The 72,089-nt window shown below is 36.7% G+C and overlaps 2 protein-coding genes across 2 annotated transcripts; both read left to right on the top strand.

Moving 5' to 3' along the window:
• Window positions 1-26,160: 26,160 nt before the first annotated feature.
• Window positions 26,161-27,746, top strand: LOC139959157 (uncharacterized). Its single transcript, XM_071956754.1, has 5 exons — window positions 26,161-26,167; window positions 26,296-26,334; window positions 26,657-26,710; window positions 27,213-27,461; window positions 27,733-27,746. The coding sequence occupies exons 1-5, from the start codon at window positions 26,161-26,163 to the stop codon at window positions 27,744-27,746; spliced, it is 363 nt and encodes a 120-aa protein (XP_071812855.1).
• A 10,796-nt stretch (window positions 27,747-38,542) lies between these two features.
• LOC139959156 (uncharacterized) lies at window positions 38,543-69,594 on the top strand. The gene is made up of 6 exons (XM_071956753.1): window positions 38,543-38,821; window positions 39,106-39,144; window positions 39,487-39,540; window positions 66,151-66,204; window positions 68,303-68,683; window positions 68,967-69,594. The coding sequence occupies exons 1-6, from the start codon at window positions 38,587-38,589 to the stop codon at window positions 69,002-69,004; spliced, it is 801 nt and encodes a 266-aa protein (XP_071812854.1). The 5' UTR covers window positions 38,543-38,586; the 3' UTR covers window positions 69,005-69,594.
• The last annotated feature ends 2,495 nt before the right edge of the window (window positions 69,595-72,089 follow it).

Below are 72,089 nucleotides of genomic sequence, written 5' to 3'. Positions count from 1 at the left end.
GAAACTACTGAAGAGAGTACAACCACTCTAGGTAATTATCAAATTCAGTGACTGTTCTGTTGAAAGCATTGAGATGTACTGTCATACCATAACCTTAGGGTTAGAGTGACCTCTTTGTTTCCAAATTTGTGGATCTCAACTATCAAATCAACAGAAAAACATCTGACAATGACAAATATTATGCAGACACATTGGTTAATTTGTTATGTTATGAGTTTGTGGTGTTAGTCAGGGTGAGACTGATGTTGAAAGGAAGTTTATACTTTGTAATGAATTAAAGTGAGATTGTCTCTGGGTGATAGTTGCTACTTAGTAAACATTGCAACTTTTCCTGTGAATATCGGAGGACGACTGATGAAATTGAGCCATCTTAGATAATGAAAACTTGCTAAGTGTATATAACGTAGGTTAGACTGGATGGTTTAGCTGAAGGTAGGGTTACACCATATGATTGTTTCTGTATTTTTTCTGTTAAGACATGATTGAACTATGATGATTGAAATGAAATGATTTTTGAATTTTTGACCCCACAGCTTGCGAAGAAGCAAACATCAAATTAGTGACCGGCCAGTTGAGTGCTGTAGCTGCTGATGATGCCCAAGAGATAGCCGACTCAGTTTCTGAAACTCTGACAGACGTGGAAGTATACACCTTGAACCTTGGAGAAGGTGGAATTCCGATGACATTGAACCTGAGAGAAGGCATCCCGGAGGGTGCTACCATAAAGGTTGTGGTGGTGCGTTCGGACACTTCTGAGTATGTGCTGATCAAAAATGATGATGGTGAAACTCCTGTAGAATTTGGACAGGCAGACTCGATTACAGAAAAGCTGCCAACATTTGCTATAAACAAAGTCGTATTACTGGTGTCTGGCATTACTCTCGACGAAGAAATGATAACTGTGAAGATTTGTGGTGAGTTATTACAGCTGAATTTAACTATTGATAGGTTAATTCATAGATGATTGCCATAGTTACATGGAAAGACGACTTGCTTTATGTTTTGAGACAAAATTTCTGTTGTTCACTTTGCTTTTCTGACTTTTCCCGTCAGTTTTAGTAGCATGAATTGTAATACACAAATGGAACAATTTACATTATAATTAGCCAACACTAATAGATATGCTATATACCCCAAAGAAGAAGGAAATAATGAGATTTTTATTAAGAAACATCTGAATCCCATTTTCAATTTTTAGCTACTCCAACAACCACCACAGAATCTACGACTACTGGAGGTTGGTAACTTTTCTATTTATATTACATATTACGATCATCTGGTGGAAGAGTGAACTAAGCCTAGCAATTAATAATGTATGTTGTGATGTTAAATGGACTATATTGTTGTGTCACTCATTCAAGAAGATATTTCATCATGTATATTGGCCTTGCACATGAACAGCAATAGTGGTTTGGTTGCAAACATACCCTGCTTGAATGATTTATGCAGTTTTTCAGGTTAGAGTTTGCAGAGCTACCCCCTGATTTAGACATCATATATATTGTACAGTTTAGAGTCTTGTTGAGTATTAGAAGAAGTTTTTGGAGAATGACTGATTACTTTACATTTTCCTCTTTAAGCTCCCTCGACAACTACAACAGAGGAAACTACTGAAGAGAGTACAACCACTCTAGGTAATTATCAAATTCAGTGACTGTTCTGTTGAAAGCTTTGAGATGTACTGTCATACCATAACATTAGGGTTAGAGTGACCTCTTTGTTTCCAAATTTGGGGATCTCAACTATCAAATCAACAGAAAAACATCTGACAATGACAAATATTATGCAGACACATTGGTTAATTTGTTTATTTTATGAGTTTGTGGTGTTAGTCAGGGTGAGACTGATGTTGAAAGGAAGTTTATACTTTGTAATGAATTAAAGTGAGATTGTCTCTGGGTGATAGTTGCTACTTAGTAAAGATTGCAACTTTTCCTGTGAATATCGGAGGACGACTGATGAAATTGAGCCATCTTAGATAATGAAAACTTGCTAAGTGTATATAACGTAAGTTAGACTGGATGGTTTAGCTGAAGGTAGGGTTACACCATATGATTGTTTCTGTATTTTTTCTGTTAAGACATGATTGAACTATGATGATTGAAATGAAATGATTTTTGAATTTTTGACCCCACAGCTTGCGAAGAAGCAAACATCAAAGTAGTGACCGGCCAGTTGAGTGCTGTAGCTGCTGATGATGCCCAAGAGATAGCCGACTCAGTTTCTGAAACTCTGACAGACGTGGAAGTATACACCTTGAACCTTGGAGAAGGTGGAATTCCGATGACATTGAACCTGAGAGAAGGCATCCCGGAGGGTGCTACCTTAAAGGTTGTGGTGGTGCGTTCGGACACTTCTGAGTATGTGCTGATCAAAAATGATGATGGGGAAACTCCTGTAGAATTTGGACAGGCAGACTCGATTACAGAAAAGCTGCCAACATTTGCTATAAACAAAGTCGTATTACTGGTGTCTGGCATTACTCTCGGCGAAGAAATGATAACCGTGAAGATTTGTGGTGAGTTATTACATCTGAGTTTTAACTAATGATAGTTTAATTCATAGATGATTGCCATAGTTACATGGAAAGACCACTTTCTTTATGTTTTGAGGCAATATTTCTGTTGTTCACTTTGATTTTCTGACTTTTCCTCTCAGTTTTAGTAGCATGAAATGTAATACACAAATGGAACAGTTTACATTATAATCAGTGAACACTAATAGATATGCTATATACCCCAAAGAAGAAGGAAATTATGAGATTTTATTATATAACACCTGAATCCCATTTTAACTTTTAGCAACCACCACAGAAGCTACGACTACTGGAGGTTGGTAACTTTTTCTATTCATATGACATATTACGATCCATATCCACTGCAATTGATTGTGTCAAAGTTTTGGATTTGGTACCAAAGTTTCTTGCAGATTGAACTTGTTGGAAGCAAATGCAGTACTGTTATTATCTTTAATTACAGAAACTTTTATTCTAAGTTTGAAGATTTTGGATGTGAAAGGATGATAATCAATTGAGCAATGTGAAACTGAGGATTTTGGCAGTAGATACATAAGGGGCATAAAATGTGATTGACTGAAGTAGGGAGTGCAATAACACCATAGATGCTGTAGCTGTTGGGAGTATTATGTCATCTAGAAGATGCATTACTCTTACAAGATAATGAAAAAGAAGATCTGCCACTGATTCCTATGTTGAAAGGAGGCTTGCTCTGCAGGTACATCTGGTGGAAGAGGGAACTAAGCTTAGCAATTTATGAGGTTAAATGAACTATATTATTGTGTTACTTATTCAAGAAGATATGTCATCATGTATATTGGCCTTGCACATGAACAGCAGTAGAGGTTTGTTTGCAAACATACCCCCTGCTTGAATGATTTCTGCAGGTTTTCAGGTTAAAGTTTGCAGAGCTACCCCCTGATTTCAACATATATATTGTACAACGTAGTAGAGTCTTGTTGAGTATTAAAATAAGTATTTGGAGAATGACTGATTACTTTACATTTTCCTCTTTAAGCTCCCTCGACAACTACAACAGAGGAAACTACTGAAGAGAGTACAACCACTCTAGGTAATTATCAAATTCAGTGACTGTTCTGTTGAAAGCTTTGAGATGTACTGTCATACCATAACATTAGGGTTAGAGTGACCTCTTTGTTTCCAAATTTGTGGATCTCAACTATCAAATCAACAGAAAAACATCTGACAATGACAAATATTATGCAGACACATTGGTTAATTTGTTATGTTATGAGTTTGTGGTGTTAGTCAGGGTGAGACTGATGTTGAAAGGAAGTTTATACTTTGTAATGAATTAAAGTGAGATTGTCTCTGGGTGATAGTTGCTACTTAGTAAAGATTGCAACTTTTCCTGTGAATATCGGAGGACGACTGATGAAATTGAGCCATCTTAGATAATGAAAACTTGCTAAGTGTATATAACGTAGGTTAGACTGGATGGTTTAGCTGAAGGTAGGGTTACACCATATGATTGTTTCTGTATTTTTTCTGTTAAGACATGATTGAACTATGATGATTGAAATGAAATGATTTTTGAATTTTTGACCCCACAGCTTGCGAAGAAGCAAACATCAAAGTAGTGACCGGCCAGTTGAGTGCTGTAGCTGCTGATGATGCCCAAGAGATAGCCGACTCAGTTTCTGAAACTCTGACAGACGTGGAAGTATACACCTTGAACCTTGGAGAAGGTGGAATTCCGATGACATTGAACCTGAGAGAAGGCATCCCGGAGGGTGCTACCATAAAGGTTGTGGTGGTGCGTTCGGACACTTCTGAGTATGTGCTGATCAAAAATGATGATGGTGAAACTCCTGTAGAATTTGGACAGGCAGACTCGATTACAGAAAAGCTGCCAACATTTGCTATAAACAAAGTCGTATTACTGGTGTCTGGCATTACTCTCGACGAAGAAATGATAACTGTGAAGATTTGTGGTGAGTTATTACAGCTGAATTTAACTATTGATAGGTTAATTCATAGATGATTGCCATAGTTACATGGAAAGACGACTTGCTTTATGTTTTGAGACAAAATTTCTGTTGTTCACTTTGCTTTTCTGAGTTTTCCCATCAGTTTTAGTAGCATGAATTGTAATACACAAATGGAACAATTTACATTATAATTAGCCAACACTAATAGATATGCTATATACCCCAAAGAAGAATGAAATAATGAGATTTTTATTAAGAAACATCTGAATCCCATTTTCAATTTTTAGCTACTCCAACAACCACCACAGAAGCTACAACTACTGGAGGTTGGTAACTTTTCTATTTATATTACATATTACGATCATCTGGTGGAAGAGTGAACTAAGCCTAGCAATTAATAATGTATGTTGTGATGTTAAATGGACTATATTGTTGTGTCACTCATTCAAGAAGATATTTCATCATGTATATTGGCCTTGCACATGAACAGCAATAGTGGTTTGGTTGCAAACATACCCTGCTTGAATGATTTATGCAGTTTTTCAGGTTAGAGTTTGCAGAGCTACCCCCTGATTTAGACATCATATATATTGTACAGTTTAGAGTCTTGTTGAGTATTAGAAGAAGTTTTTGGAGAATGACTGATTACTTTACATTTTCCTCTTTAAGCTCCCTCGACAACTACAACAGAGGAAACTACTGAAGAGAGTACAACCACTCTAGGTAATTATCAAATTCAGTGACTGTTCTGTTGAAAGCATTGAGATGTACTGTCATACCATAACCTTAGGGTTAGAGTGACCTCTTTGTTTCCAAATTTGTGGATCTCAACTATCAAATCAACAGAAAAACATCTGACAATGACAAATATTATGCAGACACATTGGTTAATTTGTTATGTTATGAGTTTGTGGTGTTAGTCAGGGTGAGACTGATGTTGAAAGGAAGTTTATACTTTGTAATGAATTAAAGTGAGATTGTCTCTGGGTGATAGTTGCTACTTAGTAAAGATTGCAACTTTTCCTGTGAATATCGGAGGACGACTGATGAAATTGAGCCATCTTAGATAATGAAAACTTGCTAAGTGTATATAACGTAGGTTAGACTGGATGGTTTAGCTGAAGGTAGGGTTACACCATATGATTGTTTCTGTATTTTTTCTGTTAAGACATGATTGAACTATGATGATTGAAATGAAATGATTTTTGAATTTTTGACCCCACAGCTTGCGAAGAAGCAAACATCAAAGTAGTGACCGGCCAGTTGAGTGCTGTAGCTGCTGATGATGCCCAAGAGATAGCCGACTCAGTTTCTGAAACTCTGACAGACGTGGAAGTATACACCTTGAACCTTGGAGAAGGTGGAATTCCGATGACATTGAACCTGAGAGAAGGCATCCCGGAGGGTGCTACCATAAAGGTTGTGGTGGTGCGTTCGGACACTTCTGAGTATGTGCTGATCAAAAATGATGATGGTGAAACTCCTGTAGAATTTGGACAGGCAGACTCGATTACAGAAAAGCTGCCAACATTTGCTATAAACAAAGTCGTATTACTGGTGTCTGGCATTACTCTCGACGAAGAAATGATAACTGTGAAGATTTGTGGTGAGTTATTACAGCTGAATTTAACTATTGATAGGTTAATTCATAGATGATTGCCATAGTTACATGGAAAGACGACTTGCTTTATGTTTTGAGACAAAATTTCTGTTGTTCACTTTGCTTTTCTGAGTTTTCCCATCAGTTTTAGTAGCATGAATTGTAATACACAAATGGAACAATTTACATTATAATTAGCCAACACTAATAGATATGCTATATACCCCAAAGAAGAATGAAATAATGAGATTTTTATTAAGAAACATCTGAATCCCATTTTCAATTTTTAGCTACTCCAACAACCACCACAGAATCTACGACTACTGGAGGTTGGTAACTTTTCTATTTATATTACATATTACGATCATCTGGTGGAAGAGTGAACTAAGCCTAGCAATTAATAATGTATGTTGTGATGTTAAATGGACTATATTGTTGTGTCACTCATTCAAGAAGATATTTCATCATGTATATTGGCCTTGCACATGAACAGCAATAGTGGTTTGGTTGCAAACATACCCTGCTTGAATGATTTATGCAGTTTTTCAGGTTAGAGTTTGCAGAGCTACCCCCTGATTTAGACATCATATATATTGTACAGTTTAGAGTCTTGTTGAGTATTAGAAGAAGTTTTTGGAGAATGACTGATTACTTTACATTTTCCTCTTTAAGCTCCCTCGACAACTACAACAGAGGAAACTACTGAAGAGAGTACAACCACTCTAGGTAATTATCAAATTCAGTGACTGTTCTGTTGAAAGCATTGAGATGTACTGTCATACCATAACCTTAGGGTTAGAGTGACCTCTTTGTTTCCAAATTTGTGGATCTCAACTATCAAATCAACAGAAAAACATCTGACAATGACAAATATTATGCAGACACATTGGTTAATTTGTTATGTTATGAGTTTGTGGTGTTAGTCAGGGTGAGACTGATGTTGAAAGGAAGTTTATACTTTGTAATGAATTAAAGTGAGATTGTCTCTGGGTGATAGTTGCTACTTAGTAAAGATTGCAACTTTTCCTGTGAATATCGGAGGACGACTGATGAAATTGAGCCATCTTAGATAATGAAAACTTGCTAAGTGTATATAACGTAGGTTAGACTGGATGGTTTAGCTGAAGGTAGGTTTACACCATATGATTGTTTCTGTATTTTTTCTGTTAAGACATGATTGAACTATGATGATTGAAATGAAATGATTTTTGAATTTTTGACCCCACAGCTTGCGAAGAAGCAAACATCAAAGTAGTGACCGGCCAGTTGAGTGCTGTAGCTGCTGATGATGCCCAAGAGATAGCCGACTCAGTTTCTGAAACTCTGACAGACGTGGAAGTATACACCTTGAACCTTGGAGAAGGTGGAATTCCGATGACATTGAACCTGAGAGAAGGCATCCCGGAGGGTGCTACCATAAAGGTTGTGGTGGTGCGTTCGGACACTTCTGAGTATGTGCTGATCAAAAATGATGATGGTGAAACTCCTGTAGAATTTGGACAGGCAGACTCGATTACAGAAAAGCTGCCAACATTTGCTATAAACAAAGTCGTATTACTGGTGTCTGGCATTACTCTCGACGAAGAAATGATAACTGTGAAGATTTGTGGTGAGTTATTAAAGCTGAATTTAACTATTGATAGGTTAATTCATAGATGATTGCCATAGTTACATGGAAAGACGACTTGCTTTATGTTTTGAGACAAAATTTCTGTTGTTCACTTTGCTTTTCTGACTTTTCCCGTCAGTTTTAGTAGCATGAATTGTAATACACAAATGGAACAATTTACATTATAATTAGCCAACACTAATAGATATGCTATATACCCCAAAGAAGAAGGAAATAATGAGATTTTTATTAAGAAACATCTGAATCCCATTTTCAATTTTTAGCTACTCCAACAACCACCACAGAATCTACGACTACTGGAGGTTGGTAACTTTTCTATTTATATTACATATTACGATCATCTGGTGGAAGAGTGAACTAAGCCTAGCAATTAATAATGTATGTTGTGATGTTAAATGGACTATATTGTTGTGTCACTCATTCAAGAAGATATTTCATCATGTATATTGGCCTTGCACATGAACAGCAATAGTGGTTTGGTTGCAAACATACCCTGCTTGAATGATTTATGCAGTTTTTCAGGTTAGAGTTTGCAGAGCTACCCCCTGATTTAGACATCATATATATTGTACAGTTTAGAGTCTTGTTGAGTATTAGAAGAAGTTTTTGGAGAATGACTGATTACTTTACATTTTCCTCTTTAAGCTCCCTCGACAACTACAACAGAGGAAACTACTGAAGAGAGTACAACCACTCTAGGTAATTATCAAATTCAGTGACTGTTCTGTTGAAAGCATTGAGATGTACTGTCATACCATAACCTTAGGGTTAGAGTGACCTCTTTGTTTCCAAATTTGGGGATCTCAACTATCAAATCAACAGAAAAACATCTGACAATGACAAATATTTTGCAGACACATTGGTTAATTTGTTTATTTTATGAGTTTGTGGTGTTAGTCAGGGTGAGACTGATGTTGAAAGGAAGTTTATACTTTGTAATGAATTAAAGTGAGATTGTCTCTGGGTGATAGTTGCTACTTAGTAAAGATTGCAACTTTTCCTGTGAATATCGGAGGACGACTGATGAAATTGAGCCATCTTAGATAATGAAAACTTGCTAAGTGTATATAACGTAAGTTAGACTGGATGGTTAAGCTGAAGGTAGGGTTACACCATATGATTGTTTCTGTATTTTTTCTGTTAAGACATGATTGAACTATGATGATTGAAATGAAATGATTTTTGAATTTTTGACCCCACAGCTTGCGAAGAAGCAAACATCAAAGTAGTGACCGGCCAGTTGAGTGCTGTAGCTGCTGATGATGCCCAAGAGATAGCCGACTCAGTTTCTGAAACTCTGACAGACGTGGAAGTATACACCTTGAACCTTGGAGAAGGTGGAATTCCGATGACATTGAACCTGAGAGAAGGCATCCAGGAGGGTGCTACCATAAAGGTTGTGGTGGTGCGTTCGGACACTTCTGAGTATGTGCTGATCAAAAATGATGATGGTGAAACTCCTGTAGAATTTGGACAGGCAGACTCGATTACAGAAAAGCTGCCAACATTTGCTATCAACAAAGTCGTATTACTGGTGTCTGGCATTACTCTCGACGAAGAAATGATAACTGTGAAGATTTGTGGTGAGTTATTACAGCTGAATTTAACTATTGATAGGTTAATTCATAGATGATTGCCATAGTTACATGGAAAGACGACTTGCTTTATGTTTTGAGACAAAATTTCTGTTGTTCACTTTGCTTTTCTGACTTTTCCCGTCAGTTTTAGTAGCATGAATTGTAATACACAAATGGTACAATTTACATTATAATTAGCCAACACTAATAGATATGCTATATACCCCAAAAAAGAATGAAATAATGAGATTTTTATTGAGAAACATCTGAATCCCATTTTCAATTTTTAGCTACTCCAACAACCACCACAGAATCTACGACTACTGGAGGTTGGTAACTTTTCTATTTATATTACATATTACGATCATCTGGTGGAAGAGTGAACTAAGCCTAGCAATTAATAATGTATGTTGTGATGTTAAATGGACTATATTGTTGTGTCACTCATTCAAGAAGATATTTCATCATGTATATTGGCCTTGCACATGAACAGCAATAGTGGTTTGGTTGCAAACATACCCTGCTTGAATGATTTATGCAGTTTTTCAGGTTAGAGTTTGCAGAGCTACCCCCTGATTTAGACATCATATATATTGTACAGTTTTGAGTCTTGTTGAGTATTAGAAGAAGTTTTTGGAGAATGACTGATTACTTTACATTTTCCTCTTTAAGCTCCCTCGACAACTACAACAGAGGAAACTACTGAAGAGAGTACAACCACTCTAGGTAATTATCAAATTCAGTGACTGTTCTGTTGAAAGCATTGAGATGTACTGTCATACCATAACCTTAGGGTTAGAGTGACCTCTTTGTTTCCAAATTTGGGGATCTCAACTATCAAATCAACAGAAAAACATCTGACAATGACAAATATTTTCAGACACATTGGTTAATTTGTTTATTTTATGAGTTTGTGGTGTTAGTCAGGGTGAGACTGATGTTGAAAGGAAGTTTATACTTTGTAATGAATTAAAGTGAGATTGTCTCTGGGTGATAGTTGCTACTTAGTAAAGATTGCAACTTTTCCTGTGAATATCGGAGGACGACTGATGAAATTGAGCCATCTTAGATAATGGAAACTTGCTAAGTGTATATAACGTAAGTTAGACTGGATGGTTAAGCTGAAGGTAGGGTTACACCATATGAGTGTTTCTGTATTTTTTCTGTTAAGACATGATTGAACTATGATGATTGAAATGAAATGATTTTTGAATTTTTGACCCCACAGCTTGCGAAGAAGCAAACATCAAAGTAGTGACCGGCCAGTTGAGTGCTGTAGCTGCTGATGATGCCCAAGAGATAGCCGACTCAGTTTCTGAAACTCTGACAGACGTGGAAGTATACACCTTGAACCTTGGAGAAGGTGGAATTCCGATGACATTGAACCTGAGAGAAGGCATCCCGGAGGGTGCTACCATAAAGGTTGTGGTGGTGCGTTCGGACACTTCTGAGTATGTGCTGATCAAAAATGATGATGGTGAAACTCCTGTAGAATTTGGACAGGCAGACTCGATTACAGAAAAGCTGCCAACATTTGCTATAAACAAAGTCGTATTACTGGTGTCTGGCATTACTCTCGACGAAGAAATGATAACTGTGAAGATTTGTGGTGAGTTATTACAGCTGAATTTAACTATTGATAGGTTAATTCATAGATGATTGCCATAGTTACATGGAAAGACGACTAGCTTTATGTTTTGAGACAAAATTTCTGTTGTTCGCTTTGCTTTTCTGACTTTTCCCGTCAGTTTTAGTAGCATGAATTGTAATACACAAATGGAACAATTTACATTATAATTAGCCAACACTAATAGATATGCTATATACCCCAAAGAAGAAGGAAATAATGAGATTTTTATTAAGAAACATCTGAATCCCATTTTCAATTTTTAGCTACTCCAACAACCACCACAGAAGCTACGACTACTGGAGGTTGGTAACTTTTCTATTTATATTACATATTACGATCATCTGGTGGAAGAGTGAACTAAGCCTAGCAATTAATAATGTATGTTGTGATGTTAAATGGACTATATTGTTGTGTCACTCATTCAAGAAGATATTTCATCATGTATATTGGCCTTGCACGTGAACAGCAATAGTGGTTTGGTTGCAAACATACCCTGCTTGAATGATTTATGCAGTTTTTCAGGTTAGAGTTTGCAGAGCTACCCCCTGATTTAGACATCATATATATTGTACAGCCTAGAGTCTTGTTGAGTATTAGAAGAAGTATTTGGAGAATGACTGATTACTTTACATTTTCCTCTTTCAGCTCCTTCGACAACTACAACAGAGGAAACTACTGAAGAGAGTACAACCACTCTAGGTAATTATCAAATTCAGTGACTGTTCTGTTGAAAGCTTTGAGATGTACTGTCATACCATAACATTAGGGTTAGAGTGACCTCTTTGTTTCCAAATTTGGGGATCTCAACTATCAAATCAACAGAAAAACATCTGACAATGACAAATATTATGCAGACACATTGGTTAATTTGTTATGTTATGAGTTTGTGGTGTTAGTCAGGGTGAGACTGATGTTGAAAGGAAGTTTATACTTTGTAATGAATTAAAGTGAGATTGTCTCTGGGTGATAGTTGCTACTTAGTCAACATTGCAACTTTTCCTGTGAATATCGGAGGACGACTGATGAAATTGAGTCATCTTAGATAATGAAAACTTGCTAAGTGTATATAACGTAAGTTAGACTGGATGGTTTAGCTGAAGGTAGGGTTACACCATATGATTGTTTCTGTATTTTTTCTGTTAAGACATGATTGAACTATGATGATTGAAATGAAATGATTTTTGAATTTTTGACCCCACAGCTTGCGAAGAAGCAAACATCAAAGTAGTGACCGGCCAGTTGAGTGCTGTAGCTGCTGATGATGCCCAAGAGATAGCCGACTCAGTTTCTGAAACTCTGACAGACGTGGAAGTATACACCTTGAACCTTGGAGAAGGTGGAATTCCGATGACATTGAACCTGAGAGAAGGCATCCCGGAGGGTGCTACCGTAAAGGTTGTTGTGGTGCGTTCGGACACTTCTGAGTATGTGCTGATCAAAAATGATGATGGTGAAACTCCTGTAGAATTTGGACAGGCAGACTCGATTACAGAAAAGCTGCCAACATTTGCTATAAACAAAGTCGTATTACTGGTGTCTGGCATTACTCTCGACGAAGAAATGATAACTGTGAAGATTTGTGGTGAGTTATTACAGCTGAATTTAACTATTGATAGGTTAATTCATAGATGATTGCCATAGTTACATGGAAAGACGACTTGCTTTATGTTTTGAGACAAAATTTCTGTTGTTCACTTTGCTTTTCTGAGTTTTCCCGTCAGTTTTAGTAGCATGAATTGTAATACACAAATGGAACAATTTACATTATAATTAGCCAACACTAATAGATATGCTATATACCCCAAAGAAGAAGGAAATAATGAGATTTTTATTAAGAAACATCTGAATCCCATTTTCAATGTTTAGCTACTCCAACAACCACCACAGAAGCTACGACTACTGGAGGTTGGTAACTTTTCTATTGATATTACATATTACGATCATCTGGTGGAAGAGTGAACTAAGCCTAGCAATTAATAATGTATGTTGTGATGTTAAATGGACTATATTGTTGTGTCACTCATTCAAGAAGATATTTCATCATGTATATTGGCCTTGCACGTGAACAGCAATAGTGGTTTGGTTGCAAACATACCCTGCTTGAATGATTTATGCAGTTTTTCAGGTTAGAGTTTGCAGAGCTACCCCCTGATTTAGACATCATATATATTGTACAGCCTAGAGTCTTGTTGAGTATTAGAAGAAGTATTTGGAGAATGACTGATTACTTTACATTTTCCTCTTTCAGCTCCTTCGACAACTACAACAGAGGAAACTACTGAAGAGAGTACAACCACTCTAGGTAATTATCAAATTCAGTGACTGTTCTGTTGAAAGCTTTGAGATGTACTGTCATACCATAACATTAGGGTTAGAGTGACCTCTTTGTTTCCAAATTTGGGGATCTCAACTATCAAATCAACAGAAAAACATCTGACAATGACAAATATTATGCAGACACATTGGTTAATTTGTTTATTTTATGAGTTTGTGGTGTTAGTCAGGGTGAGACTGATGTTGAAAGGAAGTTTATACTTTGTAATGAATTAAAGTGAGATTGTCTCTGGGTGATAGTTGCTACTTAGTAAACATTGCAACTTTTCCTGTGAATATCGGAGGACGACTGATGAAATTGAGCCATCTTAGATAATGAAAACTTGCTAAGTGTATATAACGTAAGTTAGACTGGATGGTTTAGCTGAAGGTAGGGTTACACCATATGATTGTTTCTGTATTTTTTCTGTTAAGACATGATTGAACTATGATGATTGAAATGAAATGATTTTTGAATTTTTGACCCCACAGCTTGCGAAGAAGCAAACATCAAAGTAGTGACCGGCCAGTTGAGTGCTGTAGCTGCTGATGATGCCCAAGAGATAGCCGACTCAGTTTCTGAAACTCTGACAGACGTGGAAGTATACACCTTGAACCTTGGAGAAGGTGGAATTCCGATGACATTGAACCTGAGAGAAGGCATCCCGGAGGGTGCTACCTTAAAGGTTGTGGTGGTGCGTTCGGACACTTCTGAGTATGTGCTGATCAAAAATGATGATGGGGAAACTCCTGTAGAATTTGGACAGGCAGACTCGATTACAGAAAAGCTGCCAACATTTGCTATAAACAAAGTCGTATTACTGGTGTCTGGCATTACTCTCGGCGAAGAAATGATAACCGTGAAGATTTGTGGTGAGTTATTACATCTGAGTTTTAACTAATGATAGTTTAATTCATAGATGATTGCCATAGTTACATGGAAAGACCACTTTCTTTATGTTTTGAGGCAATATTTCTGTTGTTCACTTTGATTTTCTGACTTTTCCTCTCAGTTTTAGTAGCATGAAATGTAATACACAAATGGAACAGTTTACATTATAATCAGTGAACACTAATAGATATGCTATATACCCCAAAGAAGAAGGAAATTATGAGATTTTATTATATAACACCTGAATCCCATTTTAACTTTTAGCAACCACCACAGAAGCTACGACTACTGGAGGTTGGTAACTTTTTCTATTCATATGACATATTACGATCCATATCCACTGCAATTGATTGTGTCAAAGTTTTGGATTTGGTACCAAAGTTTCTTGCAGATTGAACTTGTTGGAAGCAAATGCAGTACTGTTATTATCTTTAATTACAGAAACTTTTATTCTAAGTTTGAAGATTTTGGATGTGAAAGGATGATAATCAATTGAGCAATGTGAAACTGAGGATTTTGGCAGTAGATACATAAGGGGCATAAAATGTGATTGACTGAAGTAGGGAGTGCAATAACACCATAGATGCTGTAGCTGTTGGGAGTATTATGTCATCTAGAAGATGCATTACTATTACAAGATAATGAAAAAGAAGATCTGCCACTGATTCCTATGTTGAAAGGAGGCTTGCTCTGCAGGTACATCTGGTGGAAGAGGGAACTAAGCTTAGCAATTTATGAGGTTAAATGAACTATATTATTGTGTTACTTATTCAAGAAGATATGTCATCATGTATATTGGCCTTGCACATGAACAGCAGTAGAGGTTTGTTTGCAAACATACCCCCTGCTTGAATGATTTCTGCAGGTTTTCAGGTTAAAGTTTGCAGAGCTACCCCCTGATTTCGACATATATATTGTACAACGTAGTAGAGTCTTGTTGAGTATTAAAATAAGTATTTGGAGAATGACTGATTACTTTACATTTTCCTCTTTAAGCTCCCTCGACAACTACAACAGAGGAAACTACTGAAGAGAGTACAACCACTCTAGGTAATTATCAAATTCAGTCACTGTTCTGTTGAAAGCTTTGAGATGTACTGTCATACCATAACATTAGGGTTAGAGTGACCTCTTTGTTTCCAAATTTGTGGATCTCAACTATCAAATCAACAGAAAAACATCTGACAATGACAAATATTATGCAGACACATTGGTTAATTTGTTATGTTATGAGTTTGTGGTGTTAGTCAGGGTGAGACTGATGTTGAAAGGAAGTTTATACTTTGTAATGAATTAAAGTGAGATTGTCTCTGGGTGATAGTTGCTACTTAGTAAACATTGCAACTTTTCCTGTGAATATCGGAGGACGACTGATGAAATTGAGCCATCTTAGATAGTGAAAACTTGCTAAGTGTATATAACGTAGGTTAGACTGGATGGTTTAGCTGAAGGTAGGGTTACACCATATGATTGTTTCTGTATTTTTTCTGTTAAGACATGATTGAACTATGATGATTGAAATGAAATGATTTTTGAATTTTTGACCCCACAGCTTGCGAAGAAGCAAACATCAAAGTAGTGACCGGCCAGTTGAGTGCTGTAGCTGCTGATGATGCCCAAGAGATAGCCGACTCAGTTTCTGAAACTCTGACAGACGTGGAAGTATACACCTTGAACCTTGGAGAAGGTGGAATTCCGATGACATTGAACCTGAGAGAAGGCATCCCGGAGGGTGCTACCATAAAGGTTGTGGTGGTGCGTTCGGACACTTCTGAGTATGTGCTGATCAAAAATGATGATGGTGAAACTCCTGTAGAATTTGGACAGGCAGACTCGATTACAGAAAAGCTGCCAACATTTGCTATCAACAAAGTCGTATTACTGGTGTCTGGCATTACTCTCGACGAAGAAATGATAACTGTGAAGATTTGTGGTGAGTTATTACAGCTGAATTTAACTATTGATAGGTTAATTCATAGATGATTGCCATAGTTACATGGAAAGACGACTTGCTTTATGTTTTGAGACAAAATTTCTGTTGTTCACTTTGCTTTTCTGAGTTTTCCCATCAGTTTTAGTAGCATGAATTGTAATACACAAATGGAACAATTTACATTATAATTAGCCAACACTAATAGATATGCTATATACCCCAAAGAAGAAGGAAATAATGAGATTTTTATTAAGAAACATCTGAATCCCATTTTCAATTTTTAGCTACTCCAGCAACCACCACAGAAGCTACAACTACTGGAGGTTGGTAACTTTTCTATTGATATTACATATTACGATCATCTGGTGGAAGAGTGAACTAAGCCTAGCAATTAATAATGTATGTTGTGATGTTAAATGGACTATATTGTTGTGTCACTCATTCAAGAAGATATTTCATCATGTATATTGGCCTTGCACATGAACAGCAATAGTGGTTTGGTTGCAAACATACCCTGCTTGAATGATTTATGCAGTTTTTCAGGTTAGAGTTTGCAGAGCTACCCCCTGATTTAGACATCATATATATTGTACAGTTTAGAGTCTTGTTGAGTATTAGAAGAAGTTTTTGGAGAATGACTGATTACTTTACATTTTCCTCTTTAAGCTCCCTCGACAACTACAACAGAGGAAACTACTGAAGAGAGTACAACCACTCTAGGTAATTATCAAATTCAGTGACTGTTCTGTTGAAAGCTTTGAGATGTACTGTCATACCATAACCTTAGGGTTAGAGTGACCTCTTTGTTTCCAAATTTGTGGATCTCAACTATCAAATCAACAGAAAATCATCTGACAATGACAAATATTATGCAGACACATTGGTTAATTTGTTATGTTATGAGTTTGTGGTGTTAGTCAGGGTGAGACTGATGTTGAAAGGAAGTTTATACTTTGTAATGAATTAAAGTGAGATTGTCTCTGGGTGATAGTTGCTACTTAGTAAACATTGCAACTTTTCCTGTGAATATCGGAGGACGACTGATGAAATTGAGCCATCTTAGATAATGAAAACTTGCTAAGTGTATATAACGTAGGTTAGACTGGATGGTTTAGCTGAAGGTAGGGTTACACCATATGATTGTTTCTGTATTTTTTCTGTTAAGACATGATTGAACTATGATGATTGAAATGAAATGATTTTTGAATTTTTGACCCCACAGCTTGCGAAGAAGCAAACATCAAAGTAGTGACCGGCCAGTTGAGTGCTGTAGCTGCTGATGATGCCCAAGAGATAGCCGACTCAGTTTCTGAAACTCTGACAGACGTGGAAGTATACACCTTGAACCTTGGAGAAGGTGGAATTCCGATGACATTGAACCTGAGAGAAGGCATCCCGGAGGGTGCTACCATAAAGGTTGTGGTGGTGCGTTCGGACACTTCTGAGTATGTGCTGATCAAAAATGATGATGGTGAAACTCCTGTAGAATTTGGACAGGCAGACTCGATTACAGAAAAGCTGCCAACATTTGCTATAAACAAAGTCGTATTACTGGTGTCTGGCATTACTCTCGACGAAGAAATGATAACTGTGAAGATTTGTGGTGAGTTATTAAAGCTGAATTTAACTATTGATAGGTTAATTCATAGATGATTGCCATAGTTACATGGAAAGACGACTTGCTTTATGTTTTGAGACAAAATTTCTGTTGTTCACTTTGCTTTTCTGACTTTTCCCGTCAGTTTTAGTAGCATGAATTGTAATACACAAATGGAACAATTTACATTATAATTAGCCAACACTAATAGATATGCTATATACCCCAAAGAAGAATGAAATAATGAGATTTTTATTAAGAAACATCTGAATCCCATTTTCAATTTTTAGCTACTCCAACAACCACCACAGAATCTACGACTACTGGAGGTTGGTAACTTTTCTATTTATATTACATATTACGATCATCTGGTGGAAGAGTGAACTAAGCCTAGCAATTAATAATGTATGTTGTGATGTTAAATGGACTATATTGTTGTGTCACTCATTCAAGAAGATATTTCATCATGTATATTGGCCTTGCACATGAACAGCAATAGTGGTTTGGTTGCAAACATACCCTGCTTGAATGATTTATGCAGTTTTTCAGGTTAGAGTTTGCAGAGCTACCCCCTGATTTAGACATCATATATATTGTACAGTTTAGAGTCTTGTTGAGTATTAGAAGAAGTTTTTGGAGAATGACTGATTACTTTACATTTTCCTCTTTAAGCTCCCTCGACAACTACAACAGAGGAAACTACTGAAGAGAGTACAACCACTCTAGGTAATTATCAAATTCAGTGACTGTTCTGTTGAAAGCATTGAGATGTACTGTCATACCATAACCTTAGGGTTAGAGTGACCTCTTTGTTTCCAAATTTGGGGATCTCAACTATCAAATCAACAGAAAAACATCTGACAATGACAAATATTTTCAGACACATTGGTTAATTTGTTTATTTTATGAGTTTGTGGTGTTAGTCAGGGTGAGACTGATGTTGAAAGGAAGTTTATACTTTGTAATGAATTAAAGTGAGATTGTCTCTGGGTGATAGTTGCTACTTAGTAAAGATTGCAACTTTTCCTGTGAATATCGGAGGACGACTGATGAAATTGAGCCATCTTAGATAGTGAAAACTTGCTAAGTGTATATAACGTAAGTTAGACTGGATGGTTAAGCTGAAGGTAGGGTTACACCATATGATTGTTTCTGTATTTTTTCTGTTAAGACATGATTGAACTATGATGATTGAAATGAAATGATTTTTGAATTTTTGACCCCACAGCTTGCGAAGAAGCAAACATCAAAGTAGTGACCGGCCAGTTGAGTGCTGTAGCTGCTGATGATGCCCAAGAGATAGCCGACTCAGTTTCTGAAACTCTGACAGACGTGGAAGTATACACCTTGAACCTTGGAGAAGGTGGAATTCCGATGACATTGAACCTGAGAGAAGGCATCCCGGAGGGTGCTACCATAAAGGTTGTGGTGGTGCGTTCGGACACTTCTGAGTATGTGCTGATCAAAAATGATGATGGTGAAACTCCTGTAGAATTTGGACAGGCAGACTCGATTACAGAAAAGCTGCCAACATTTGCTATCAACAAAGTCGTATTACTGGTGTCTGGCATTACTCTCGACGAAGAAATGATAACTGTGAAGATTTGTGGTGAGTTATTACAGCTGAATTTAACTATTGATAGGTTAATTCATAGATGATTGCCATAGTTACATGGAAAGACGACTTGCTTTATGTTTTGAGACAAAATTTCTGTTGTTCACTTTGCTTTTCTGACTTTTCCCGTCAGTTTTAGTAGCATGAATTGTAATACACAAATGGTACAATTTACATTATAATTAGCCAACACTAATAGATATGCTATATACCCCAAAGAAGAATGAAATAATGAGATTTTTATTGAGAAACATCTGAATCCCATTTTCAATTTTTAGCTACTCCAACAACCACCACAGAATCTACGACTACTGGAGGTTGGTAACTTTTCTATTTATATTACATATTACGATCATCTGGTGGAAGAGTGAACTAAGCCTAGCAATTAATAATGTATGTTGTGATGTTAAATGGACTATATTGTTGTGTCACTCATTCAAGAAGATATTTCATCATGTATATTGGCCTTGCACATGAACAGCAATAGTGGTTTGGTTGCAAACATACCCTGCTTGAATGATTTATGCAGTTTTTCAGGTTAGAGTTTGCAGAGCTACCCCCTGATTTAGACATCATATATATTGTACAGTTTAGAGTCTTGTTGAGTATTAGAAGAAGTTTTTGGAGAATGACTGATTACTTTACATTTTCCTCTTTAAGCTCCCTCGACAACTACAACAGAGGAAACTACTGAAGAGAGTACAACCACTCTAGGTAATTATCAAATTCAGTGACTGTTCTGTTGAAAGCATTGAGATGTACTGTCATACCATAACCTTAGGGTTAGAGTGACCTCTTTGTTTCCAAATTTGGGGATCTCAACTATCAAATCAACAGAAAAACATCTGACAATGACAAATATTTTGCTGACACATTGGTTAATTTGTTTATTTTATGAGTTTGTGGTGTTAGTCAGGGTGAGACTGATGTTGAAAGGAAGTTTATACTTTGTAATGAATTAAAGTGAGATTGTCTCTGGGTGATAGTTGCTACTTAGTAAAGATTGCAACTTTTCCTGTGAATATCGGAGGACGACTGATGAAATTGAGCCATCTTAGATAATGAAAACTTGCTAAGTGTATATAACGTAAGTTATACTGGATGGTTAAGCTGAAGGTAGGGTTACACCATATGATTGTTTCTGTATTTTTTCTGTTAAGACATGATTGAACTATGATGATTGAAATGAAATGATTTTTGAATTTTTGACCCCACAGCTTGCGAAGAAGCAAACATCAAAGTAGTGACCGGCCAGTTGAGTGCTGTAGCTGCTGATGATGCCCAAGAGATAGCCGACTCAGTTTCTGAAACTCTGACAGACGTGGAAGTATACACCTTGAACCTTGGAGAAGGTGGAATTCCGATGACATTGAACCTGAGAGAAGGCATCCCGGAGGGTGCTACCATAAAGGTTGTGGTGGTGCGTTCGGACACTTCTGAGTATGTGCTGATCAAAAATGATGATGGTGAAACTCCTGTAGAATTTGGACAGGCAGACTCGATTACAGAAAAGCTGCCAACATTTGCTATCAACAAAGTCGTATTACTGGTGTCTGGCATTACTCTCGACGAAGAAATGATAACTGTGAAGATTTGTGGTGAGTTATTACAGCTGAATTTAACTATTGATAGGTTAATTCATAGATGATTGCCATAGTTACATGGAAAGACGACTTGCTTTATGTTTTGAGACAAAATTTCTGTTGTTCACTTTGCTTTTCTGAGTTTTCCCATCAGTTTTAGTAGCATGAATTGTAATACACAAATGGAACAATTTACATTATAATTAGCCAACACTAATAGATATGCTATATACCCCAAAGAAGAAGGAAATAATGAGATTTTTATTAAGAAACATCTGAATCCCATTTTCAATTTTTAGCTACTCCAACAACCACCACAGAAGCTACAACTACTGGAGGTTGGTAACTTTTCTATTGATATTACATATTACGATCATCTGGTGGAAGAGTGAATTAAGCCTAGCAATTAATAATGTATGTTGTGATGTTAAATGGACTATATTGTTGTGTCACTCATTCAAAAAGATATTTCATCATGTATATTGGCCTTGCACATGAACAGCAATAGTGGTTTGGTTGCAAACATACCCTGCTTGAATGATTTATGCAGTTTTTCAGGTTAGAGTTTGCAGAGCTACCCCCTGATTTAGACATCATATATATTGTACAGTTTAGAGTCTTGTTGAGTATTAGAAGAAGTATTTGGAGAATGACTGATTTCTTTACATTTTCCTCTTTAAGCTCCCTCGACAACTACAACAGAGGAAACTACTGAAGAGAGTACAACCACTCTAGGTAATTATCAAATTTAGTCACTGTTCTGTTGAAAGCTTTGAGATGTACTGTCATACCATAACATTAGGGTTAGAGTGACCTCTTTGTTTCCAAATTTGGGGATCTCAACTATCAAATCAACAGAAAAACATCTGACAATGACAAATATTATGCAGACACATTGGTTAATTTGTTATGTTATGAGTTTGTGGTGTTAGTCAGGGTGAGACTGATGTTGAAAGGAAGTTTATACTTTGTAATGAATTAAAGTGAGATTGTCTCTGGGTGATAGTTGCTACTTAGTCAACATTGCAACTTTTCCTGTGAATATCGGAGGACGACTGATGAAATTGAGTCATCTTAGATAATGAAAACTTGCTAAGTGTATATAACGTAAGTTAGACTGGATGGTTTAGCTGAAGGTAGGGTTACACCATATGATTGTTTCTGTATTTTTTCTGTTAAGACATGATTGAACTATGATGATTGAAATGAAATGATTTTTGAATTTTTGACCCCACAGCTTGCGAAGAAGCAAACATCAAAGTAGTGACCGGCCAGTTGAGTGCTGTAGCTGCTGATGATGCCCAAGAGATAGCCGACTCAGTTTCTGAAACTCTGACAGACGTGGAAGTATACACCTTGAACCTTGGAGAAGGTGGAATTCCGATGACATTGAACCTGAGAGAAGGCATCCCGGAGGGTGCTACCGTAAAGGTTGTGGTGGTGCGTTCGGACACTTCTGAGTATGTGCTGATCAAAAATGATGATGGTGAAACTCCTGTAGAATTTGGACAGGCAGACTCGATTACAGAAAAGCTGCCAACATTTGCTATAAACAAAGTCGTATTACTGGTGTCTGGCATTACTCTCGACGAAGAAATGATAACTGTGAAGATTTGTGGTGAGTTATTACAGCTGAATTTAACTATTGATAGGTTAATTCATAGATGATTGCCATAGTTACATGGAAAGACGACTTGCTTTATGTTTTGAGACAAAATTTCTGTTGTTCACTTTGCTTTTCTGAGTTTTCCCGTCAGTTTTAGTAGCATGAATTGTAATACACAAATGGAACAATTTACATTATAATTAGCCAACACTAATAGATATGCTATATACCCCAAAGAAGAAGGAAATAATGAGATTTTTATTAAGAAACATCTGAATCCCATTTTCAATTTTTAGCTACTCCAACAACCACCACAGAAGCTACGACTACTGGAGGTTGGTAACTTTTCTATTGATATTACATATTACGATCATCTGGTGGAAGAGTGAACTAAGCCTAGCAATTAATAATGTATGTTGTGATGTTAAATGGACTATATTGTTGTGTCACTCATTCAAGAAGATATTTCATCATGTATATTGGCCTTGCACGTGAACAGCAATAGTGGTTTGGTTGCAAACATACCCTGCTTGAATGATTTATGCAGTTTTTCAGGTTAGAGTTTGCAGAGCTACCCCCTGATTTAGACATCATATATATTGTACAGCCTAGAGTCTTGTTGAGTATTAGAAGAAGTATTTGGAGAATGACTGATTACTTTACATTTTCCTCTTTCAGCTCCTTCGACAACTACAACAGAGGAAACTACTGAAGAGAGTACAACCACTCTAGGTAATTATCAAATTCAGTGACTGTTCTGTTGAAAGCTTTGAGATGTACTGTCATACCATAACATTAGGGTTAGAGTGACCTCTTTGTTTCCAAATTTGGGGATCTCAACTATCAAATCAACAGAAAAACATCTGACAATGACAAATATTATGCAGACACATTGGTTAATTTGTTTATTTTATGAGTTTGTGGTGTTAGTCAGGGTGAGACTGATGTTGAAAGGAAGTTTATACTTTGTAATGAATTAAAGTGAGATTGTCTCTGGGTGATAGTTGCTACTTAGTAAACATTGCAACTTTTCCTGTGAATATCGGAGGACGACTGATGAAATTGAGCCATCTTAGATAATGAAAACTTGCTAAGTGTATATAACGTAAGTTAGACTGGATGGTTTAGCTGAAGGTAGGGTTACACCATATGATTGTTTCTGTATTTTTTCTGTTAAGACATGATTGAACTATGATGATTGAAATGAAATGATTTTTGAATTTTTGACCCCACAGCTTGCGAAGAAGCAAACATCAAAGTAGTGACCGGCCAGTTGAGTGCTGTAGCTGCTGATGATGCCCAAGAGATAGCCGACTCAGTTTCTGAAACTCTGACAGACGTGGAAGTATACACCTTGAACCTTGGAGAAGGTGGAATTCCGATGACATTGAACCTGAGAGAAGGCATCCCGGAGGGTGCTACCTTAAAGGTTGTGGTGGTGCGTTCGGACACTTCTGAGTATGTGCTGATCAAAAATGATGATGGGGAAACTCCTGTAGAATTTGGACAGGCAGACTCGATTACAGAAAAGCTGCCAACATTTGCTATAAACAAAGTCGTATTACTGGTGTCTGGCATTACTCTCGGCGAAGAAATGATAACCGTGAAGATTTGTGGTGAGTTATTACATCTGAGTTTTAACTAATGATAGTTTAATTCATAGATGATTGCCATAGTTACATGGAAAGACCACTTTCTTTATGTTTTGAGGCAATATTTCTGTTGTTCACTTTGCTTTTCTGACTTTTCCTCTCAGTTTTAGTAGCATGAAATGTAATACACAAATGGAACAGTTTACATTATAATCAGTGAACACTAATAGATATGCTATATACCCCAAAGAAGAAGGAAATTATGAGATTTTATTATATAACACCTGAATCCCATTTTAACTTTTAGCAACCACCACAGAAGCTACGACTACTGGAGGTTGGTAACTTTTTCTATTCATATGACATATTACGATCCATATCCACTGCAATTGATTGTGTCAAAGTTTTGGATTTGGTACCAAAGTTTCTTGCAGATTGAACTTGTTGGAAGCAAATGCAGTACTGTTATTATCTTTAATTACAGAAACTTTTATTCTAAGTTTGAAGATTTTGGATGTGAAAGGATGATAATCAATTGAGCAATGTGAAACTGAGGATTTTGGCAGTAGATACATAAGGGGCATAAAATGTGATTGACTGAAGTAGGGAGTGCAATAACACCATAGATGCTGTAGCTGTTGGGAGTATTATGTCATCTAGAAGATGCATTACTATTACAAGATAATGAAAAAGAAGATCTGCCACTGATTCCTATGTTGAAAGGAGGCTTGCTCTGCAGGTACATCTGGTGGAAGAGGGAACTAAGCTTAGCAATTTATGAGGTTAAATGAACTATATTATTGTGTTACTTATTCAAGAAGATATGTCATCATGTATATTGGCCTTGCACATGAACAGCAGTAGAGGTTTGTTTGCAAACATACCCCCTGCTTGAATGATTTCTGCAGGTTTTCAGGTTAAAGTTTGCAGAGCTACCCCCTGATTTCGACATATATATTGTACAACGTAGTAGAGTCTTGTTGAGTATTAAAATAAGTATTTGGAGAATGACTGATTACTTTACATTTTCCTCTTTAAGCTCCCTCGACAACTACAACAGAGGAAACTACTGAAGAGAGTACAACCGCTCTAGGTAATTATCAAATTCAGTCACTGTTCTGTTGAAAGCTTTGAGATGTACTGTCATACCATAACATTAGGGTTAGAGTGACCTCTTTGTTTCCAAATTTGTGGATCTCAACTATCAAATCAACAGAAAAACATCTGACAATGACAAATATTATGCAGACACATTGGTTAATTTGTTATGTTATGAGTTTGTGGTGTTAGTCAGGGTGAGACTGATGTTGAAAGGAAGTTTATACTTTGTAATGAATTAAAGTGAGATTGTCTCTGGGTGATAGTTGCTACTTAGTAAACATTGCAACTTTTCCTGTGAATATCGGAGGACGACTGATGAAATTGAGCCATCTTAGATAATGAAAACTTGCTAAGTGTATATAACGTAGGTTAGACTGGATGGTTTAGCTGAAGGTAGGGTTACACCATATGATTGTTTCTGTATTTTTTCTGTTAAGACATGATTGAACTATGATGATTGAAATGAAATGATTTTTGAATTTTTGACCCCACAGCTTGCGAAGAAGCAAACATCAAAGTAGTGACCGGCCAGTTGAGTGCTGTAGCTGCTGATGATGCCCAAGAGATAGCCGACTCAGTTTCTGAAACTCTGACAGACGTGGAAGTATACACCTTGAACCTTGGAGAAGGTGGAATTCCGATGACATTGAACCTGAGAGAAGGCATCCCGGAGGGTGCTACCATAAAGGTTGTGGTGGTGCGTTCGGACACTTCTGAGTATGTGCTGATCAAAAATGATGATGGTGAAACTCCTGTAGAATTTGGACAGGCAGACTCGATTACAGAAAAGCTGCCAACATTTGCTATAAACAAAGTCGTATTACTGGTGTCTGGCATTACTCTCGACGAAGAAATGATAACTGTGAAGATTTGTGGTGAGTTATTACAGCTGAATTTAACTATTGATAGGTTAATTCATAGATGATTGCCATAGTTACATGGAAAGACGACTTGCTTTATGTTTTGAGACAAAATTTCTGTTGTTCACTTTGCTTTTCTGAGTTTTCCCATCAGTTTTAGTAGCATGAATTGTAATACACAAATGGAACAATTTACATTATAATTAGCCAACACTAATAGATATGCTATATACCCCAAAGAAGAAGGAAATAATGAGATTTTTATTAAGAAACATCTGAATCCCATTTTCAATTTTTAGCTACTCCAACAACCACCACAGAAGCTACAACTACTGGAGGTTGGTAACTTTTCTATTTATATTACGATCATCTGGTGGAAGAGTGAACTAAGCCTAGCAATTAATAATGTATGTTGTGATGTTAAATGGACTATATTGTTGTGTCACTCATTCAAGAAGATATTTCATCATGTATATTGGCCTTGCACATGAACAGCAATAGTGGTTTGGTTGCTTGAATGATTTATGCAGTTTTTCAGGTTAGAGTTTGCAGAGCTACCCCCTGATTTTGACATCATATATATTGTACAGTTTGAGTCTTGTTGAGTATTAAAAGAAGTTTTTGGAGAATGACTGATTACTTTACATTTTCCTCTTTCAGCTCCCTCGACAACTACATTAGAGGAAACTACTGAAGAGAGTACAACCACTCTAGGTAATTATCAAATTCAGTCACTGTTCTGTTGAAAGCTTTGAGATGTACTGTCATACCATAACATTAGGGTTAGAGTGACCTCTTTGTTTCCAAATTTGGGGATCTCAACTATCAAATCAACAGAAAAACATCTGACAATGACAAATATTATGCAGACACATTGGTTAATTTGTTATGTTATGAGTTTGTGGTGTTAGTCAGGGTGAGACTGATGTTGAAAGGAAGTTTATACTTTGTAATGAATTAAAGTGAGATTGTCTCTGGGTGATAGTTGCTACTTAGTAAACATTGCAACTTTTCCTGTGAATATCGGAGGACGACTGATGAAATTGAGCCATCTTAGATAATGAAAACTTGCTAAGTGTATATAACGTAGGTTAGACTGGATGGTTTAGCTGAAGGTAGGGTTACACCATATGATTGTTTCTGTATTTTTTCTGTTAAGACATGATTGAACTATGATGATTGAAATGAAATGATTTTTGAATTTTTGACCCCACAGCTTGTGAAGAAGCAAACATCAAAGTAGTGACCGGCCAGTTGAGTGCTGTAGCTGCTGATGATGCCCAAGAGATAGCCGACTCAGTTTCTGAAACTCTGACAGACGTGGAAGTATACACCTTGAACCTTGGAGAAGGTGGAATTCCGATGACATTGAACCTGAGAGAAGGCATCCCGGAGGGTGCTACCATAAAGGTTGTGGTGGTGCGTTCGGACACTTCTGAGTATGTGCTGATCAAAAATGATGATGGTGAAACTCCTGTAGAATTTGGACAGGCAGACTCGATTACAGAAAAGCTGCCAACATTTGCTATCAACAAAGTCGTATTACTGGTGTCTGGCATTACTCTCGACGAAGAAATGATAACTGTGAAGATTTGTGGTGAGTTATTACAGCTGAATTTAACTATTGATAGGTTAATTCATAGATGATTGCCATAGTTACATGGAAAGACGACTTGCTTTATGTTTTGAGACAAAATTTCTGTTGTTCACTTTGCTTTTCTGAGTTTTCCCATCAGTTTTAGTAGCATGAATTGTAATACACAAATGGAACAATTTACATTATAATTAGCCAACACTAATAGATATGCTATATACCCCAAAGAAGAAGGAAATAATGAGATTTTTATTAAGAAACATCTGAATCCCATTTTCAATTTTTAGCTACTCCAACAACCACCACAGAAGCTACAACTACTGGAGGTTGGTAACTTTTCTATTTATATTACATATTACGATCATCTGGTGGAAGAGTGAACTAAGCCTAGCAATTAATAATGTATGTTGTGATGTTAAATGGACTATATTGTTGTGTCACTCATTCAAGAAGATATTTCATCATGTATATTGGCCTTGCACATGAACAGCAATAGTGGTTTGGTTGCAAACATACCCTGCTTGAATGATTTATGCAGTTTTTCAGGTTAGAGTTTGCAGAGCTACCCCCTGATTTAGACATCATATATATTGTACAGTTTTGAGTCTTGTTGAGTATTAGAAGAAGTTTTTGGAGAATGACTGATTACTTTACATTTTCCTCTTTAAGCTCCCTCGACAACTACAACAGAGGAAACTACTGAAGAGAGTACAACCACTCTAGGTAATTATCAAATTCAGTCACTGTTCTGTTGAAAGCTTTGAGATGTACTGTCATACCATAACATTAGGGTTAGAGTGACCTCTTTGTTTCCAAATTTGTGGATCTCAACTATCAAATCAACAGAAAAACATCTGACAATGACAAATATTATGCAGACACATTGGTTAATTTGTTATGTTATGAGTTTGTGGTGTTAGTCAGGGTGAGACTGATGTTGAAAGGAAGTTTATACTTTGTAATGAATTAAAGTGAGATTGTCTCTGGGTGATAGTTGCTACTTAGTAAACATTGCAACTTTTCCTGTGAATATCGGAGGACGACTGATGAAATTGAGCCATCTTAGATAATGAAAACTTGCTAAGTGTATATAACATAAGTGAGACTGGATGGTTAAGCTGAAGGTAGGGTTACACCATATGATTGTTTCTGTATTTTTTCTGTTAAGACATGATTGAACTATGATGATTGAAATGAAATGATTTTTGAATTTTTGACCCCACAGCTTGCGAAGAAGCAAACATCAAAGTAGTGACCGGCCAGTTGAGTGCTGTAGCTGCTGATGATGCCCAAGAGATAGCCGACTCAGTTTCTGAAACTCTGACAGACGTGGAAGTATACACCTTGAACCTTGGAGAAGGTGGAATTCCGATGACATTGAACCTGAGAGAAGGCATCCCGGAGGGTGCTACCATAAAGGTTGTGGTGGTGCGTTCGGACACTTCTGAGTATGTGCTGATCAAAAATGATGATGGTGAAACTCCTGTAGAATTTGGACAGGCAGACTCGATTACAGAAAAGCTGCCAACATTTGCTATCAACAAAGTCGTATTACTGGTGTCTGGCATTACTCTCGACGAAGAAATGATAACTGTGAAGATTTGTGGTGAGTTATTACATCTGAATTTAACTATTGATAGGTTAATTCATAGATGATTGCCATAGTTACATGGAAAGACGACTTGCTTTATGTTTTGAGACAAAATTTCTGTTGTTCACTTTGCTTTTCTGACTTTTCCCGTCAGTTTTAGTAGCATGAATTGTAATACACAAATGGAACAATTTACATTATAATTAGCCAACACTAATAGATATGCTATATACCCCAAAGAAGAAGGAAATAATGAGATTTTTATTAAGAAACATCTGAATCCCATTTTCAATTTTTAGCTACTCCAACAACCACCACAGAAGCTACGACTACTGGAGGTTGGTAACTTTTCTATTCATATTACATATTACGATCATCTGGTGGAAGAGTGAACTAAGCCTAGCAATTAATAATGTATGTTGTGATGTTAAATGGACTATATTGTTGTGTCACTCATTCAAGAAGATATTTCATCATGTATATTGGCCTTGCACATGAACAGCAATAGTGGTTTGGTTGCAAACATACCCTGCTTGAATGATTTATGCAGTTTTTCAGGTTAGAGTTTGCAGAGCTACCCCCTGATTTAGACATCATATATATTGTACAGTTTAGAGTCTTGTTGAGTATTAAAAGAAGTATTTGGAGAATGACTGATTACTTTACATTTTCCTCTTTAAGCTCCCTCGACAACTACAACAGAGGAAACTACTGAAGAGAGTACAACCACTCTAGGTAATTATCAAATTCAGTGACTGTTCTGTTGAAAGCTTTGAGATGTACTGTCATACCATAACATTAGGGTTAGAGTGACCTCTTTGTTTCCAAATTTGGGGATCTCAACTATCAAATCAACAGAAAAACATCTGACAATGACAAATATTATGCAGACACATTGGTTAATTTGTTTATTTTATGAGTTTGTGGTGTTAGTCAGGGTGAGACTGATGTTGAAAGGAAGTTTACTTTGTAATGAATTAAAGTGAGATTGTCTCTGGGTGATAGTTGCTACTTAGTCAACATTTCAACTTTTCCTGTGAATATCGGAAGACGACTGATGAAATTGAGCCATCTTAGATAATGAAAACTTGCTAAGTGTATATAACGTATTAAAGTTAGACTGGATGGTTTAGCTGAAGGAAGGGGTTACACCATATAATTGTTTCTGTATTTTTTCTGTTAAGACATGATTGAACTATGATGATTGAAATGAAATGATTTTTGAATTTTTGACCCCACAGCTTGCGAAGAAGCAAACATCAAAGTAGTGACCGGCCAGTTGAGTGCTGTAGCTGCTGATGATGCCCAAGAGATAGCCGACTCAGTTTCTGAAACTCTGACAGACGTGGAAGTATACACCTTGAACCTTGGAGAAGGTGGAATTCCGATGACATTGAACCTGAGAGAAGGCATCCCGGAGGGTGCTACCATAAAGGTTGTGGTGGTGCGTTCGGACACTTCTGAGTATGTGCTGATCAAAAATGATGATGGTGAAACTCCTGTAGAATTTGGACAGGCAGACTCGATTACAGAAAAGCTGCCAACATTTGCTATCAACAAAGTCGTATTACTGGTGTCTGGCATTACTCTCGACGAAGAAATGATAACTGTGGAGATTTGTGGTGAGTTATTACAGCTGAATTTAACTATTGATAGGTTAATTCATAGATGATTGCCATAGTTACATGGAAAGACGACTTGCTTTATGTTTTGAGACAAAATTTCTGTTGTTCACTTTGCTTTTCTGACTTTTCCCGTCAGTTTTAGTAGCATGAATTGTAATACACAAATGGTACAATTTACATTATAATTAGCCAACACTAATAGATATGCTATATACCCCAAAAAAGAAGGAAATAATGAGATTTTTATTGAGAAACATCTGAATCCCATTTTCAATTTTTAGCTACTCCAACAACCACCACAGAATCTACGACTACTGGAGGTTGGTAACTTTTCTATTTATATTACATATTACGATCATCTGGTGGAAGAGTGAACTAAGCCTAGCAATTAATAATGTATGTTGTGATGTTAAATGGACTATATTGTTGTGTCACTCATTCAAGAAGATATTTCATCATGTATATTGGCCTTGCACATGAACAGCAATAGTGGTTTGGTTGCAAACATACTCTGCTTGAATGATTTATGCAGTTTTTCAGGTTAGAGTTTGCAGAGCTACCCCCTGATTTAGACATCATATATATTGTACAGTTTTGAGTCTTGTTGAGTATTAGAAGAAGTTTTTGGAGAATGACTGATTACTTTACATTTTCCTCTTTAAGCTCCCTCGACAACTACAACAGAGGAAACTACTGAAGAGAGTACAACCACTCTAGGTAATTATCAAATTCAGTCACTGTTCTGTTGAAAGCATTGAGATGTACTGTCATACCATAACCTTAGGGTTAGAGTGACCTCTTTGTTTCCAAATTTGGGGATCTCAACTATCAAATCAACAGAAAAACATCTGACAATGACAAATATTTTCAGACACATTGGTTAATTTGTTTATTTTATGAGTTTGTGGTGTTAGTCAGGGTGAGACTGATGTTGAAAGGAAGTTTATACTTTGTAATGAATTAAAGTGAGATTGTCTCTGGGTGATAGTTGCTACTTAGTAAAGATTGCAACTTTTCCTGTGAATATCGGAGGACGACTGATGAAATTGAGCCATCTTAGATAATGAAAACTTGCTAAGTGTATATAACGTAAGTGAGACTGGATGGTTAAGCTGAAGGTAGGGTTACACCATATGATTGTTTCTGTATTTTTTCTGTTAAGACATGATAGAACTATGATGATTGAAATGAAATGATTTTTGAATTTTTGACCCCACAGCTTGCGAAGAAGCAAACATCAAAGTAGTGACCGGCCAGTTGAGTGCTGTAGCTGCTGATGATGCCCAAGAGATAGCCGACTCAGTTTCTGAAACTCTGACAGACGTGGAAGTATACACCTTGAACCTTGGAGAAGGTGGAATTCCGATGACATTGAACCTGAGAGAAGGCATCCCGGAGGGTGCTACCATAAAGGTTGTGGTGGTGCGTTCGGACACTTCTGAGTATGTGCTGATCAAAAATGATGATGGTGAAACTCCTGTAGAATTTGGACAGGCAGACTCGATTACAGAAAAGCTGCCAACATTTGCTATCAACAAAGTCGTATTACTGGTGTCTGGCATTACTCTCGACGAAGAAATGATAACTGTGAAGATTTGTGGTGAGTTATTACAGCTGAATTTAACTATTGATAGGTTAATTCATAGATGATTGCCATAGTTACATGGAAAGACGACTTGCTTTATGTTTTGAGACAAAATTTCTGTTGTTCACTTTGCTTTTCTGACTTTTCCCGTCAGTTTTAGTAGCATGAATTGTAATACACAAATGGTACAATTTACATTATAATTAGCCAACACTAATAGATATGCTATATACCCCAAAAAAGAAGGAAATAATGAGATTTTTATTGAGAAACATCTGAATCCCATTTTCAATTTTTAGCTACTCCAACAACCACCACAGAATCTACGACTACTGGAGGTTGGTAACTTTTCTATTTATATTACATATTACGATCATCTGGTGGAAGAGTGAACTAAGCCTAGCAATTAATAATGTATGTTGTGATGTTAAATGGACTATATTGTTGTGTCACTCATTCAAGAAGATATTTCATCATGTATATTGGCCTTGCACATGAACAGCAATAGTGGTTTGGTTGCAAACATACTCTGCTTGAATGATTTATGCAGTTTTTCAGGTTAGAGTTTGCAGAGCTACCCCCTGATTTAGACATCATATATATTGTACAGTTTTGAGTCTTGTTGAGTATTAGAAGAAGTTTTTGGAGAATGACTGATTACTTTACATTTTCCTCTTTAAGCTCCCTCGACAACTACAACAGAGGAAACTACTGAAGAGAGTACAACCACTCTAGGTAATTATCAAATTCAGTCACTGTTCTGTTGAAAGCATTGAGATGTACTGTCATACCATAACCTTAGGGTTAGAGTGACCTCTTTGTTTGCAAATTTGGGGATCTCAACTATCAGATCAACAGAAAAACATCTGACAATGACAAATATTTTCAGACACATTGGTTAATTTGTTTATTTTATGAGTTTGTGGTGTTAGTCAGGGTGAGACTGATGTTGAAAGGAAGTTTATACTTTGTAATGAATTAAAGTGAGATTGTCTCTGGGTGATAGTTGCTACTTAGTAAAGATTGCAACTTTTCCTGTGAATATCGGAGGACGACTGATGAAATTGAGCCATCTTAGATAATGAAAACTTGCTAAGTGTATATAACATAAGTGAGACTGGATGGTTAAGCTGAAGGTAGGGTTACACCATATGATTGTTTCTGTATTTTTTCTGTTAAGACATGATTGAACTATGATGATTGAAATGAAATGATTTTTGAATTTTTGACCCCACAGCTTGCGAAGAAGCAAACATCAAAGTAGTGACCGGCCAGTTGAGTGCTGTAGCTGCTGATGATGCCCAAGAGATAGCCGACTCAGTTTCTGAAACTCTGACAGACGTGGAAGTATACACCTTGAACCTTGGAGAAGGTGGAATTCCGATGACATTGAACCTGAGAGAAGGCATCCCGGAGGGTGCTACCATAAAGGTTGTGGTGGTGCGTTCGGACACTTCTGAGTATGTGCTGATCAAAAATGATGATGGTGAATCTCCTGTAGAATTTGGACAGGCAGACTCGATTACAGAAAAGCTGCCAACATTTGCTATCAACAAAGTCGTATTACTGGTGTCTGGCATTACTCTCGACGAAGAAATGATAACTGTGAAGATTTGTGGTGAGTTATTACAGCTGAATTTAACTATTGATAGGTTAATTCATAGATGATTGCCATAGTTACATGGAAAGACGACTTGCTTTATGTTTTGAGACAAAATTTCTGTTGTTCACTTTGCTTTTCTGACTTTTCCCCGTCAGTTTTAGTAGCATGAATTGTAATACACAAATGGTACAATTTACATTATAATTAGCCAACACTAATAGATATGCTATATACCCCAAAAAAAGAAGGAAATAATGAGATTTTTATTGAGAAACATCTGAATCCCATTTTCAATTTTTAGCTACTCCAACTACCACCACAGAATCTACGACTACTGGAGGTTGGTAACTTTTCTATTTATATTACATATTACGATCATCTGGTGGAAGAGTGAACTAAGCCTAGCAATTAATAATGTATGTTGTGATGTTAAATGGACTATATTGTTGTGTCACTCATTCAAGAAGATATTTCATCATGTATATTGGCCTTGCACATGAACAGCAATAGTGGTTTGGTTGCAAACATACTCTGCTTGAATGATTTATGCAGTTTTTCAGGTTAGAGTTTGCAGAGCTACCCCCTGATTTAGACATCATATATATTGTACAGTTTTGAGTCTTGTTGAGTATTAGAAGAAGTTTTTGGAGAATGACTGATTACTTTACATTTTCCTCTTTAAGCTCCCTCGACAACTACAACAGAGGAAACTACTGAAGAGAGTACAACCACTCTAGGTAATTATCAAATTCAGTCACTGTTCTGTTGAAAGCATTGAGATGTACTGTCATACCATAACCTTAGGATTAGAGTGACCTCTTTGTTTCCAAATTTGGGGATCTCAACTATCAAATCAACAGCAAAACATCTGACAATGACAAATATTTTCAGACACATTGGTTAATTTGTTTATTTTATGAGTTTGTGGTGTTAGTCAGGGTGAGACTGATGTTGAAAGGAAGTTTATACTTTGTAATGAATTAAAGTGAGATTGTCTCTGGGTGATAGTTGCTACTTAGTAAACATTGCAACTTTTCCTGTGAATATCGGAGGACGACTGATGAAATTGAGCCATCTTAGATAATGAAAACTTGCTAAGTGTATATAACGTAAGTGAGACTGGATGGTTAAGCTGAAGGTAGGGTTACACCATATGATTGTTTCTGTATTTTTTCTGTTAAGACATGATTGAACTATGATGATTGAAATGAAATGATTTTTGAATTTATGACCCCACAGCTTGCGAAGAAGCAAACATCAAAGTAGTGACCGGCCAGTTGAGTGCTGTAGCTGCTGATGATGCCCAAGAGATAGCCGACTCAGTTTCTGAAACTCTGACAGACGTGGAAGTATACACCTTGAACCTTGGAGAAGGTGGAATTCCGATGACATTGAACCTGAGAGAAGGCATCCCGGAGGGTGCTACCATAAAGGTTGTGGTGGTGCGTTCGGACACTTCTGAGTATGTGCTGATCAAAAATGATGATGGTGAAACTCCTGTAGAATTTGGACAGGCAGACTCGATTACAGAAAAGCTGCCAACATTTGCTATCAACAAAGTCGTATTACTGGTGTCTGGCATTACTCTCGACGAAGAAATGATAACTGTGAAGATTTGTGGTGAGTTATTACAGCTGAATTTAACTATTGATAGGTTAATTCATAGATGATTGCCATAGTTACATGGAAAGACGACTTGCTTTATGTTTTGAGACAAAATTTCTGTTGTTCACTTTGCTTTTCTGACTTTTCCCGTCAGTTTTAGTAGCATGAATTGTAATACACAAATGGTACAATTTACATTATAATTAGCCAACACTAATAGATATGCTATATACCCCAAAAAAGAAGGAAATAATGAGATTTTTATTGAGAAACATCTGAATCCCATTTTCAATTTTTAGCTACTCCAACAACCACCACAGAATCTACGACTACTGGAGGTTGGTAACTTTTCTATTTATATTACATATTACGATCATCTGGTGGAAGAGTGAACTAAGCCTAGCAATTAATAATGTATGTTGTGATGTTAAATGGACTATATTGTTGTGTCACTCATTCAAGAAGATATTTCATCATGTATATTGGCCTTGCACATGAACAGCAATAGTGGTTTGGTTGCAAACATACTCTGCTTGAATGATTTATGCAGTTTTTCAGGTTAGAGTTTGCAGAGCTACCCCCTGATTTAGACATCATATATATTGTACAGTTTTGAGTCTTGTTGAGTATTAGAAGAAGTTTTTGGAGAATGACTGATTACTTTACATTTTCCTCTTTAAGCTCCCTCGACAACTACAACAGAGGAAACTACTGAAGAGAGTACAACCACTCTAGGTAATTATCAAATTCAGTCACTGTTCTGTTGAAAGCATTGAGATGTACTGTCATACCATAACCTTAGGGTTAGAGTGACCTCTTTGTTTGCAAATTTGGGGATCTCAACTATCAGATCAACAGAAAAACATCTGACAATGACAAATATTTTCAGACACATTGGTTAATTTGTTTATTTTATGAGTTTGTGGTGTTAGTCAGGGTGAGACTGATGTTGAAAGGAAGTTTATACTTTGTAATGAATTAAAGTGAGATTGTCTCTGGGTGATAGTTGCTACTTAGTAAAGATTGCAACTTTTCCTGTGAATATCGGAGGACGACTGATGAAATTGAGCCATCTTAGATAATGAAAACTTGCTAAGTGTATATAACATAAGTGAGACTGGATGGTTAAGCTGAAGGTAGGGTTACACCATATGATTGTTTCTGTATTTTTTCTGTTAAGACATGATTGAACTATGATGATTGAAATGAAATGATTTTTGAATTTTTGACCCCACAGCTTGCGAAGAAGCAAACATCAAAGTAGTGACCGGCCAGTTGAGTGCTGTAGCTGCTGATGATGCCCAAGAGATAGCCGACTCAGTTTCTGAAACTCTGACAGACGTGGAAGTATACACCTTGAACCTTGGAGAAGGTGGAATTCCGATGACATTGAACCTGAGAGAAGGCATCCCGGAGGGTGCTACCATAAAGGTTGTGGTGGTGCGTTCGGACACTTCTGAGTATGTGCTGATCAAAAATGATGATGGTGAATCTCCTGTAGAATTTGGACAGGCAGACTCGATTACAGAAAAGCTGCCAACATTTGCTATCAACAAAGTCGTATTACTGGTGTCTGGCATTACTCTCGACGAAGAAATGATAACTGTGAAGATTTGTGGTGAGTTATTACAGCTGAATTTAACTATTGATAGGTTAATTCATAGATGATTGCCATAGTTACATGGAAAGACGACTTGCTTTATGTTTTGAGACAAAATTTCTGTTGTTCACTTTGCTTTTCTGAGTTTTCCCGTCAGTTTTAGTAGCATGAATTGTAATACACAAATGGTACAATTTACATTATAATTAGCCAACACTAATAGATATGCTATATACCCCAAAAAAAGAAGGAAATAATGAGATTTTTATTGAGAAACATCTGAATCCCATTTTCAATTTTTAGCTACTCCAACTACCACCACAGAATCTACGACTACTGGAGGTTGGTAACTTTTCTATTTATATTACATATTACGATCATCTGGTGGAAGAGTGAACTAAGCCTAGCAATTAATAATGTATGTTGTGATGTTAAATGGACTATATTGTTGTGTCACTCATTCAAGAAGATATTTCATCATGTATATTGGCCTTGCACATGAACAGCAATAGTGGTTTGGTTGCAAACATACTCTGCTTGAATGATTTATGCAGTTTTTCAGGTTAGAGTTTGCAGAGCTACCCCCTGATTTAGACATCATATATATTGTACAGTTTTGAGTCTTGTTGAGTATTAGAAGAAGTTTTTGGAGAATGACTGATTACTTTACATTTTCCTCTTTAAGCTCCCTCGACAACTACAACAGAGGAAACTACTGAAGAGAGTACAACCACTCTAGGTAATTATCAAATTCAGTCACTGTTCTGTTGAAAGCATTGAGATGTACTGTCATACCATAACCTTAGGATTAGAGTGACCTCTTTGTTTCCAAATTTGGGGATCTCAACTATCAAATCAACAGCAAAACATCTGACAATGACAAATATTTTCAGACACATTGGTTAATTTGTTTATTTTATGAGTTTGTGGTGTTAGTCAGGGTGAGACTGATGTTGAAAGGAAGTTTATACTTTGTAATGAATTAAAGTGAGATTGTCTCTGGGTGATAGTTGCTACTTAGTAAACATTGCAACTTTTCCTGTGAATATCGGAGGACGACTGATGAAATTGAGCCATCTTAGATAATGAAAACTTGCTAAGTGTATATAACGTAAGTTAGACTGGATGGTTTAGCTGAAGGTAGGGTTACACCATATGATTGTTTCTGTATTTTTTCTGTTAAGACATGATTGAACTATGATGATTGAAATGAAATGATTTTTGAATTTTTGACCCCACAGCTTGCGAAGAAGCAAACATCAAAGTAGTGACCGGCCAGTTGAGTGCTGTAGCTGCTGATGATGCCCAAGAGATAGCCGACTCAGTTTCTGAAACTCTGACAGACGTGGAAGTATACACCTTGAACCTTGGGGAAGGTGGAATTCCGATGACATTGAACCTGAGAGAAGGCATCCCGGAGGGTGCTACCATAAAGGTTGTGGTGGTGCGTTCGGACACTTCTGAGTATGTGCTGATCAAAAATGATGATGGTGAAACTCCTGTAGAATTTGGACAGGCAGACTCGATTACAGAAAAGCTGCCAACATTTGCTATAAACAAAGTCGTATTACTGGTGTCTGGCATTACTCTCGGCGAAGAAATGATAACTGTGAAGATTTGTGGTGAGTTATTACAGCTGAATTTAACTATTGATAGGTTAATTCATAGATGATTGCCATAGTTACATGGAAAGACGACTTGCTTTATGTTTTGAGACAAAATTTCTGTTGTTCACTTTGCTTTTCTGAGTTTTCCCATCAGTTTTAGTAGCATGAATTGTAATACACAAATGGAACAATTTACATTATAATTAGCCAACACTAATAGATATGCTATATACCCCAAAGAAGAAGGAAATAATGAGATTTTTATTAAGAAACATCTGAATCCCATTTTCAATTTTTAGCTACTCCAACAACCACCACAGAAGCTACAACTACTGGAGGTTGGTAACTTTTCTATTTATATTACAAATTACGATCATCTGGTGGAAGAGTGAACTAAGCCTAGCAATTAATAATGTATGTTGTGATGTTAAATGGACTATATTGTTGTGTCACTCATTCAAAAAGATATTTCATCATGTATATTGGCCTTGCACATGAACAGCAATAGTGGTTTGGTTGCAAACATACCCTGCTTGAATGATTTATGCAGTTTTTCAGGTTAGAGTTTGCAGAGCTACCCCCTGATTTAGACATCATATATATTGTACAGTTTGAGTCTTGTTGAGTATTAAAAGAAGTATTTGGAGAATGACTGATTACTTTACATTTTCCTCTTTAAGCTCCCTCGACAACTACAACAGAGGATACTACTGAAGAGAGTACAACCACTCTAGGTAATTATCAAATTTAGTCACTGTTCTGTTGAAAGCTTTGAGATGTACTGTCATACCATAACATTAGGGTTAGAGTGACCTCTTTGTTTCCAAATTTGTGGATCTCAACTATCAAATCAACAGAAAAACATCTGACAATGACAAATATTATGCAGACACATTGGTTAATTTGTTATGTTATGAGTTTGTGGTGTTAGTCAGGGTGAGACTGATGTTGAAGGAAGTTTATACTTTGTAATGAATTAAAGTGAGATTGTCTCTGGGTGATAGTTGCTACTTAGTAAAGATTGCAACTTTTCCTGTGAATATCGGAGGACGACTGATGAAATTGAGTCATCTTAGATAATGAAAACTTGCTAAGTGTATATAACGTAAGTTAGACTGGATGGTTTAGCTGAAGGTAGGGTTACACCATATGATTGTTTCTGTATTTTTTCTGTTAAGACATGATTGAACTATGATGATTGAAATGAAATGATTTTTGAATTTTTGACCCCACAGCTTGCGAAGAAGCAAACATCAAAGTAGTGACCGGCCAGTTGAGTGCTGTAGCTGCTGATGATGCCCAAGAGATAGCCGACTCAGTTTCTGAAACTCTGACAGACGTGGAAGTGTACACCTTGAACCTTGGAGAAGGTGGAATTCCGATGACATTGAACCTGAGAGAAGGCATCCCGGAGGGTGCTACCATAAAGGTTGTGGTGGTGCGTTCGGACACTTCTGAGTATGTGCTGATCAAAAATGATGATGGTGAAACTCCTGTAGAATTTGGACAGGCAGACTCGATTACAGAAAAGCTGCCAACATTTGCTATCAACAAAGTCGTATTACTGGTGTCTGGCATTACTCTCGACGAAGAAATGATAACTGTGAAGATTTGTGGTGAGTTATTACAGCTGAATTTAACTATTGATAGGTTAATTCATAGATGATTGCCATAGTTACATGGAAAGACGACTTGCTTTATGTTTTGAGACAAAATTTCTGTTGTTCACTTTGCTTTTCTGAGTTTTCCCGTCAGTTTTAGTAGCATGAACTGTAATACACAAATGGAACAATTTACATTATAATTAGCCAACACTAATAGATATGCTATATACCCCAAAGAAGAAGGAAATAATGAGATTTTTTATTGAGAAACATCTGAATCCCATTTTCAATTTTTAGCTACTCCAACAACCACCACAGAATCTACGACTACTGGAGGTTGGTAACTTTTCTATTTATATTACATATTACGATCATCTGGTGGAAGAGTGAACTAAGCCTAGCAATTAATAATGTATGTTGTGATGTTAAATGGACTATATTGTTGTGTCACTCATTCAAGAAGATATTTCATCATGTATATTGGCCTTGCACATGAACAGCAATAGTGGTTTGGTTGCAAACATACCCTGCTTGAATGATTTATGCAGTTTTTCAGGTTAGAGTTTGCAGAGCTACCCCCTGATTTAGACATCATATATATCGTATAGTTTTGAGTCTTGTTGAGTATTAGAAGAAGTTTTTGGAGAATGACTGATTACTTTACATTTTCCTCTTTAAGCTCCCTCGACAACTACAACAGAGGAAACTACTGAAGAGAGTACAACCACTCTAGGTAATTATCAAATTCAGTCACTGTTCTCTTGAAAGCTTTGAGATGTACTGTCATACCATAACCTTAGGGTTAGAGTGACCTCTTTGTTTGCAAATTTGGGGATCTCAACTATCAAATCAACAGAAAAACATCTGACAATGACAAATATTATGCAGACACATTGGTTAATTTGTTTATTTTATGAGTTTGTGGTGTTAGTCAGGGTGAGACTGATGTTGAAAGGAAGTTTATACTTTGTAATGAATTAAAGTGAGATTGTCTCTGGGTGAAAGTTGCTACTTAGTAAACATTGCAACTTTTCCTGTGAATATCGGAGGACGACTGATGAAATTGAGCCATCTTAGATAATGAAAACTTGCTAAGGGTATATAACGTAAGTTAGACTGGATGGTTTAGCTGAAGGTAGGGTTACACCATATGATTGTTTCTGTTAAGACATGATTGAACTATGATGATTGAAATGAAATGATTTTTGAATTTTTGACCCCACAGCTTGCGAAGAAGCAAACATCAAAGTAGTGACCGGCCAGTTGAGTGCTGTAGGTGCTGATGATGCCCAAGAGATAGCCGACTCAGTTTCTGAAACTCTGACAGACGTGGAAGTATACACCTTGAACCTTGGAGAAGGTGGAATTCCGATGACATTGAACCTGAGAGAAGGCATCCCGGAGGGTGCTACCATAAAGGTTGTGGTGGTGCGTTCGGACACTTCTGAGTATGTGCTGATCAAAAATGATGATGGGGAAACTCCTGTAGAATTTGGACAGGCAGACTCGATTACAGAAAAGCTGCCAACATTTGCTATAAACAAAGTCGTATTACTGGTGTCTGGCATTACTCTCGGCGAAGAAATGATAACCGTGAAGATTTGTGGTGAGTTATTACATCTGAGTTTTAACTAATGATAGTTTAATTCATAGATGATTGCCATAGTTACATGGAAAGACCACTTTCTTTATGTTTTGAGACAATATTTCTGTTGTTCACTTTGCTTTTCTGACTTTTCCCCTCAGTTTTAGTAGCATGAAATGTAATACACAAATGGAACAATTTACATTATAATCAGTGAACACTAATAGATACGCTATATACCCCAAAGGAGAAGGAAATTATGAGATTTTATTATATAACACCTGAATCCCATTTTAACTTTTAGCAACCACCACAGAAGCTACGACTACTGGAGGTTGGTAACTTTTTCTATTCATATGACATATTACGATCCATATCCACTGCAATTGAATGTGTCAAAGTTTTGGATTTGGTACCAAAGTTTCTTGCAGATTGAACTGTTGGAAGCAAATGCAGTACTGTTATTATCTTTAATTACAGAAACTTTTATTCTAAGTTTGAAGATTTTGGATGTGAAAGGATGATAATCAATTGAGCAATGTGAAACTGAGGATTTTGGCAGTAGATACATAAGGGGCATAAAATGTGATTGACTGAAGTAGGGAGTGCAATAACACCATAGATTTTAACTTTTAGCAACCACCACAGAAGCTACGACTACTGGAGGTTGGTAACTTTTTCTATTCATATGACATATTACGATCCATATCCACTGCAATTGAATGTGTCAAAGTTTTGGATTTGGTACCAAAGTTTCTTGCAGATTGAACTGTTGGAAGCAAATGCAGTACTGTTATTGTCTTTAATTACAGAAACTTTTATTCTAAGTTTGAAGATTTTGGATGTGAAAGGATGATAATCAATTGAGCAATGTGAAACTGAGGATTTTGGCAGTAGATACATAAGGGGCATAAAATGTGATTGACTGAAGTAGGGAGTGCAATAACACCATAGATGCTGTAGCTGTTGGGAGTATTATGTCATCTAGAAGATGCATTACTATTACAAGATAATGAAAAAGAAGATCTGCCACTGATTCCTATGTTGAAAGGAGGCTTGCTCTGCAGGTACATCTGGTGGAAGAGGGAACTAAGCTTAGCAGTTTATGAGGTTAAATGAACTATATTATTGTGTTACTTATTCAAGAAGATATGTCATCATGTATATTGGCCTTGCACATGAACAGCAGTAGAGGTTTGTTTGCAAACATACCCCCTGCTTGAATGATTTCTGCAGGTTTTCAGGTTAAAGTTTGCAGAGCTACCCCCTGATTTCGACATATATATTGTACAACGTAGTAGAGTCTTGTTGAGTATTAAAATAAGTATTTGGAGAATGACTGATTACTTTACATTTTCCTCTTTAAGCTCCCTCGACAACTACAACAGAGGAAACTACTGAAGAGAGTACAACCACTCTAGGTAATTATCAAATTCAGTGACTGTTCTCTTGAAAGCTTTGAGATGTACTGTCATACCATAACCTTAGGGTTAGAGTGACCTCTTTGTTTGCAAATTTGGGGATCTCAACTATCAAATCATCAGAAAAACATCTGAAAATGACAAATATTATGCAGACACATTGGTTAATTTGTTTATTTTATGAGTTTGTGGTGTTAGTCAGGGTGAGACTGATGTTGAAAGGAAGTTTATACTTTGTAATGAATTAAAGTGAGATTGTCTCTGGGTGATAGTTGCTACTTAGTAAAGATTGCAACTTTTCCTGTGAATATCGGAGGACGACTGATGAAATTGAGCCATCTTAGATAATGAAAACTTGCTAAGTGTATATAACGTAGGTTAGACTGGATGGTTTAGCTGAAGGTAGGGTTACACCATATGATTGTTTCTGTATTTTTTCTGTTAAGACATGATTGAACTATGATGATTGAAATGAAATGATTTTTGAATTTTTGACCCCACAGCTTGCGAAGAAGCAAACATCAAAGTAGTGACCGGCCAGTTGAGTGCTGTAGCTGCTGATGATGCCCAAGAGATAGCCGACTCAGTTTCTGAAACTCTGACAGACGTGGAAGTATACACCTTGAACCTTGGAGAAGGTGGAATTCCGATGACATTGAACCTGAGAGAAGGCATCCCAGACGGTGCTACCATAAAGGTTGTGGTGGTGCGTTCGGACACTTCTGAGTATGTGCTGATCAAAAATGATGATGGTGAAACTCCTGTAGAATTTGGACAGGCAGACTCGATTACAGAAAAGCTGCCAACATTTGCTATAAACAAAGTCGTATTACTGGTGTCTGGCATTACTCTCGACGAAGAAATGATAACTGTGAAGATTTGTGGTGAGTTATTACAGCTGAATTTAACTATTGATAGGTTAATTCATAGATGATTGCCATAGTTACATGGAAAGACGACTTGCTTTATGTTTTGAGACAAAATTTCTGTTGTTCACTTTGCTTTTCTGAGTTTTCCCATCAGTTTTAGTAGCATGAATTGTAATACACAAATGGAACAATTTACATTATAATTAGCCAACACTAATAGATATGCTATATACCCCAAAGAAGAAGGAAATAATGAGATTTTTATTAAGAAACATCTGAATCCCATTTTCAATTTTTAGCTACTCCAACAACCACCACAGAAGCTACAACTACTGGAGGTTGGTAACTTTTCTATTTATATTACATATTACGATCATCTGGTGGAAGAGTGAACTAAGCCTAGCAATTAATAATGTATGTTGTGATGTTAAATGGACTATATTGTTGTGTCACTCATTCAAAAAGATATTTCATCATGTATATTGGCCTTGCACGTGAACAGCAATAGTGGTTTGGTTGCAAACATACCCTGCTTGAATGATTTATGCAGTTTTTCAGGTTAGAGTTTGCAGAGCTACCCCCTGATTTAGACATCATATATATTGTACAGCCTAGAGTCTTGTTGAGTATTAGAAGAAGTATTTGGGGAATGACTGATTACTTTACATTTTCCCCTTTAAGCTCCTTCGACAACTACAACAGAGGAAACTACTGAAGAGAGTACAACCACTCTAGGTAATTATCAAATTCAGTCACTGTTCTGTTGAAAGCTTTGAGATGTACTGTCATACCATAACATTAGGATTAGAGTGACCTCTTTGTTTCCAAATTTGTGGATCTCAACTATCAAATCAACAGAAAAACATCTGACAATGACAAATATTATGCAGACACATTGGTTAATTTGTTTATTTTATGAGTTTGTGGTGTTAGTCAGGGTGAGACTGATGTTGAAAGGAAGTTTATACTTTGTAATGAATTAAAGTGAGATTGTCTCTGGGTGATAGTTGCTACTTAGTAAACATTGCAACTTTTCCTGTGAATATCGGAGGACGACTGATGAAATTGAGCCATCTTAGATAATGAAAACTTGCTAAGTGTATATAACGTAAGTTAGACTGGATGGTTTAGCTGAAGGTAGGGTTACACCATATGATTGTTTCTGTATTTTTTCTGTTAAGACATGATTGAACTATGATGATTGAAATGAAATGATTTTTGAATTTTTGACCCCACAGCTTGCGAAGAAGCAAACATCAAAGTAGTGACCGGCCAGTTGAGTGCTGTAGCTGCTGATGATGCCCAAGAGATAGCCGACTCAGTTTCTGAAACTCTGACAGACGTGGAAGTATACACCTTGAACCTTGGAGAAGGTGGAATTCCGATGACATTGAACCTGAGAGAAGGCATCCCAGACGGTGCTACCATAAAGGTTGTGGTGGTGCGTTCGGACACTTCTGAGTATGTGCTGATCAAAAATGATGATGGTGAAACTCCTGTAGAATTTGGACAGGCAGACTCGATTACAGAAAAGCTGCCAACATTTGCTATAAACAAAGTCGTATTACTGGTGTCTGGCATTACTCTCGACGAAGAAATGATAACTGTGAAGATTTGTGGTGAGTTATTACAGCTGAATTTAACTATTGATAGGTTAATTCATAGATGATTGCCATAGTTACATGGAAAGACGACTTGCTTTATGTTTTGAGACAAAATTTCTGTAGTTCACTTTGCTTTTCTGAGTTTTCCCATCAGTTTTAGTAGCATGAATTGTAATACACAAATGGAACAATTTACATTATAATTAGCCAACACTAATAGATATGCTATATACCCCAAAGAAGAAGGAAATAATGAGATTTTTATTAAGAAACATCTGAATCCCATTTTCAATTTTTAGCTACTCCAACAACCACCACAGAAGCTACAACTACTGGAGGTTGGTAACTTTTCTATTTATATTACATATTACGATCATCTGGTGGAAGAGTGAACTAAGCCTAGCAATTAATAATGTATGTTGTGATGTTAAATGGACTATATTGTTGTGTCACTCATTCAAAAAGATATTTCATCATGTATATTGGCCTTGCACGTGAACAGCAATAGTGGTTTGGTTGCAAACATACCCTGCTTGAATGATTTATGCAGTTTTTCAGGTTAGAGTTTGCAGAGCTACCCCCTGATTTAGACATCATATATATTGTACAGCCTAGAGTCTTGTTGAGTATTAGAAGAAGTATTTGGAGAATGACTGATTACTTTACATTTTCCCCTTTAAGCTCCTTCGACAACTACAACAGAGGAAACTACTGAAGAGAGTACAACCACTCTAGGTAATTATCAAATTCAGTCACTGTTCTGTTGAAAGCTTTGAGATGTACTGTCATACCATAACCTTAGGATTAGAGTGACCTCTTTGTTTCCAAATTTGTGGATCTCAACTATCAAATCAACAGAAAAACATCTGACAATGACAAATATTATGCAGACACATTGGTTAATTTGTTTATTTTATGAGTTTGTGGTGTTAGTCAGGGTGAGACTGATGTTGAAAGGAAGTTTATACTTTGTAATGAATTAAAGTGAGATTGTCTCTGGGTGATAGTTGCTACTTAGTAAACATTGCAACTTTTCCTGTGAATATCGGAGGACGACTGATGAAATTGAGCCATCTTAGATAATGAAAACTTGCTAAGTGTATATAACGTAAGTTAGACTGGATGGTTTAGCTGAAGGTAAGGTTACACCATATGATTGTTTCTGTATTTTTTCTGTTAAGACATGATTGAACTATGATGATTGAAATGAAATGATTTTTGAATTTTTGACCCCACAGCTTGCGAAGAAGCAAACATCAAAGTAGTGACCGGCCAGTTGAGTGCTGTAGCTGCTGATGATGCCCAAGAGATAGCCGACTCAGTTTCTGAAACTCTGACAGACGTGGAAGTATACACCTTGAACCTTGGAGAAGGTGGAATTCCGATGACATTGAACCTGAGAGAAGGCATCCCGGAGGGTGCTACCATAAAGGTTGTGGTGGTGCGTTCGGACACTTCTGAGTATGTGCTGATAAAAAATGATGATGGTGAAACTCCTGTAGAATTTGGACAGGCAGACTCGATTACAGAAAAGCTGCCAACATTTGCTATAAACAAAGTCGTATTACTGGTGTCTGGCATTACTCTCGACGAAGAAATGATAACTGTGAAGATTTGTGGTGAGTTATTACAGCTGAATTTAACTATTGATAGGTTAATTCATAGATGATTGCCATAGTTACATGGAAAGACGACTTGCTTTATGTTTTGAGACAAAATTTCTGTTGTTCACTTTGCTTTTCTGACTTTTCCCGTCAGTTTTAGTATCATGAATTGTAATACACAAATGGAACAATTTACATTATAATTAGCCAACACTAATAGATATGCTATATACCCCAAAAAAGAAGGAAATAATGAGATTTTTATTAAGAAACATCTGAATCCCATTTTCAATTTTTAGCTACTCCAACAACCACCACAGAAGCTACGACTACTGGAGGTTGGTAACTTTTCTATTTATATTACATATTACGATCATCTGGTGGAAGAGTGAACTAAGCCTAGCAATTAATAATGTATGTTGTGATGTTAAATGGACTATATTGTTGTGTCACTCATTCAAGAAGATATGTCATCATGTATATTGGCCTTGCACATGAACAGCAATAGTGGTTTGGTTGCAAACATACCCTGCTTGAATGATTTATGCAGTTTTTCAGGTTAGAGTTTGCAGAGCTACCCCCTGATTTAGACATCATATATATTGTACAGTTTAGAGTCTTGTTGAGTTTTAGAAGAAGTTTTTGGAGAATGACTGATTACTTTACATTTTCCTCTTTAAGCTCCCTCGACAACTACAACAGAGGAAACTACTGAAGAGAGTACAACCACTCTAGGTAATTATCAAATTCAGTGACTGTTCTCTTGAAAGCTTTGAGATGTACTGTCTTACCATAACCTTAGGGTTAGAGTGACCTCTTTGTTTGCAAATTTGTGGATCTCAACTATCAAATCAACAGAAAAACATCTGACAATGACAAATATTATGCAGACACATTGGTTAATTTGTTTATTTTATGAGTTTGTGGTGTTAGTCAGGGTGAGACTGATGTTGAAAGGAAGTTTACTTTGTAATGAATTAAAGTGAGATTGTCTCTGGGTGATAGTTGCTACTTAGTAAACATTGCAACTTTTCCTGTGAATATCGGAGGACGACTGATGAAATTGAGCCATCTTAGATAATGAAAACTTGCTAAGTGTATATAACGTAGGTTAGACTGGATGGTTTAGCTGAAGGAAGGGGTTACACCATATAATTGTTTCTGTATTTTTTCTGTTAAGACATGATTGAGCTATGATGATTGAAATGAAATGATTTTTGAATTTTTGACCCCACAGCTTGCGAAGAAGCAAACATCAAAGTAGTGACCGGCCAGTTGAGTGCTGTAGCTGCTGATGATGCCCAAGAGATAGCCGACTCAGTTTCTGAAACTCTGACAGACGTGGAAGTATACACCTTGAACCTTGGAGAAGGTGGAATTCCGATGACATTGAACCTGAGAGAAGGCATCCCGGAGGGTGCTACCATAAAGGTTGTGGTGGTGCGTTCGGACACTTCTGAGTATGTGCTGATAAAAAATGATGATGGTGAAACTCCTGTAGAATTTGGACAGGCAGACTCGATTACAGAAAAGCTGCCAACATTTGCTATAAACAAAGTCGTATTACTGGTGTCTGGCATTACTCTCGACGAAGAAATGATAACTGTGAAGATTTGTGGTGAGTTATTACAGCTGAATTTAACTATTGATAGGTTAATTCATAGATGATTGCCATAGTTACATGGAAAGACGACTTGCTTTATGTTTTGAGACAAAATTTCTGTTGTTCACTTTGCTTTTCTGAGTTTTCCCATCAGTTTTAGTAGCATGAATTGTAATACACAAATGGAACAATTTACATTATAATTAGCCAACACTAATAGATATGCTATATACCCCAAAGAAGAAGGAAATAATGAGATTTTTATTAAGAAACATCTGAATCCCATTTTCAATTTTTAGCTACTCCAACAACCACCACAGAAGCTACAACTACTGGAGGTTGGTAACTTTTCTATTTATATTACATATTACGATCATCTGGTGGAAGAGTGAACTAAGCCTAGCAATTAATAATGTATGTTGTGATGTTAAATGGACTATATTGTTGTGTCACTCATTCAAAAAGATATTTCATCATGTATATTGGCCTTGCACATGAACAGCAATAGTGGTTTGGTTGCAAACATACCCTGCTTGAATGATTTATGCAGTTTTTCAGGTTAGAGTTTGCAGAGCTACCCCCTGATTTAGACATCATATATATTGTACAGTTTGAGTCTTGATGAGTATTAAAAGAAGTATTTGGAGAATGACTGATTACTTTACATTTTCCTCTTTAAGCTCCCTCGACAACTACAACAGAGGAAACTACTGAAGAGAGTACAACCACTCTAGGTAATTATCAAATTCAGTGACTGTTCTGTTGAAAGCTTTGAGATGTACTGTCATACCATAACATTAGGGTTAGAGTGACCTCTTTGTTTCCAAATTTGGGGATCTCAACTATCAAATCAACAGAAAAACATCTGACAATGACAAATATTATGCAGACACATTGGTTAATTTGTTTATTTTATGAGTTTGTGGTGTTAGTCAGGGTGAGACTGATGTTGAAAGGAAGTTTATACTTTGTAATGAATTAAGTGAGATTGTCTCTGGGTGATAGTTGCTACTTAGTAAACATTGCAACTTTTCCTGTGAATATCGGAGGACGACTGATGAAATTGAGCCATCTTAGATAATGAAAACTTGCTAAGTGTATATAACGTAAGTGAGACTGGATGGTTTAGCTGAAGGTAGGGTTACACCATATGATTGTTTCTGTATTTTTTCTGTTAAGACATGATTGAACTATGATGATTGAAATGAAATGATTTTTGAATTTTTGACCCCACAGCTTGCGAAGAAGCAAACATCAAAGTAGTGACCGGCCAGTTGAGTGCTGTAGCTGCTGATGATGCCCAAGAGATAGCCGACTCAGTTTCTGAAACTCTGACAGACGTGGAAGTATACACCTTGAACCTTGGAGAAGGTGGAATTCCGATGACATTGAACCTGAGAGAAGGCATCCCGGAGGGTGCTACCATAAAGGTTGTGGTGGTGCGTTCGGACACTTCTGAGTATGTGCTGATCAAAAATGATGATGGTGAAACTCCTGTAGAATTTGGACAGGCAGACTCGATTACAGAAAAGCTGCCAACATTTGCTATAAACAAAGTCGTATTACTGGTGTCTGGCATTACTCTCGACGAAGAAATGATAACTGTGAAGATTTGTGGTGAGTTATTACAGCTGAATTTAACTATTGATAGGTTAATTCATAGATGATTGCCATAGTTACATGGAAAGACGACTTGCTTTATGTTTTGAGACAAAATTTCTGTTGTTCACTTTGCTTTTCTGACTTTTCCCGTCAGTTTTAGTAGCATGAATTGTAATACACAAATGGAACAATTTACATTATAATTAGCCAACACTAATAGATATGCTATATACCCCAAAAAAGAAGGAAATAATGAGATTTTTATTAAGAAACATCTGAATCCCATTTTCAATTTTTAGCTACTCCAACAACCACCACAGAAGCTACGACTACTGGAGGTTGGTAACTTTTCTATTTATATTACATATTACGATCATCTGGTGGAAGAGTGAACTAAGCCTAGCAATTAATAATGTATGTTGTGATGTTAAATGGACTATATTGTTGTGTCACTCATTCAAGAAGATATGTCATCATGTATATTGGCCTTGCACATGAACAGCAATAGTGGTTTGGTTGCAAACATACCCTGCTTGAATGATTTATGCAGTTTTTCAGGTTAGAGTTTGCAGAGCTACCCCCTGATTTAGACATCATATATATTGTACAGTTTTGAGTCTTGTTGAGTTTTAGAAGAAGTTTTTGGAGAATGACTGATTACTTTACATTTTCCTCTTTAAGCTCCCTCGACAACTACAACAGAGGAAACTACTGAAGAGAGTACAACCACTCTAGGTAATTATCAAATTCAGTCACTGTTCTGTTGAAAGCTTTGAGATGTAATGTCATACCATAACCTTAGGGTTAGAGTGACCTCTTTGTTTGCAAATTTGGGGATCTCAACTATCAAATCAACAGAAAAACATCTGACAATGACAAATATTATGCAGACACATTGGTTAATTTGTTTATTTTATGAGTTTGTGGTGTTAGTCAGGGTGAGACTGATGTTGAAAGGAAGTTTATACTTTGTAATGAATTAAAGTGAGATTGTCTCTGGGTGATAGTTGCTACTTAGTAAACATTGCAACTTTTCCTGTGAATATCGGAGGACGACTGATGAAATTGAGCCATCTTAGATAATGAAAACTTGCTAAAGGGTATATAACGTAAGTTAGACTGGATGGTTTAGCTGAAGGTAGGGTTACACCATATGATTGTTTCTGTTAAGACATGATTGAACTATGATGATTGAAATGAAATGATTTTTGTAATTTTTGACCCCACAGCTTGCGAAGAAGCAAACATCAAAGTAGTGACCGGCCAGTTGAGTGCTGTAGCTGCTGATGATGCCCAAGAGATAGCCGACTCAGTTTCTGAAACTCTGACAGACGTGGAAGTATACACCTTGAACCTTGGAGAAGGTGGAATTCCGATGACATTGAACCTGAGAGAAGGCATCCCGGAGGGTGCTACCATAAAGGTTGTGGTGGTGCGTTCGGACACTTCTGAGTATGTGCTGATCAAAAATGATGATGGGGAAACTCCTGTAGAATTTGGACAGGCAGACTCGATTACAGAAAAGCTGCCCACATTTGCTATAAACAAAGTCGTATTACTGGTGTCTGGCATTACTCTCGACGAAGAAATGATAACCGTGAAGATTTGTGGTGAGTTATTACAGCTGAATTTAACTATTGATAGGTTAATTCATAGATGATGATTGCCATAGTTACATGGAAAGACGACTTGCTTTATGTTTTGAGACAAAATTTCTGTTGTTCACTTTGCTTTTCTGAGTTTTCCCGTCAGTTTTAGTAGCATGAATTGTAATACACAAATGGAACAATTTACATTATAATTAGCCAACACTAATAGATATGCTATATACCCCAAAGAAGAAGGAAATAATGAGATTTTTATTAAGAAACATCTGAATCCCATTTTCAATTTTTAGCTACTCCAACAACCACCACAGAAGCTACGACTACTGGAGGTTGGTAACTTTTCTATTTATATTACATATTACGATGATCTGGTGGAAGAGTGAACTAAGCCTAGCAATTAATAATGTATGTTGTCATGTTAAATGGACTATATTGTCGTGTCACTCATTCAAGAAGATATGTCATCATGTATATTGGCCTTGCACATGAACAGCAATAGTGGTTTGGTTGCAAACATACCCTGCTTGAATGATTTATGCAGTTTTTCAGGTTAGAGTTTGCAGAGCTACCCCCTGATTTAGACATCATATATATTGTACAGTTTAGAGTCTTGTTGAGTATTAGAAGAAGTATTTGGAGAATGACTGATTACTTTACATTTTCCTCTTTAAGCTCCTTCGACAACTACCACAGAGGAAACTACTGAAGAGAGTACAACCACTCTAGGTAATTATCAAATTCAGTCACTGTTCTGTTGAAAGCTTTGAGATGTACTGTCATACCATAACATTAGGGTTAGAGTGACCTCTTTGTTTCCAAATTTGGGGATCTCAACTATCAAATCAACAGAAAAACATCTGACAATGACAAATATTATGCAGACACATTGGTTAATTTGTTTATTTTATGAGTTTGTGGTGTTAGTCAGGGTGAGACTGATGTTGAAAGGAAGTTTACTTTGTAATGAATTAAAGTGAGATTGTCTCTGGGTGATAGTTGCTACTTAGTAAACATTGCAACTTTTCCTGTGAATATCGGAGGACGACTGATGAAATTGAGCCATCTTAGATAATGAAAACTTGCTAAGTGTATATAACATATTAAAGTTAGACTGGATGGTTTAGCTGAAGGTAGGGTTACACCATATGATTGTTTCTGTATTTTTTCTGTTAAGACATGATTGAACTATGATGATTGAAATGAAATGATTTTTGAATTTTTGACCCCACAGCTTGCGAAGAAGCAAACATCAAAGTAGTGACCGGCCAGTTGAGTGCTGTAGCTGCTGATGATGCCCAAGAGATAGCCGACTCAGTTTCTGAAACTCTGACAGACGTGGAAGTATACACCTTGAACCTTGGAGAAGGTGGAATTCCGATGACATTGAACCTGAGAGAAGGCATCCCGGAGGGTGTTACCATAAAGGTTGTGGTGGTGCGTTCGGACACTTCTGAGTATGTGCTGATAAAAAATGATGATGGTGAAACTCCTGTAGAATTTGGACAGGCAGACTCGATTACAGAAAAGCTGCCAACATTTGCTATAAACAAAGTCGTATTACTGGTGTCTGGCATTACTCTCGACGAAGAAATGATAACTGTGAAGATTTGTGGTGAGTTATTACATTTGAATTTAACTATTGATAGGTTAATTCATAGATGATTGCCATAGTTACATGGAAAGACGACTTGCTTTATGTTTTGAGACAAAATTTCTGTTGTTCACTTTGCTTTTCTGACTTTTCCCGTCAGTTTTAGTATCATGAATTGTAATACACAAATGGAACAATTTCCATTATAATTAGCCAACACTAATAGATATGCTATATACCCCAAAAAAGAAGGAAATAATGAGATTTTTATTAAGAAACATCTGAATCCCATTTTCAATTTTTAGCTACTCCAACAACCACCACAGAAGCTACGACTACTGGAGGTTGGTAACTTTTCTATTTATATTACATATTACGATGATCTGGTGGAAGAGTGAACTAAGCCTAGCAATTAATAATGTATGTTGTGATGTTAAATGGACTATATTGTTGTGTCACTCATTCAAGAAGATATGTCATCATGTATATTGGCCTTGCACATGAACAGCAATAGTGGTTTGGTTGCAAACATACCCTGCTTGAATGATTTATGCAGTTTTTCAGGTTAGAGTGTGCAGAGCTACCCCCTGATTTAGACATCATATATATTGTACAGTTTTGAGTCTTGTTGAGTTTTAGAAGAAGTTTTTGGAGAATGACTGATTACTTTACATTTTCCTCTTTAAGCTCCCTCGACAACTACAACAGAGGAAACTACTGAAGAGAGTACAACCACTCTAGGTAATTATCAAATTCAGTGACTGTTCTCTTGAAAGCTTTGAGATGTACTGTCATAACATAACCTTAGGGTTAGAGTGACCTCTTTGTTTGCAAATTTGGGGATCTCAACTATCAAATCAACAGAAAAACATCTGACAATGACAAATATTATGCAGACACATTGGTTAATTTGTTTATTTTATGAGTTTGTGGTGTTAGTCAGGGTGAGACTGATGTTGAAAGGAAGTTTATACTTTGTAATGAATTAAAGTGAGATTGTCTCTGGGTGATAGTTGCTACTTAGTAAACATTGCAACTTTTCCTGTGAATATCGGAGGACGACTGATGAAATTGAGCCATCTTAGATAATGAAAACTTGCTAAAGGGTATATAACGTAAGTTAGACTGGATGGTTTAGCTGAAGGTAGGGTTACACCATATGATTGTTTCTGTTAAGACATGATTGAACTATGATGATTGAAATGAAATGATTTTTGTAATTTTTGACCCCACAGCTTGCGAAGAAGCAAACATCAAAGTAGTGACCGGCCAGTTGAGTGCTGTAGCTGCTGATGATGCCCAAGAGATAGCCGACTCAGTTTCTGAAACTCTGACAGACGTGGAAGTATACACCTTGAACCTTGGAGAAGGTGGAATTCCGATGACATTGAACCTGAGAGAAGGCATCCCGGAGGGTGCTACCATAAAGGTTGTGGTGGTGCGTTCGGACACTTCTGAGTATGTGCTGATCAAAAATGATGATGGGGAAACTCCTGTAGAATTTGGACAGGCAGACTCGATTACAGAAAAGCTGCCCACATTTGCTATAAACAAAGTCGTATTACTGGTGTCTGGCATTACTCTCGACGAAGAAATGATAACCGTGAAGATTTGTGGTGAGTTATTACAGCTGAATTTAACTATTGATAGGTTAATTCATAGATGATGATTGCCATAGTTACATGGAAAGACGACTTGCTTTATGTTTTGAGACAAAATTTCTGTTGTTCACTTTGCTTTTCTGAGTTTTCCCGTCAGTTTTAGTAGCATGAATTGTAATACACAAATGGAACAATTTACATTATAATTAGCCAACACTAATAGATATGCTATATACCCCAAAGAAGAAGGAAATAATGAGATTTTTATTAAGAAACATCTGAATCCCATTTTCAATTTTTAGCTACTCCAACAACCACCACAGAAGCTACGACTACTGGAGGTTGGTAACTTTTCTATTTATATTACATATTACGATGATCTGGTGGAAGAGTGAACTAAGCCTAGCAATTAATAATGTATGTTGTCATGTTAAATGGACTATATTGTCGTGTCACTCATTCAAGAAGATATGTCATCATGTATATTGGCCTTGCACATGAACAGCAATAGTGGTTTGGTTGCAAACATACCCTGCTTGAATGATTTATGCAGTTTTTCAGGTTAGAGTTTGCAGAGCTACCCCCTGATTTAGACATCATATATATTGTACAGTTTAGAGTCTTGTTGAGTATTAGAAGAAGTATTTGGAGAATGACTGATTACTTTACATTTTCCTCTTTAAGCTCCTTCGACAACTACCACAGAGGAAACTACTGAAGAGAGTACAACCACTCTAGGTAATTATCAAATTCAGTCACTGTTCTGTTGAAAGCTTTGAGATGTACTGTCATACCATAACATTAGGGTTAGAGTGACCTCTTTGTTTCCAAATTTGGGGATCTCAACTATCAAATCAACAGAAAAACATCTGACAATGACAAATATTATGCAGACACATTGGTTAATTTGTTTATTTTATGAGTTTGTGGTGTTAGTCAGGGTGAGACTGATGTTGAAAGGAAGTTTACTTTGTAATGAATTAAAGTGAGATTGTCTCTGGGTGATAGTTGCTACTTAGTAAACATTGCAACTTTTCCTGTGAATATCGGAGGACGACTGATGAAATTGAGCCATCTTAGATAATGAAAACTTGCTAAGTGTATATAACATATTAAAGTTAGACTGGATGGTTTAGCTGAAGGTAGGGTTACACCATATGATTGTTTCTGTATTTTTTCTGTTAAGACATGATTGAACTATGATGATTGAAATGAAATGATTTTTGAATTTTTGACCCCACAGCTTGCGAAGAAGCAAACATCAAAGTAGTGACCGGCCAGTTGAGTGCTGTAGCTGCTGATGATGCCCAAGAGATAGCCGACTCAGTTTCTGAAACTCTGACAGACGTGGAAGTATACACCTTGAACCTTGGAGAAGGTGGAATTCCGATGACATTGAACCTGAGAGAAGGCATCCCGGAGGGTGTTACCATAAAGGTTGTGGTGGTGCGTTCGGACACTTCTGAGTATGTGCTGATAAAAAATGATGATGGTGAAACTCCTGTAGAATTTGGACAGGCAGACTCGATTACAGAAAAGCTGCCAACATTTGCTATAAACAAAGTCGTATTACTGGTGTCTGGCATTACTCTCGACGAAGAAATGATAACTGTGAAGATTTGTGGTGAGTTATTACATTTGAATTTAACTATTGATAGGTTAATTCATAGATGATTGCCATAGTTACATGGAAAGACGACTTGCTTTATGTTTTGAGACAAAATTTCTGTTGTTCACTTTGCTTTTCTGACTTTTCCCGTCAGTTTTAGTATCATGAATTGTAATACACAAATGGAACAATTTCCATTATAATTAGCCAACACTAATAGATATGCTATATACCCCAAAAAAGAAGGAAATAATGAGATTTTTATTAAGAAACATCTGAATCCCATTTTCAATTTTTAGCTACTCCAACAACCACCACAGAAGCTACGACTACTGGAGGTTGGTAACTTTTCTATTTATATTACATATTACGATCATCTGGTGGAAGAGTGAACTAAGCCTAGCAATTAATAATGTATGTTGTGATGTTAAATGGACTATATTGTTGTGTCACTCATTCAAGAAGATATGTCATCATGTATATTGGCCTTGCACATGAACAGCAATAGTGGTTTGGTTGCAAACATACCCTGCTTGAATGATTTATGCAGTTTTTCAGGTTAGAGTGTGCAGAGCTACCCCCTGATTTAGACATCATATATATTGTACAGTTTTGAGTCTTGTTGAGTTTTAGAAGAAGTTTTTGGAGAATGACTGATTACTTTACATTTTCCTCTTTAAGCTCCCTCGACAACTACAACAGAGGAAACTACTGAAGAGAGTACAACCACTCTAGGTAATTATCAAATTCAGTGACTGTTCTCTTGAAAGCTTTGAGATGTACTGTCATAACATAACCTTAGGGTTAGAGTGACCTCTTTGTTTGCAAATTTGGGGATCTCAACTATCAAATCAACAGAAAAACATCTGACAATGACAAATATTATGCAGACACATTGGTTAATTTGTTTATTTTATGAGTTTGTGGTGTTAGTCAGGGTGAGACTGATGTTGAAAGGAAGTTTATACTTTGTAATGAATTAAAGTGAGATTGTCTCTGGGTGATAGTTGCTACTTAGTAAACATTGCAACTTTTCCTGTGAATATCGGAGGACGACTGATGAAATTGAGCCATCTTAGATAATGAAAACTTGCTAAGGGTATATAACGTAAGTTAGACTGGATGGTTTAGCTGAAGGTAGGGTTACACCATATGATTGTTTCTGTTAATACATGATTGAACTATTGTGATTGAAATGAAATGATTTTTGAATTTTTGACCCCACAGCTTGCGAAGAAGCAAACATCAAAGTAGTGACCGGCCAGTTGAGTGCTGTAGGTGCTGATGATGCCCAAGAGATAGCCGACTCAGTTTCTGAAACTCTGACAGACGTGGAAGTATACACCTTGAACCTTGGAGAAGATGGAATTCCGATGACATTGAACCTGAGAGAAGGCATCCCGGAGGGTGCTACCATAAAGGTTGTGGTGGTGCGTTCGGACACTTCTGAGTATGTGCTGATCAAAAATGATGATGGGGAAACTCCTGTAGAATTTGGACAGGCAGACTCGATTACAGAAAAGCTGCCAACATTTGCTATAAACAAAGTCGTATTACTGGTGTCTGGCATTACTCTCGGCGAAGAAATGATAACCGTGAAGATTTGTGGTGAGTTATTACATCTGAGCTTTAACTAATGATAGTTTAATTCATAGATGATTGCCATAGTTACATGGAAAGACGACTTGCTTTATGTTTTGAGACAATATTTCTGTTGTTCACTTTGCTTTTCTGAGTTTTCCCCTCAGTTTTAGTAGCATGAAATGTAATACACAAATGTAACAGTTTACATTATTATCAGTGAACACTAATAGATACGCTATATACCCCAAAGAAGAAGGAAATTATGAGATTTTATTATATAACACCTGAATCCCATTTTAACTTTTAGCAACCACCACAGAAGCTACGACTACTGGAGGTTGGTAACTTTTTCTATTCATATGACATATTACGATCCATATCCACTGCAATTGATTGTGTCAAAGTTTTGGATTTGGTACCAAAGTTTCTTGCAGATTGAACTTGTTGGAAGCAAATGCAGTACTGTTATTATCTTTAATTACAGAAACTTTTATTCTAAGTTTGAAGATTTTGGATGTGAAAGGATGATAATCAATTGAGCAATGTGAAACTGAGGATTTTGGCAGTAGATACATAAGGGGCATAAAATGTGATTGACTGAAGTAGGGAGTGCAATAACACCATAGATGCTGTAGCTGTTGGGAGTATTATGTCATCTAGAAGATGCATTACTATTACAAGATAATGAAAAAGAAGATCTGCCACTGATTCCTATGTTGAAAGGAGGCTTGCTCTGCAGGTACATCTGGTGGAAGAGGGAACTAAGCTTAGCAGTTTATGAGGTTAAATGAACTATATTATTGTGTTACTTATTCAAGAAGATATGTCATCATGTATATTGGCCTTGCACATGAACAGCAGTAGAGGTTTGTTTGCAAACATACCCCCTGCTTGAATGATTTCTGCAGGTTTTCAGGTTAAAGTTTGCAGAGCTACCCCCTGATTTCGACATATATATTGTACAACGTAGTAGAGTCTTGTTGAGTATTAAAATAAGTATTTGGAGAATGACTGATTACTTTACATTTTCCTCTTTAAGCTCCCTCGACAACTACAACAGAGGAAACTACTGAAGAGAGTACAACCACTCTAGGTAATTATCAAATTCAGTGACTGTTCTCTTGAAAGCTTTGAGATGTACTGTCATACCATAACCTTAGGGTTAGAGTGACCTCTTTGTTTGCAAATTTGGGGATCTCAACTATCAAATCATCAGAAAAACATCTGAAAATGACAAATATTATGCAGACACATTGGTTAATTTGTTTATTTTATGAGTTTGTGGTGTTAGTCAGGGTGAGACTGATGTTGAAAGGAAGTTTATACTTTGTAATGAATTAAAGTGAGATTGTCTCTGGGTGATAGTTGCTACTTAGTAAAGATTGCAACTTTTCCTGTGAATATCGGAGGACGACTGATGAAATTGAGCCATCTTAGATAATGAAAACTTGCTAAGTGTATATAACGTAGGTTAGACTGGATGGTTTAGCTGAAGGTAGGGTTACACCATATGATTGTTTCTGTATTTTTTCTGTTAAGACATGATTGAACTATGATGATTGAAATGAAATGATTTTTGAATTTTTGACCCCACAGCTTGCGAAGAAGCAAACATCAAAGTAGTGACCGGCCAGTTGAGTGCTGTAGCTGCTGATGATGCCCAAGAGATAGCCGACTCAGTTTCTGAAACTCTGACAGACGTGGAAGTATACACCTTGAACCTTGGAGAAGGTGGAATTCCGATGACATTGAACCTGAGAGAAGGCATCCCAGACGGTGCTACCATAAAGGTTGTGGTGGTGCGTTCGGACACTTCTGAGTATGTGCTGATCAAAAATGATGATGGTGAAACTCCTGTAGAATTTGGACAGGCAGACTCGATTACAGAAAAGCTGCCAACATTTGCTATAAACAAAGTCGTATTACTGGTGTCTGGCATTACTCTCGACGAAGAAATGATAACTGTGAAGATTTGTGGTGAGTTATTACAGCTGAATTTAACTATTGATAGGTTAATTCATAGATGATTGCCATAGTTACATGGAAAGACGACTTGCTTTATGTTTTGAGACAAAATTTCTGTTGTTCACTTTGCTTTTCTGAGTTTTCCCATCAGTTTTAGTAGCATGAATTGTAATACACAAATGGAACAATTTACATTATAATTAGCCAACACTAATAGATATGCTATATACCCCAAAGAAGAAGGAAATAATGAGATTTTTATTAAGAAACATCTGAATCCCATTTTCAATTTTTAGCTACTCCAACAACCACCACAGAAGCTACAACTACTGGAGGTTGGTAACTTTTCTATTTATATTACATATTACGATCATCTGGTGGAAGAGTGAACTAAGCCTAGCAATTAATAATGTATGTTGTGATGTTAAATGGACTATATTGTTGTGTCACTCATTCAAAAAGATATTTCATCATGTATATTGGCCTTGCACGTGAACAGCAATAGTGGTTTGGTTGCAAACATACCCTGCTTGAATGATTTATGCAGTTTTTCAGGTTAGAGTTTGCAGAGCTACCCCCTGATTTAGACATCATATATATTGTACAGCCTAGAGTCTTGTTGAGTATTAGAAGAAGTATTTGGGGAATGACTGATTACTTTACATTTTCCCCTTTAAGCTCCTTCGACAACTACAACAGAGGAAACTACTGAAGAGAGTACAACCACTCTAGGTAATTATCAAATTCAGTCACTGTTCTGTTGAAAGCTTTGAGATGTACTGTCATACCATAACATTAGGATTAGAGTGACCTCTTTGTTTCCAAATTTGTGGATCTCAACTATCAAATCAACAGAAAAACATCTGACAATGACAAATATTATGCAGACACATTGGTTAATTTGTTTATTTTATGAGTTTGTGGTGTTAGTCAGGGTGAGACTGATGTTGAAAGGAAGTTTATACTTTGTAATGAATTAAAGTGAGATTGTCTCTGGGTGATAGTTGCTACTTAGTAAACATTGCAACTTTTCCTGTGAATATCGGAGGACGACTGATGAAATTGAGCCATCTTAGATAATGAAAACTTGCTAAGTGTATATAACGTAAGTTAGACTGGATGGTTTAGCTGAAGGTAGGGTTACACCATATGATTGTTTCTGTATTTTTTCTGTTAAGACATGATTGAACTATGATGATTGAAATGAAATGATTTTTGAATTTTTGACCCCACAGCTTGCGAAGAAGCAAACATCAAAGTAGTGACCGGCCAGTTGAGTGCTGTAGCTGCTGATGATGCCCAAGAGATAGCCGACTCAGTTTCTGAAACTCTGACAGACGTGGAAGTATACACCTTGAACCTTGGAGAAGGTGGAATTCCGATGACATTGAACCTGAGAGAAGGCATCCCGGAGGGTGCTACCATAAAGGTTGTGGTGGTGCGTTCGGACACTTCTGAGTATGTGCTGATAAAAAATGATGATGGTGAAACTCCTGTAGAATTTGGACAGGCAGACTCGATTACAGAAAAGCTGCCAACATTTGCTATAAACAAAGTCGTATTACTGGTGTCTGGCATTACTCTCGACGAAGAAATGATAACTGTGAAGATTTGTGGTGAGTTATTACAGCTGAATTTAACTATTGATAGGTTAATTCATAGATGATTGCCATAGTTACATGGAAAGACGACTTGCTTTATGTTTTGAGACAAAATTTCTGTTGTTCACTTTGCTTTTCTGACTTTTCCCGTCAGTTTTAGTATCATGAATTGTAATACACAAATGGAACAATTTACATTATAATTAGCCAACACTAATAGATATGCTATATACCCCAAAAAAGAAGGAAATAATGAGATTTTTATTAAGAAACATCTGAATCCCATTTTCAATTTTTAGCTACTCCAACAACCACCACAGAAGCTACGACTACTGGAGGTTGGTAACTTTTCTATTTATATTACATATTACGATCATCTGGTGGAAGAGTGAACTAAGCCTAGCAATTAATAATGTATGTTGTGATGTTAAATGGACTATATTGTTGTGTCACTCATTCAAGAAGATATGTCATCATGTATATTGGCCTTGCACATGAACAGCAATAGTGGTTTGGTTGCAAACATACCCTGCTTGAATGATTTATGCAGTTTTTCAGGTTAGAGTTTGCAGAGCTACCCCCTGATTTAGACATCATATATATTGTACAGTTTAGAGTCTTGTTGAGTTTTAGAAGAAGTTTTTGGAGAATGACTGATTACTTTACATTTTCCTCTTTAAGCTCCCTCGACAACTACAACAGAGGAAACTACTGAAGAGAGTACAACCACTCTAGGTAATTATCAAATTCAGTGACTGTTCTCTTGAAAGCTTTGAGATGTACTGTCTTACCATAACCTTAGGGTTAGAGTGACCTCTTTGTTTGCAAATTTGTGGATCTCAACTATCAAATCAACAGAAAAACATCTGACAATGACAAATATTATGCAGACACATTGGTTAATTTGTTTATTTTATGAGTTTGTGGTGTTAGTCAGGGTGAGACTGATGTTGAAAGGAAGTTTACTTTGTAATGAATTAAAGTGAGATTGTCTCTGGGTGATAGTTGCTACTTAGTAAACATTGCAACTTTTCCTGTGAATATCGGAGGACGACTGATGAAATTGAGCCATCTTAGATAATGAAAACTTGCTAAGTGTATATAACATATTAAAGTTAGACTGGATGGTTTAGCTGAAGGAAGGGGTTACACCATATAATTGTTTCTGTATTTTTTCTGTTAAGACATGATTGAGCTATGATGATTGAAATGAAATGATTTTTGAATTTTTGACCCCACAGCTTGCGAAGAAGCAAACATCAAAGTAGTGACCGGCCAGTTGAGTGCTGTAGCTGCTGATGATGCCCAAGAGATAGCCGACTCAGTTTCTGAAACTCTGACAGACGTGGAAGTATACACCTTGAACCTTGGAGAAGGTGGAATTCCGATGACATTGAACCTGAGAGAAGGCATCCCGGAGGGTGCTACCATAAAGGTTGTGGTGGTGCGTTCGGACACTTCTGAGTATGTGCTGATAAAAAATGATGATGGTGAAACTCCTGTAGAATTTGGACAGGCAGACTCGATTACAGAAAAGCTGCCAACATTTGCTATAAACAAAGTCGTATTACTGGTGTCTGGCATTACTCTCGACGAAGAAATGATAACTGTGAAGATTTGTGGTGAGTTATTACAGCTGAATTTAACTATTGATAGGTTAATTCATAGATGATTGCCATAGTTACATGGAAAGACGACTTGCTTTATGTTTTGAGACAAAATTTCTGTTGTTCACTTTGCTTTTCTGAGTTTTCCCATCAGTTTTAGTAGCATGAATTGTAATACACAAATGGAACAATTTACATTATAATTAGCCAACACTAATAGATATGCTATATACCCCAAAGAAGAAGGAAATAATGAGATTTTTATTAAGAAACATCTGAATCCCATTTTCAATTTTTAGCTACTCCAACAACCACCACAGAAGCTACAACTACTGGAGGTTGGTAACTTTTCTATTTATATTACATATTACGATCATCTGGTGGAAGAGTGAACTAAGCCTAGCAATTAATAATGTATGTTGTGATGTTAAATGGACTATATTGTTGTGTCACTCATTCAAAAAGATATTTCATCATGTATATTGGCCTTGCACATGAACAGCAATAGTGGTTTGGTTGCAAACATACCCTGCTTGAATGATTTATGCAGTTTTTCAGGTTAGAGTTTGCAGAGCTACCCCCTGATTTAGACATCATATATATTGTACAGTTTGAGTCTTGATGAGTATTAAAAGAAGTATTTGGAGAATGACTGATTACTTTACATTTTCCTCTTTAAGCTCCCTCGACAACTACAACAGAGGAAACTACTGAAGAGAGTACAACCACTCTAGGTAATTATCAAATTCAGTGACTGTTCTGTTGAAAGCTTTGAGATGTACTGTCATACCATAACATTAGGGTTAGAGTGACCTCTTTGTTTCCAAATTTGGGGATCTCAACTATCAAATCAACAGAAAAACATCTGACAATGACAAATATTATGCAGACACATTGGTTAATTTGTTTATTTTATGAGTTTGTGGTGTTAGTCAGGGTGAGACTGATGTTGAAAGGAAGTTTATACTTTGTAATGAATTAAGTGAGATTGTCTCTGGGTGATAGTTGCTACTTAGTAAACATTGCAACTTTTCCTGTGAATATCGGAGGACGACTGATGAAATTGAGCCATCTTAGATAATGAAAACTTGCTAAGTGTATATAACGTAAGTGAGACTGGATGGTTTAGCTGAAGGTAGGGTTACACCATATGATTGTTTCTGTATTTTTTCTGTTAAGACATGATTGAACTATGATGATTGAAATGAAATGATTTTTGTAATTTTTGACCCCACAGCTTGCGAAGAAGCAAACATCAAAGTAGTGACCGGCCAGTTGAGTGCTGTAGCTGCTGATGATGCCCAAGAGATAGCCGACTCAGTTTCTGAAACTCTGACAGACGTGGAAGTATACACCTTGAACCTTGGAGAAGGTGGAATTCCGATGACATTGAACCTGAGAGAAGGCATCCCGGAGGGTGCTACCATAAAGGTTGTGGTGGTGCGTTCGGACACTTCTGAGTATGTGCTGATCAAAAATGATGATGGGGAAACTCCTGTAGAATTTGGACAGGCAGACTCGATTACAGAAAAGCTGCCCACATTTGCTATAAACAAAGTCGTATTACTGGTGTCTGGCATTACTCTCGACGAAGAAATGATAACCGTGAAGATTTGTGGTGAGTTATTACAGCTGAATTTAACTATTGATAGGTTAATTCATAGATGATGATTGCCATAGTTACATGGAAAGACGACTTGCTTTATGTTTTGAGACAAAATTTCTGTTGTTCACTTTGCTTTTCTGAGTTTTCCCGTCAGTTTTAGTAGCATGAATTGTAATACACAAATGGAACAATTTACATTATAATTAGCCAACACTAATAGATATGCTATATACCCCAAAGAAGAAGGAAATAATGAGATTTTTATTAAGAAACATCTGAATCCCATTTTCAATTTTTAGCTACTCCAACAACCACCACAGAAGCTACGACTACTGGAGGTTGGTAACTTTTCTATTTATATTACATATTACGATGATCTGGTGGAAGAGTGAACTAAGCCTAGCAATTAATAATGTATGTTGTCATGTTAAATGGACTATATTGTCGTGTCACTCATTCAAGAAGATATGTCATCATGTATATTGGCCTTGCACATGAACAGCAATAGTGGTTTGGTTGCAAACATACCCTGCTTGAATGATTTATGCAGTTTTTCAGGTTAGAGTTTGCAGAGCTACCCCCTGATTTAGACATCATATATATTGTACAGTTTAGAGTCTTGTTGAGTATTAGAAGAAGTATTTGGAGAATGACTGATTACTTTACATTTTCCTCTTTAAGCTCCTTCGACAACTACCACAGAGGAAACTACTGAAGAGAGTACAACCACTCTAGGTAATTATCAAATTCAGTCACTGTTCTGTTGAAAGCTTTGAGATGTACTGTCATACCATAACATTAGGGTTAGAGTGACCTCTTTGTTTCCAAATTTGGGGATCTCAACTATCAAATCAACAGAAAAACATCTGACAATGACAAATATTATGCAGACACATTGGTTAATTTGTTTATTTTATGAGTTTGTGGTGTTAGTCAGGGTGAGACTGATGTTGAAAGGAAGTTTACTTTGTAATGAATTAAAGTGAGATTGTCTCTGGGTGATAGTTGCTACTTAGTAAACATTGCAACTTTTCCTGTGAATATCGGAGGACGACTGATGAAATTGAGCCATCTTAGATAATGAAAACTTGCTAAGTGTATATAACATATTAAAGTTAGACTGGATGGTTTAGCTGAAGGTAGGGTTACACCATATGATTGTTTCTGTATTTTTTCTGTTAAGACATGATTGAACTATGATGATTGAAATGAAATGATTTTTGAATTTTTGACCCCACAGCTTGCGAAGAAGCAAACATCAAAGTAGTGACCGGCCAGTTGAGTGCTGTAGCTGCTGATGATGCCCAAGAGATAGCCGACTCAGTTTCTGAAACTCTGACAGACGTGGAAGTATACACCTTGAACCTTGGAGAAGGTGGAATTCCGATGACATTGAACCTGAGAGAAGGCATCCCGGAGGGTGTTACCATAAAGGTTGTGGTGGTGCGTTCGGACACTTCTGAGTATGTGCTGATAAAAAATGATGATGGTGAAACTCCTGTAGAATTTGGACAGGCAGACTCGATTACAGAAAAGCTGCCAACATTTGCTATAAACAAAGTCGTATTACTGGTGTCTGGCATTACTCTCGACGAAGAAATGATAACTGTGAAGATTTGTGGTGAGTTATTACATTTGAATTTAACTATTGATAGGTTAATTCATAGATGATTGCCATAGTTACATGGAAAGACGACTTGCTTTATGTTTTGAGACAAAATTTCTGTTGTTCACTTTGCTTTTCTGACTTTTCCCGTCAGTTTTAGTATCATGAATTGTAATACACAAATGGAACAATTTCCATTATAATTAGCCAACACTAATAGATATGCTATATACCCCAAAAAAGAAGGAAATAATGAGATTTTTATTAAGAAACATCTGAATCCCATTTTCAATTTTTAGCTACTCCAACAACCACCACAGAAGCTACGACTACTGGAGGTTGGTAACTTTTCTATTTATATTACATATTACGATCATCTGGTGGAAGAGTGAACTAAGCCTAGCAATTAATAATGTATGTTGTGATGTTAAATGGACTATATTGTTGTGTCACTCATTCAAGAAGATATGTCATCATGTATATTGGCCTTGCACATGAACAGCAATAGTGGTTTGGTTGCAAACATACCCTGCTTGAATGATTTATGCAGTTTTTCAGGTTAGAGTGTGCAGAGCTACCCCCTGATTTAGACATCATATATATTGTACAGTTTTGAGTCTTGTTGAGTTTTAGAAGAAGTTTTTGGAGAATGACTGATTACTTTACATTTTCCTCTTTAAGCTCCCTCGACAACTACAACAGAGGAAACTACTGAAGAGAGTACAACCACTCTAGGTAATTATCAAATTCAGTGACTGTTCTCTTGAAAGCTTTGAGATGTACTGTCATAACATAACCTTAGGGTTAGAGTGACCTCTTTGTTTGCAAATTTGGGGATCTCAACTATCAAATCAACAGAAAAACATCTGACAATGACAAATATTATGCAGACACATTGGTTAATTTGTTTATTTTATGAGTTTGTGGTGTTAGTCAGGGTGAGACTGATGTTGAAAGGAAGTTTATACTTTGTAATGAATTAAAGTGAGATTGTCTCTGGGTGATAGTTGCTACTTAGTAAACATTGCAACTTTTCCTGTGAATATCGGAGGACGACTGATGAAATTGAGCCATCTTAGATAATGAAAACTTGCTAAGGGTATATAACGTAAGTTAGACTGGATGGTTTAGCTGAAGGTAGGGTTACACCATATGATTGTTTCTGTTAATACATGATTGAACTATTGTGATTGAAATGAAATGATTTTTGAATTTTTGACCCCACAGCTTGCGAAGAAGCAAACATCAAAGTAGTGACCGGCCAGTTGAGTGCTGTAGGTGCTGATGATGCCCAAGAGATAGCCGACTCAGTTTCTGAAACTCTGACAGACGTGGAAGTATACACCTTGAACCTTGGAGAAGATGGAATTCCGATGACATTGAACCTGAGAGAAGGCATCCCGGAGGGTGCTACCATAAAGGTTGTGGTGGTGCGTTCGGACACTTCTGAGTATGTGCTGATCAAAAATGATGATGGGGAAACTCCTGTAGAATTTGGACAGGCAGACTCGATTACAGAAAAGCTGCCAACATTTGCTATAAACAAAGTCGTATTACTGGTGTCTGGCATTACTCTCGGCGAAGAAATGATAACTGTGAAGATTTGTGGTGAGTTATTACATCTGAGTTTTAACTAATGATAGTTTAATTCATAGATGATTGCCATAGTTACATGGAAAGACCACTTTCTTTATGTTTTGAGACAATATTTCTGTTGTTCACTTTGCTTTTCTGACTTTTCCCCTCAGTTTTAGTAGCATGAAATGTAATACACAAATGGAACAGTTTACATTATAATTAGTGAACACTAATAGATACGCTATATACCCCAAAGAAGAAGGAAATTATGAGATTTTATTATATAACACCTGAATCCCATTTTAACTTTTAGCAACCACCACAGAAGCTACGACTACTGGAGGTTGGTAACTTTTTCTATTCATATGACATATTACGATCCATATCCACTGCAATTGATTGTGTCAAAGTTTTGGATTTGGTACCAAAGTTTCTTGCAGATTGAACTTGTTGGAAGCAAATGCAGTACTGTTATTATCTTTAATTACAGAAACTTTTATTCTAAGTTTGAAGATTTTGGATGTGAAAGGATGATAATCAATTGAGCAATGTGAAACTGAGGATTTTGGCAGTAGATACATAAGGGGCATAAAATGTGATTGACTGAAGTAGGGAGTGCAATAACACCATAGATGCTGTAGCTGTTGGGAGTATTATGTCATCTAGAAGATGCATTACTATTACAAGATAATGAAAAAGAAGATCTGCCACTGATTCCTATGTTGAAAGGAGGCTTGCTCTGCAGGTACATCTGGTGGAAGAGGGAACTAAGCTTAGCAGTTTATGAGGTTAAATGAACTATATTATTGTGTTACTTATTCAAGAAGATATGTCACATCATGTATATTGGCCTTGCACATGAACAGCAGTAGAGGTTTGTTTGCAAACATACCCCCTGCTTGAATGATTTCTGCAGGTTTTCAGGTTAAAGTTTGCAGAGCTACCCCTGATTTCGACATATATATTGTACAACGTAGTAGAGTCTTGTTGAGTATTAAAATAAGTATTTGGAGAATGACTGATTACTTTACATTTTCCTCTTTAAGCTCCCTCGACAACTACAACAGAGGAAACTACTGAAGAGAGTACAACCACTCTAGGTAATTATCAAATTCAGTGACTGTTTTCTTGAAAGCTTTGAGATGTACTGTCATACCATAACCTTAGGGTTAGAGTGACCTCTTTGTTTGCAAATTTGGGGATCTCAACTATCAAATCATCAGAAAAACATCTGAAAATGACAAATATTATGCAGACACATTGGTTAATTTGTTTATTTTATGAGTTTGTGGTGTTAGTCAGGGTGAGACTGATGTTGAAAGGAAGTTTATACTTTGTAATGAATTAAAGTGAGATTGTCTCTGGGTGATAGTTGCTACTTAGTAAACATTGCAACTTTTCCTGTGAATATCGGAGGACGACTGATGAAATTGAGCCATCTTAGATAATGAAAACTTGCTAAGTGTATATAACGTAAGTTAGACTGGATGGTTTAGCTGAAGGTAGGGTTACACCATATGATTGTTTCTGTTAAGACATGATTGAACTATGATGATTGAAATGAAATGATTTTTGAATTTTTGACCCCACAGCTTGCGAAGAAGCAAACATCAAAGTAGTGACCGGCCAGTTGAGTGCTGTAGCTGCTGATGATGCCCAAGAGATAGCCGACTCAGTTTCTGAAACTCTGACAGACGTGGAAGTATACACCTTGAACCTTGGAGAAGGTGGAATTCCGATGACATTGAACCTGAGAGAAGGCATCCCGGAGGGTGCTACCATAAAGGTTGTGGTGGTGCGTTCGGACACTTCTGAGTATGTGCTGATCAAAAATGATGATGGTGAAACTCCTGTAGAATTTGGACAGGCAGACTCGATTACAGAAAAGCTGCCAACATTTGCTATAAACAAAGTCGTATTACTGGTGTCTGGCATTACTCTCGACGAAGAAATGATAACTGTGAAGATTTGTGGTGAGTTATTACATTTGAATTTAACTATTGATAGGTTAATTCATAGATGATTGCCATAGTTACATGGAAAGACGACTTGCTTTATGTTTTGAGACAAAATTTCTGTTGTTCACTTTGCTTTTCTGACTTTTCCCGTCAGTTTTAGTAGCATGAATTGTAATACACAAATGGAACAATTTACATTATAATTAGCCAACACTAATAGATATGCTATATACCCCAAAAAAGAAGGAAATAATGAGATTTTTATTAAGAAACATCTGAATCCCATTTTCAATTTTTAGCTACTCCAACAACCACCACAGAAGCTACGACTACTGGAGGTTGGTAACTTTTCTATTTATATTACATATTACGATCATCTGGTGGAAGAGTGAACTAAGCCTAGCAATTAATAATGTATGTTGTGATGTTAAATGGACTATATTGTTGTGTCACTCATTCAAGAAGATATGTCATCATGTATATTGGCCTTGCACATGAACAGCAATAGTGGTTTGGTTGCAAACATACCCTGCTTGAATGATTTATGCAGTTTTTCAGGTTAGAGTTTGCAGAGCTACCCCCTGATTTAGACATCATATATATTGTACAGTTTTGAGTCTTGTTGAGTTTTAGAAGAAGTTTTTGGAGAATGACTGATTACTTTACATTTTCCTCTTTAAGCTCCCTCGACAACTACAACAGAGGAAACTACTGAAGAGAGTACAACCACTCTAGGTAATTATCAAATTCAGTGACTGTTCTGTTGAAAGCTTTGAGATGTAATGTCATACCATAACCTTAGGGTTAGAGTGACCTCTTTGTTTGCAAATTTGGGGATCTCAACTATCAAATCAACAGAAAAACATCTGACAATGACAAATATTATGCAGACACATTGGTTAATTTGTTTATTTTATGAGTTTGTGGTGTTAGTCAGGGTGAGACTGATGTTGAAAGGAAGTTTATACTTTGTAATGAATTAAAGTGAGATTGTCTCTGGGTGATAGTTGCTACTTAGTAAACATTGCAACTTTTCCTGTGAATATCGGAGGACGACTGATGAAATTGAGCCATCTTAGATAATGAAAACTTGCTAAGGGTATATAACGTAAGTTAGACTGGATGGTTTAGCTGAAGGTAGGGTTACACCATATGATTGTTTCTGTTAAGACATGATTGAACTATGATGATTGAAATGAAATTATTTTTGTAATTTTTGACCCCACAGCTTGCGAAGAAGCAAACATCAAAGTAGTGACCGGCCAGTTGAGTGCTGTAGCTGCTGATGATGCCCAAGAGATAGCCGACTCAGTTTCTGAAACTCTGACAGACGTGGAAGTATACACCTTGAACCTTGGAGAAGGTGGAATTCCGATGACATTGAACCTGAGAGAAGGCATCCCGGAGGGTGCTACCATAAAGGTTGTGGTGGTGCGTTCGGACACTTCTGAGTATGTGCTGATCAAAAATGATGATGG

This window comes from Apostichopus japonicus, chromosome 18 (genome assembly GCF_037975245.1).
Source record: "Apostichopus japonicus isolate 1M-3 chromosome 18, ASM3797524v1, whole genome shotgun sequence".
In the NCBI taxonomy this organism is placed as follows: Eukaryota; Metazoa; Echinodermata; class Holothuroidea; order Aspidochirotida; family Stichopodidae; genus Apostichopus; species Apostichopus japonicus.
The sequence above is the reverse complement of the archived record's forward strand: the minus strand, read 5'-3'. Positions and strand labels throughout refer to the sequence as shown.

What these genes read in the sequence shown, in the direction of transcription:
- LOC139959157 (XM_071956754.1), top strand. An exon ending in AGAAGCTACAACTACTGGAG is followed by an intron (nt 26,335 to 26,656) that starts GTTGGTAACTTT and finishes TTCCTCTTTCAG; the next exon opens with CTCCCTCGACAACTACATTA. An exon ending in AGAGAGTACAACCACTCTAG is followed by an intron (nt 26,711 to 27,212) that starts GTAATTATCAAA and finishes TTGACCCCACAG; the next exon opens with CTTGTGAAGAAGCAAACATC.
- LOC139959156 (XM_071956753.1), top strand. Translation starts at nt 38,587, where the DNA reads ATGACATTGAACCTGAGAGAAGGCATCCCGGAGGGTGCTACCATAAAG. An exon ending in AGAAGCTACAACTACTGGAG is followed by an intron (nt 39,145 to 39,486) that starts GTTGGTAACTTT and finishes TTCCTCTTTAAG; the next exon opens with CTCCCTCGACAACTACAACA. An exon ending in GATAACTGTGAAGATTTGTG is followed by an intron (nt 68,684 to 68,966) that starts GTGAGTTATTAC and finishes TTTAACTTTTAG; the next exon opens with CAACCACCACAGAAGCTACG.